The sequence below is a fragment of the Barbus barbus genome (genome assembly GCF_936440315.1).
Source record: "Barbus barbus genome assembly, chromosome: 25".
In the NCBI taxonomy this organism is placed as follows: domain Eukaryota; kingdom Metazoa; phylum Chordata; class Actinopteri; order Cypriniformes; family Cyprinidae; genus Barbus; species Barbus barbus.
The window spans coordinates 8390493-8459886 of NC_136753.1; the positions used below are offsets into that span (position 1 = coordinate 8390493).

Here is a 69394-nt window from a genome sequence, read left to right on the forward strand (position 1 = left end):
CTCTTGAATGGAATGAGAGATACAGCGTGCAAAATACCAGAGGAAAAGCAGTTTTAAGCAGACTGCCCCTATGGCCCCTATAGTGTCAGCCACAATGGACGCTGTAAGCTTTAAGGTGAAAACGACACACGCTGTGAGATGTGCTTATCCCATCACGAGCCAGTAAGGATATTAGGAAAAGCATGATGGAAATTATGACTGGAATAAGCTTGCATCTTACCACTAAAGCTTAAAGAATCCAGGCCCATCTCTCTCTCTCTCTCTCTCTCTCTCTCCATTTTCCCCTCCTTTTTCTTGCCCTCTCATGCCATGCCATTTCTAACCCATTTTTTTCCTGCAGTGTAAATCTGTATTTCTTAAAAAGACACAATTTCCACATTTCAGCCTGTGGAATTTGCTATTCCTTTCTCTAAAACCACACAGCTCTTATGCCTTTCAAGGAACTTGCTTTCTGGACTACAGCCACTTTCCAAAATTCCAGGAAAGGAGGAGAACATTTATTAAACTTATTAAAGACAACAAAACCATCTTCACGAGAGAGTGGTGAAGTCACGACGCCATGCTTTTACAGTTAAGGACAATAAAGCAGTCACACTTTGTTGGTCTTGCAATAATTTTGACATGTTCCAGGTTCAATAGAAGCTAAGCTCATTCAACACCATTTGTGGCACATTTGCACAAAAACAAAAATGATTTCAAGGAAAAAATTATTTCTGGTGTTTCGGCTTAAAAGCAGAAAGCTTATCATTTTATAATTGTACTTGTATTAATTATTTTGTTAAAACTTGGATATTATTTGTTATATTGTTTGTTATGTTATCATGGCAATTAACAACAACTTTAAACAGAAAAGGCTAGAAAGCCATCTTTCCTTTTCCTTTTTTTGTGCCAATCAACATTATGCCACGAGTTGTATTAAATGTGGATTATTCCTTTTATTTACATTTCATGTAACTGATATGAGAAGTGATTTAGAAGTGTAAAAACGGTCTAAATAGAGAGAACGTTAAAAGTGTTTACGTCTTAAAAACCAAAATTAAATTTAATAGAATTCTTCAACCTCATGCTGTACAGCTTTGTGACATTTGACATTTTTCATATTTGCGAGGGTGGCTCACAGAAACACCTCCAGCAAGCGTGTTAGCCCTGAGTTAGCTGAGTTAGGCCAGAACTAGCATGTGATTAATGTGAAGCTCACTAACCCCCATGGTGAATTGGAGACCAGGGGTCGAGTCTATTTTTCTTTGTGAACGCTTGTGGCTAAACCTGAGCGCAAACGTTGTTCATCATTGCGCCACATTGGCTCGCCAGAGCATTGACTGGCACAAACCAGAAGCGTGTGCCCCTTCACTTTGATTAATGTGCACAAACACTCACTCCAACTCTATCATGAGTGAAGACCTGGCATCTATTAGGAGCTGTGCACACGTACATATAACCCCTGGAATAAATGTTGGCCTGTGGCTCTGAACCCTCAATCTGATTTGTTCATACATAGTGTGAAGGAGATGGATTTTTTTAATTAATTAAAGTTGCTCTCACCCCACATCCGAAAATGCCCACTTCCAGACTATTTAGTATGAAAAAATTATATATCAAATGAGATGTGCAGTTTGCATAAAAAGTCAATTTTCACAAAGTATATGAAAATTCCTCACATGACGCTAGTTCTGTAAAGATACTGAAGTGCACCTCTGATGAACATTTTACTATCCCACTAGGCCATGGGAAAGGATTTGCCAATGGCAGAGAAACACCCATCAGCCTTGATTCTGACAGCTATATATAGTAGTGCATTGAATAATCAGGCCAAGAACATTAATGAGAATGTTTTACATTATATTTAGGAACAGGCAACTGCCACGAATTCTGGATATCTTTATAAGATTCTACTTAGTGGAAAGACCACAATTTCCTACAGCAAGCAAATTTTGGGCCTATGTGTTAACTAACTCTCTGTTTTCTTTTTCTTTTCTTTTATTTTTTTTTAGTTTTTAATGAGTTTAATCTCAATTTTCTATGTGCTGAAAATTTGAACAGTTTTAATTACACAAATAAATGTGTGCGCTGTATTAAATTAAATTAATATTATTTTTAAAAACATAAACAAACAAATAATTACTGCTAGAAACACCAAGGTCTTTCTGTTCACAAGGGAGTGTGTGAACTGTAAAATGATAAATGTTAAATGAAAAACTGAATGCAGTGTTAGTCATTTTGGATAAAAGCGTTTGCTAAATACACAAAAATGCATCTAAAGTAGCAATAAAGTACCAATATACTTCAGCACCAATATTTGTACTACATCAAATAAATAAATAAATGAATAACACTTACTAGAGATTTGTTTTAGTACACTATTTTAAATGTTAAACATATATATAAAATCTAAAATTGTAAAACTGTATTTTTTTTCATCAAGTTATTTTAGCTTAAATTTTATCTATTATATTTTTTAATATTTTAAGGTACTATAATGTTTTCTTTCTTTCTTTCTTTTAAATAATGCTCAAAACAATATACAGAACATATAGCCTAATAATTAATGATTAACAATGATACAAAATGTAAATACTAATAATAATAGTAAGGGAGTAATAAATTCATTTCAAACTAAAATACTTTTGAGAAGTCATTAAAGACTGGACAATAATTGCAAACAGATCATGTTTTTACAGCTTTTTTGTTTATAACTCAAATAGTTTTAGGGGAAAAGGAGAGGTATGGAATTTGAATATTTGGATCTGTGAATGTGGAATTTGCCACTACAATGTGCCAAAGATATTTTTGTGAGTGATGAACGATCTTGCCGGCTTCCAGGATGTGATGTAGTCTTCACTTCCTGTACAAGCGCGAGTCGTCGAGCAAACATGGCTGCCTCCGGTTGCAGAGGCGTGTGGTCGATTTTATGGAAGTCTGGGAGCTGCGGGAAGAATTTCTGTGTGTCCCGATCAAAGACGGTTCCGCAGGTGAAATGCGTTCTTATTTTTGCACAGAGTTGTGTTTGCGACTAGTCGGTCGTGATTGGTTCTGATGCTGCTGACAGGATCATGTCCTTGTAACATTGCAATGCGTTTGGAGTCTGTATAAAACGTGTAGATTGACAGGATGGAGTGCTGTCTTTCCGTTTCGTTGCATACATGTTGCGTTAATAACCTGTACTATATGAACGGTTTATATTTTGTATGGCTTGGCATGATGTCCTCTGCCCAAGCCAGCTAATGGATAATACAGATGCACTTTTAATTAAGAAATTAAAACAATATTATAATCATTTAGACGTACTTACTTTTGTTTAGAATAATATTATTTATAATAAATAAAAGCCTTTGTTTTTATTTAGATCATTTATTCTACTTATTATTGATGTCTCATTATTTCATGAGCTTGATCACCAAGGCTACTTGTAACCTTGTTCTTTGTAGCAATTGTCTGGAATTGGTTCTTATTTGCTGTTCTTGTTTTTTCTTAATTCCAGCTGCCAGTCAGACAAATTTGTGTGTCATCCTCTTTATGGAAGAAGAACCTGGCAGCAGCAGGCCCTCGGAAATTCACACAGGAGTTTATTGACAAACAGGTGGAGGAGTTTGAAATCGGCAAACGACATTTGGCCAACATGATGGGGGAAGACCCAGAGACATTCACACAAGAGGATATTGATGTGAGTTACAGTTCTATTCTATTCTGTTCTGTTCTATGCTTTGTTCGGTCATATTCTATTATTTTATGTACATATATATGGCCATATTTTATTTTACAAATAAAACCTGTAGCAACAGCATTGATATACAGCAGTAGCCTACATCTGAATCTTATACATCTGAATCTGGCTTATTATTATACACACACACGTTGGTTTTTATGCTTTATGGGGACTCTCCATAGGCGTAATGGTTTTTATACTGAACAAACTGTATTTTCTATTGTCCTACACCAACCCTACCCTTAAACCTACCCCTTACAGGAAACTTTCTGCATTTTTATATTTAAAAAAAAACTCATTCTGTTTGATTTATAAGCCTTTTGAATTACAGGAACACCGAAAGTGTCCTCATAAATCACCTTCACGTTGTAATACCCATGTCATTATACAAATTTGTGTCCTCATAAACATGAGAATGGACAAAGTATATCACCTTCTGCTTCAGCTGTTAAACTGATGTCATTTGTTCATAGTCAAAAATATATTTTACAAGATATAGGCTTTAGAGGGTGTTATTCCTTTGTTGGTATTTATAAGTATAGTGCATATAATATTTGACATTTATGACGGGTGTTAGAATTGTCATTTTACAGCAGCTTAGACAATGATCTTGTCACTAAAGACTTTTATGAATAAATCTCTTGTAACTCTGAGAGGACCGGCTGGTAATGTTATGTATTTCAAATTTAAGTATTGACTTTTGACAACACTAATAAGAAAATTACAGTATGGGTAATTTCTAAATACTATTGTGCCTTATGATTTGATTATGTTATGATTTTTTTAACCTGTCTCTATCTTCTACAGTAACATGTAGAAGTTGATATTCTAGAATAGTGTTTCTCAACCTTTTTCACTCCAAGCCCTCCCATTGTCTACAACAATATTCAAAAGCCAGCTAGTGCTATTTTTGTTTTTCAAAACTTCTTATAATCTTCAGGAACTCATAGTTTCTGTGAATGAAAAAAGTATAATTTTTAAATAAAATACATTTCAGTATTCCAAAAGTTTTAATGTTATTCATTTTCCCACTATTTTTAACCAATGAATTTACATGAATATTAGTCATTTGGGATGTACTGGATAAGTATAGGATAAGAATTTCTATATATAATGTTTATTCCTTATAAATTTCCCCTGAAATTTTAAGATTTTCCTAATTTACATGACCTTTCCAAGTGTAGAAATCATACTTTTTCTTAAAACTCTGAGAGCTTTTTCAACTTATTCTTGTTGAAGGGATGCAAATTAAAAGAAAATAAATAGCTTTATTGTATTTAGTTGGTTTAGATCAGGGCTGTCCAAACTCGGTCCTGGAGGGCCGGGGTCCTGCAGAGTTTAGCTTCAACCCTAATCAAACACACCTGAAGCAGTTAATCAAGCTCTTACTAGGCATACTAGAAACTTCCATGCAGGTGTGTTGAGGCAAGTTGGAACTAAACTCTGCAGGACACCGGCCCTCTAGGACCGAGTTTGCACAGGCCTGGTTTAGAGAGTTAAAATAAGACAGAACAAATACAAAGACTGATACAATCAATATCATTGTGATTCCTTCTGAGCTAAAAGTAAAGTCATCAGGTGGTGTCACAGCGGAACTTCTGGGACCCACTTAAAAATTGGCATATAATTGTAATTCCAAACAATATTTATGTCCAGTATTTTATTCTGTGCCAGACAGGAATGGCCATAATTGATTTATCCCACTAATTTGGTCCAATTTCTCGATTCTTAGCATTATTCCCCAATCTCTGTCACCATTAATGAATTGAGTCCTCAGAGTAAGTGTGGCTAAAAGAAGCTGACACGTACCGTCCCTCTGCCAGCTGATCAGTGGGTAAGGGGTGAAAAATGGCTGCGACTGCGGGGCACAGAGCAAGTACAGGATGGGGCGTCTGTGCCTGAGCTGGCACCGGCATGTCTGCCAAGCGCTTCAGCCGACATGACGTTCCCGTGAATGCGCTGAAGGTGTGAAACAGCTGCACAGCAAGCGCTGCCAGGAGGAAGTAATTAATAAAGACTGCAAGCCTCACCTGCCTTCTCCCGCTGTCTTTCGTCTACTCGCACACACATTGCGTTTGCACCCGTCAGGTGGGCTCAGACGTTCATAGAGCCCATGCAACTGAAATTGGGAAGAAATTTGCTGAGTTTTCGACAATTCTACGTTGAGCAAACTTTTAAAGCAGAGTGTCTTGAAGCACAGGTTTCAGATGTTTTGGAAAATAGTGCAAATTATATGATTTGCGTTTATGTAGCATATTATTGGAGCTTGGCAGTGAGACATTTTATTTCTAATGATAAGGTCAGCATGCTGTGCAAAATATCTAATTTTGTGTTCCACAAATATAAAGAAAATAATACGGATGTCAAGGTGAACTATTCCTAGGTGAACTCATCTTTTAACACATGGGTCAATGACAAAAAAAGAGTCCACTATAAAGAAAAGAAAAAAAAAAAGTTTAAAATGTGCCAAATTTTTAGAAATCTTTTTTTTTTCTCATGTGGTTTCAAAAATTAATACAATTTGAAAAAAAAAATAATGCTTTACTATTATTATTTTTAATATTTGAAAATTCAGAAATTGAACAGTTTTATTCTGAAATGAAGTGTATCCATGTTGTTTGGATAATTTTTTAAAAATTTTTATGTACACTGCTGTTCAAAAGTTTTGGGGTCTGTATGTTATTATTATTTTTTTTTTATGTAAAGTCTCTAATGCTGACAAAGGCTGTATTTATTTAATCCAATACAGTATATCCACAACAGAAATATAGTGAATTTATTACAATTTAAAATACATTTTCTATTTTAATGTGTTTTAAAATGTAAATATTCAGCAGCCATTGCTCCAGTCATCCAGAAATCACTGCTGATTTGGTGCTTCAGAAGAATTTCTTCTTATTATCAGCGTTGAAAACAGTTGTGCTGCTTTTGTGGAAACCGTGATACTTTTTTTCCAGGATTTTTTTGTTAAATAGAAAGTTCAAAAGAGCGGCATTTACTTGAAATATAAATCTTTTGTAGCATTATACATGTTACTGTAAAATTTTATCAAGTCAATTTGTCCTTGCTGAATAAAAAATATTAAAAATAAATTCCAGGCCCCAAACTTTTAAAGGCTTTTTTTTTTTAATGAATTGAACTAATTTTTTAAATAAAAATAATAGATCAGGACAAAAAATGGGCATAATTTCACTGAGCCATATGGTCACTTGGACAATTTTTTATTTTATAATTTTTTAGTTTTTTTGTTTGTGTGAGAACTAGTCCTTTTATTGTACACTATGTAAGAGTCAGCGAGAGAGTACAAATGGTCATGTAAAATTAAATTATGACTTGGTGCAAGACACCTTGACTTAAAAAAAAAAAAAAAAAAAAAAAAGGTGCTACAAAAGCGATGTGATGGCAGGATTTGTACGGGTTAAAACATGCATGTCTTTATCACCTGTGAAGGTCAGACACTTTTAGATTTTCAGTGCTACATTTTTCATGGCACATGAAGCAATTGGTCTCTAAGTGTCTCCAAAAAAAAAAAGTTTTTGAGGGAGTGCGAGTAGCAAGTTTGTTTTCCCCATTTGGCTTGTGTGAAGTTTAGGCAGCAGAGGTTTCTAGAACACTATGATGAGGCTAAACCTCCCTGAGGGAGTTGGGCCATCTTGCTTTTCAAGGTTTGAACAGGTGCTGCCTTCATCTGTCACTGCATCCTGCACCGTTCTGTCTGTTCTTCTCTTTGTGTTGCTTTATTTCACTCAGTTTTCCTCACCCTCTGGTTTTGATGGCCCAATACATGGATGTCTGTGCTCTTAGAGTGCATCTGCCATCACCTCACTTTTTTCTTTTATGTTTTCTGTCTCTTTATCCTGAAAACAGGGTCAAAGACCCAAAGGTTGCCATTCTGAATGTCTCATGTTATGCAAATGAACGTTTTTGTGCCCTGCTGAATGCTATCACTGGAATAATTTGGTTCTTTATTGAGAGTATTTGAAGTAGAAGAGATCAGTGTTTCCCACTGTAGTAAAACACACAACTGGGGTGCATAGAGAGACCTGTGAGGTGCACAATAAAAATTAAATATTTTGTTGACGCAGTGTTGCATGTAGTTTAAGAATTGGAATAAGCTGACACTTTGTTTGCCTTCCATAGTAAGGTTGAGCCCTGACTGCATGAATGCTCATTAAAAAAAGTTCATACAATGTTTTTAAAGGTAATGTAAGCCTTCAAGCCCATCAATCTCACTAAGATTGTTTCATGATAAAATATTAATAAAAATCAGTCACACCATAATCACCATAAAAATGTATTCATAATTAAAATTTGTTAAAGTGTAATTTTTAGTAAGTGACAAAATAATTGGCCATTTAATGGAGAAATTAAAAAGAATGTGCATCTGATTCACTTGTTTGTTTGTTTAGAGGAGTATTGCATATCTCTTCCCATCTGGACTCTTTGAGAAACGAGCAAGACCTGTTATGAAGGTGAGATTTCATCCAAATTTTTATAACAATTTTTTGATAAACAGTCAATATGTTCATTATGTTGCTTTCTTTTTGTTTTAGCACCCGGAGGAAATATTCCCAAAACAGACAGGTATGTAGAAGTTGCCTTTTAAGTCTCTCTTTGCTCTTTGACACCAAATATAAGCTTACTGATACGTGCCCTGTTCTCTTTTAGCTATCCAGTGGAATGCAGAAGGACGCCCTTTTCACTTTCTGTTCTACACAGGGAAACAGTCCTACTATTCCCTCTTGCATGTAAGTTCATGCTAGAGTGTTCTAGATGATATTTTAATAATAGGTGTTTATATACAGTACGTAGGTACCATATAGATTGTGCGATAATTTATTTGTTTGTTAGTATTGATATTTAATACTTAATTTAGATGCATGCTTGTTCCCCCCTTTTTTTTTTTTTTTACATTTACTGTAATCGTTCTAGTCTCACTTTAAAAACACTGATAATTTAATTAGTAACACTGTTAAATGTAGCCTAGCAAATCTGAAAATGAATGTTTTCCATCATGTGCATAGTATTTACATTTACATTTACATTTAGTCATTTGGCAGATGCTTTTATCCAAAGTATTGTGATAGCTTAATTTTCTTGACTGATGACTGATTTTAGCTTTGTGTTTTTGTTTTCTAATTTATTTAGGCAAAAATCTAATTTTAATATCAATAATTTATTGGCTACTAATCATTGTTTTAAAATAGTTTCTACTGTAAATAGTTTAACTGATGTTCCAAAGTTATGGTGGCCAATGATGCATTTCTAGTTTTTGGAAGGCTAAATCCATTGACCAGATGATTTGGTCAATTGTTAGTATGAAACAAAGCATGGGCTTTCTGTCAAGTTTATGCAAAATTAAATCAATAAATGTCATCTTGATATTTTTAAATATGGCGTGACAAGTCACTGCAGCCAACTCAGTTTAAGCAGTTTAATGCAATTCAAGCAACAATATACAACGTCAAACTCACTTAGCCTATGTATAAATCATAGAACTTTTATTAACAAAACGAATAAAAATACACCATGCTGTTGGCTATGCCTAATATAAAAAAACAAATAACTTACACAGTTTAAATGGGTATACAAAATTAAAAATCAGCAAACACAAGAAACTTAGAATGTTTATTAGCAAAACTAGTAAGAAAGCATTAATGGCAAGGCATACACCTTGATGTCTAATAAAATAAATTACACAAAGTTTAAATAAAGTAAAAATCAGAAAACATTATTGAACCAATTAAATAAGAATGTTTTAAAAAAACTTCCAAAATCACCAAGCGGCAACCTCCGGCAACCTCCAGGAAGTGACTTAAACTGTAATTTGTCAACTGGCCGCTAGAGGCTGGCTGCAAAAGGGAGTCCATCCCATAGACCTCCCATGTTAAAATGCCCAAATTTACAACAGAAAAAACATGTTTACTGCCTGGTTCAAAAAATTATTTTGGTCTATATAGCAAATTTTGCCCTTCATGACAATTGTGAGGGGGGTGAATTTTTTTTTTTTTTTTTAACTAATCCGTTTAAATGATATCAAGCCTTAAAGTTCTGCATAATTAAGGGCGTGACCACTTGAGTGACAGGTGGATTGCCGCTGTTACAACACCTTCGCGCTAGGCGGACGTGGTTTCAGCAACCAGCTCCACCCACATCCTGCCTTTTTGCCCATTTTTGATTATCTGGGAGTGACGTGCAGCCAAGATGGCGACGGCCGTCTCCGCCCACTTTGAGCTTCAAAAATGCTCTTCAGAAACCTACGGGTGACGTCACGAACACTACATTCATTTTTTTTTTTTACAGTCTATGAAAATCACCTTAGATAAACGGCAAAAGTCAACAGGCTTTTCAAAATCCAAAATATTGCCATACATTCGTTTTTGTATTTCGCTTCGAAACTAAATCATCCACTATCGTCTTGTCTGTCTCACCTCACTCTTCTTGTCAGTCAGCTCGACTCACTCTCCTAATGTGATAAAGGAAATCTGATCTGTGATCCGACTGACGTTCAGCACGCTGCATCGAGCAGCCACGTTTAGTTTTTAATTGTAGTGTCTGTTCTCTAGCTGAAGTAAATTATTTTTTATTAATATAAAAAATCAAAACGTCGGTGGCAGGCTGTGCTGCGGTAGGCAAGTGACTTAACCGTTGTTGCGGCTTAACAATGGTCTGCAAGCAAGCCTACTCTTTACTACTAGTTATAGCACAAAATAAACATGAATAAACATCAGAAGGTATGTTGACAGAACCAGTACAACTTAATAAATTGTATCGTGTCTAATGTAATCAGTGTTCCAGCCATGGAAAGATGTCAAAAAAATAAAAACTCTAGAGAGCAGCATTTAGCTGAATATACAGTATATACATTATATTTTTATTTAATCTCTTTCTTCATTATTTAATTTGTTTGAATAAATCTGTCATGAATATTTGTTTTATTAGGCAAGGTAGAAACAATTATATTATTAAAACGCTGATATAAAATCTGCTTTGTGCAATTTAATTGTTTATATACAGATATGCAGAGCATGTTTAAAACTACATTTAATTAATTCATTATTAAGCTTTATTTTCAGTTTCAGTTTTTGACTAAATGTCTGTATCAGTCATAATTTTTATTTAGTCCAACTGGTTTGGGGAGAGATCCTGCTTTGTCTGGTGATTGAAGGAAGGGAGTGGCACAGACAGAGGGTAGGTGGGGGCACATCACAGAGAGCTGGGATAGAGGAGGGGTGCAGACAGAGAGCGCTGGGAAGGGAAGCTGCGACTCAGGTCTCTGATCTTAACAGGGCCTGGATGGGGTGATGGGGGAACAGCCCCTCTGCTGAAAGACAGGCTTTGTTTGACATTTTACCCTTATTGTGCTAAATCAAATGAAATTGAACGGTTGATGTTAAAACAAACCAATATAAACAGGAGATTGGAATGATTAAGGAAAATGCAAATGGCAGGTTTGGATTTGTGGAAAGAAGAGGAATGAGAGTTAGGAAGATGAGTGTGACTTAGCTCTTTCTCCTCCTTAAATCCCATTTACAACAGGGAGCATCACACACTTCAGTAGGCACGCCAGGGCTTTGTGATATTAGGTGTGCGTGTGTATGCGTGCACACGTGCTGTTTTTTTGTGTGTAGGTGTGTGTGCACGTCAGCCTCAGGGGTTTTACTGCGATGGGAAGAGCCCCAGAGAGCCTCCTGCGTTAACCGCCTCTGTCACCACGGCTAATTCCTTTTCAAAGTTTGTTTGTTTTAGCTTATTTTTCCCTTCTCTACCATTCATCTATGGACTCGACCTTGGGCTAAGACGTCTCTCAGTAGCAGTAAGGAGTTTGTGTGTGTGCTAATGCGCCATTGTCCTCGGTGCGCCCAAGCCCCTCATCCTCCCCTTTGCCCTGCAGTGGCTGGGACCCCTGCTGCTAATTTAAATAGGTATGTCAAATCTGTCGGCGTGCACCGGCTCTGTCATCCAGCTTCGAATCGCACGGAGGTGCTTCGCGTTCAGAAAACCTGCAGTGTGCAGAAAATAATGTTCAACTCTCCTTCCTGCAGAGAGGAATATTTTTCTAGCATGAGCAAAAGGAAGCAAAACAAAAACTCACTAAGATACACAGGCAGTGAATATGGACATTTACCTTATAGTCATACTTCATATATCAGAAAGTTACACAGCTGTCAAAGTAACCCACTTGTACACTCAAGTAACCAAGTATTCCTGTTCAGCAATAATCAGTTGTTTAAATATTAATCGTGTGACCCTTTTTATTCTCTCAAACTAAAAATGCATATATCCCACCAAAGTTCTGTATCAACTGTATATGCCAAAATCGGCATATAATAATTGATCATTAAATTGATCAAAAGTGACAGTAAACAGATTGTTCTTTATAACATTCTGTTTATAGAAGGATTTTGAAAAATGTATCAGTTTCAATAAACTTATTAAACAAGATATGCGCTTTCATCTATGAGAAATTAATAAGAAATGTTACTTTTTAAATAAGAATTAGTAAAATCAAAATGTGCATATTAGTATGATTTCTGAGGGCTTACTTGACACTGAAGACTGGAATAATGGCTGCTGAAAACTATTATATTTTAAAACATGAATATAGAAAAATAAATGTAAATTTAGAAACAGTTATGTAAAATTGAACAGTATTTCTGTTTACCTTATTTTTATTTAAAAGAAATGCATTTAGCAAAAGACATTAAAAAATCTTAGGGAGTACACGTCTTTGAATGGTAGTGCTAATTTATAAAAATTATGGTGCATAATTTTACTGATCGTTTTAGGATTTTCAACCCTTTCTCAAACCCAGATCAGAAATTTAAAGAAAAACACTTTTCAGTCAGCTAGATAATTGGTGAGTTGAATTTGACAGAATTTACAACTGCATTCAATAAGAGTTTACGTTGGCAAGGCATGAAATTATCAGAAAAAGACCAACAGATTTATTAGAATCGGCAAGTTGCTTTCGCATTGGTATTGCTGTTTATTTGTTTTTGAATGTGCCTGTGCCATTGCAGGACTAGCCTAAAACATATTTTATTTTATTGCATAATTTGAGCTAAAGAAGCATACTTTGACACCTGCATTACCTGACTTGAAATCTATTATTTATACTTAATTTTGGCAAACAGTTTTGCAAGTTTCTGTCTTTCCCCATTAGCTAACCCATGTGCGTTACCAAGATGGCCACAGAATGGACTGACACATTTATACTTGGACCAACAATTATTTACTTTAAAAAAGTCATAAAAGCACTGGCTCATGAGTACTTCCTACTTTTAACTGCAGGCCCTTCAAGATCTTAACTTGTGTTGATTATACTATATTTTCTACTTAACCTTCGACAAAAATCTTGTGCGTGCTTTGGGTGGAGCGAGTCTGTACAATTTACCCATGATTTGTTGAATACAAGGATCCCCGGCCAACCAAAAGGCTACATTGAAAGTTCATATTAAAAGCTCCGACGAGGAGCATCTCTCCCCTCCTAAAGGCATTTGAATTTCTCTGGATTCGTTATGGCGCTGTGATCACGAACGTGTAACGTGCATTCCCCCGCTTTTTTTTCTCCCTCCCCCCTTTCTTTTCTATTACTCCTCCTTTTTTGTGCTGAAAATTGGTTTTTGCCCGATGTTTGCTTTTTTGGCGAGTAGCGGTGGATTATACGCACTCTATCAGGACCGAATTAAACAAACAGCTGTGGGATAATTGAGGGGGAAATGAATTCTTGCACAGGCGTGAGGAAGGTGCCGACGTGAGCTGCATGCCAGCGCCGGGGCCCTGCATCAGACCCCTGCTCCGCACCGCCACGCCTGACGGGCACTCCAGGCTCACAGGCGCGATGCCAATTTAGACAAGTGTGCCCGAGGATGCCATCCTGCTCCGCATGGCAGATTCTCCTGTCAGGAGGACGTGCGAGTGTGTTTGTGTTAGAAAAGAGAGAGAAAGTGCGGGGGGTTACGGCCCAAGTGCTCCCCAATTCAATTTTCCCTCCACACACACACACACACACACACACACACACACACACACACACAATTAAATTCAGCCAAAACTGAAGAGAGAGAGAGAGATGAGATCTGCCTTCATAATGGAGACTGTGTGTGTGTGTGTGTGTGTGTGTGAGAGAGCATGTGTGTGTCGGGGGGATTTTCAAATCCCTGCTTTTGCTTCACTGCATCTTTTCTTTTGAGGGATTCCTGAATATCTATGAAGAATACCTCGTCCTTCATTCTGTGTATTCATTGACTTATTAGTCAACAGAGACTATGCTCAGAGGGTTCTTTCTTTTTTAGCATTAATTCTGCATTTGGTATTTCTCTCTTGTTATTCTAGGATGTCTACGAAAAGACTCTGGCCATAGAAAGACACCAGGACAAGATGAGAAATAAAGGCCTCTTCACTTCAGATACCAAACAAATGTGAGCGCTTCAAAACTTCCTGCAAGAAAAAGAAGATGGCAAAAGTACTTTGTCGCAGAGCCAAATATATTTGTAATATATAGTGCTAGGTATATTAGGAATCAATCAAGTAAAGCACAAAGTGCTGATTTTCCCTGAAAGTGATGATTTTGATGGCTTAACTGTGTTTGTTTCCTCACAGATTGCTGACTGGGAGCAGGTGGTTGTTAAAAGAGGAAATCGAGGAGTATCTGGTGGAGAGCGTTTCAGATCACGATGTAAGAACTTTGAGAAGAAGAGTGTAACTCAGGATGGAAACACTAGAGGGTGCTGTGGGCAAACTAAGTGAGTTGTCTTGTTTTGTGTAGTACATGCGGTTGATCCAGCTGATGGAGAAGTTGTTGTCTATGCCCTACTGCTCTCTGGAGGAGGAGTTCATACTGAAGTTCCGCAAGCAGCTGGATGTTCAGTCCAGTAAACAAGAGATTCCTGCCCTGCAGTACGACCCACAGGGAGTCACTTTCAGCATTGCAGATGGTAAAGAAATAAAAAGGCTGAATAAATATGTCATCAACCTTTTTTTTGCCGCTAACACATCAAGTTTGCCAATATGTATCATAAATGTAATCCGTGCATATTTTTCTGAAGTCTGCAGATGTGTTCTGTAGTCAAACCTTACCTTTTTCATATGTAGTGTGTAGGGTTGATAATTCTGAATCTGATTTGATTATTTGCAATAACTGCATATATTGTGCACTTGAAATTGCAATAATTGCCATTCAAATTAGGACATTTATGAAAAAATAGAAAAGCCATTTTTATGTCTCTCTAGTCCAATAGTTACATGAGTGCCCAAAACTGAGACGTGTGAAAAACGTGTGAATGTGAAACATTTAGGGTGAAAAATATATTGTTGTAAAATAATTATTGACTAGACAAACATTATTCTATTACAGTTTTTTACAATCACTTTGCTACTATTTTCAGAACCTTGATGTCATTTTTCACAACTCTAGACACAAAACGGTTATCACTTGTAACACAGGCTGTCTAATGTTCAAAACATTGCATTGTGCATTCACGTCTTTAAAGAAATCTTGCACTTGCACAATCATTGGTTCAAAAAACAAATTTACTGTGAAATACCATCACCCACACACAAGCAACCGATAGTTTCACTGTGTCATTGTTCGTACAATCATTAAATATTGTAGAACAAAATAGGTGATACAGGTTATGGTACATGTACAGTAAATACATCTCTGTTAAAGTACTGCCGTAGTAGAGAGAATACTACAGACACAGTGAACAAAGTTTGTAATATATTGATGCAAAACACTACAGTACAATCGCAACAGGTTTATTTGAATCAAAGTAAAAATACAGTAATTAGCTATGAAATAGAAAAGACAGTACTGTAAAACATCAAATGCAGTGTTCCTCAACTTGCTTGTACTGTAAGAAACAAAACAGGAGTGATTACTGTACATTGTCATCAACTCTGTGTTGTGGATTTGGCCACAGGTTCTCATCTACATCACAATGGATGTTTTCATTAGCCAAACATCTTGGAAAAAACCTTCGGGCATGGCGAATCCAGGCCTGACACTGGTCTGCTGTGATGTCATTGCAGGCGTCATCCATGGCCTGGAGAAGAGTGACTTGTTCATGAGGGTGCCTATCATGAACCTTCCATCTCCATGCGGAGAAAAATTCCTCAATCGGGTTAATGAAGGGAGAGTATGGGGGTAAATACAGGGTGGTAAATAGTGCATGGGCCTGAAACCATGCTTGCACCACATGAGCATGATGGAACCTGACATTGTCCCACACAATGACATAGGTCACACCTTCAGCTCTACAAACATGATCGAGCTCATCAAGAAAGGTGACAAGGAGAGCTACATTATATGGTCCAGTATGAGGTCTGCGTCCCACCACACCATCTTCTGATATAGCCGCACACATGGTAATGTTGGCCCCACGTTGTCCAGGTACTTGGATGGTTGCCCGCTGGCCAATGAAATTCCGACCTCTCCTCCTTGTCTTGGCCAGATTAAAACCTGCCTCATCCAAATATATGAATTTGTGATGGTCGTCATCAGCATCCAGCTCCATCACCCTCTAAAAATACATTTTGGAAAGAGATTTAGAGATTACTGTACAATGTAGAATTTTTGGGAATGTTTTTACAACAGCCATCTTGAAACTGAACTTACCTGAACAAACTCAGTCCTCATTTGCTTCACTCTGTCTGCATTTGCATGATTTATGACATGGTCTACAACTATTGCCCGAATTTCATTGGACACTCTATGCTGTTGCTGCTGCTGTCTTGGTCCGTGGCCTTGTCCTACCACGTTCCCCCACACCTCTCAAACGAGGCCCACGACCACCTCTCAGAAGGGGTGCCTGTCCTCTACCACGTTCCCCACACCTCTCAAACGAGGCCCACGACCACCTCTCAGAAGGGGTGCCTGTCCCCTGCCATTCCTTTGACCAACACGTCTTCCTCGTCTTCCTCCCACCACTGCTTGACCTCCATTGTGACCTGGATCACCTGCTGGCTCTATGTTACGTATCACTATGCTCTTGCATTTGGATCCCAATCAACTCTTTATATACTCATTCCACAATGTGCACTCAATCATCAGTAACGAGTTGGCAGAATTGGACAAGCAATTACAAGGGCCTGCATCTATACAGTGCAGTACTGTCAATACTGTAAATAGTCTGAAAAGGTGGTACAGTATTTGGGACCATAGACACAGTGTCTGATGAAGCATTATGATAAAATATTAGGCTACATCCATGGATATTGTAGTTAGGGCTGTAGTATTCGAGTCCGGTCTCGTTTTTCTGTCATCTCGGACTTGTCTTGGACTCCTTGGTATTTTGGCTCGGACTTGGTCATTGGACTCGCCAAATGTTCTAGTTGGTTTCGACCGAGTCCAGCTATATATGCTTTTTTCTCTTTCAAAACAAAACCATTAATCTGGCTTGCTTGTTCAGAAAATGGGTAATGTAATTGGTTTAATTTACAATCCATCTAGAACGGGCATTGCCATTGGTCGCCTGGTATGCCTGGCTCTGAGTGTGCGCGCTGCTCAGAGGCATAATTCATTTTTATTTTGGCCACAGACACAATGTCGGCGAGTTGCATAATACAGTTTGGTTTTACAAAGTTTGTTGGAGTTATCCCTCTCTTCCACCTGACTTTCCTTCGCTTTTATATAGGCTAGCTTATAAATGCCCGTGCGCATTTTACTTTTACTTTCAATAGCGCAATTCTATTTTCGCAATTCTACTTTCAAAAGTCAATTGCTTATCTATAACTTACAACAACAAATTTTATGCAATAAACATGGGGCATTTTATTTTTATTAACATAACGAATACATCATATAATATAAGCCTAATATAAAATAACAAACTTACAAAAGTTTAAAAGTAAAAAAAAAAAAAAGAAACAACGAATAAGAGTAAAAAATTTATAAAGCCTGGAGGATCAAACACCTTGATGTAAAATATTTAAATTTTGTGTAATTTATTTATTTTAAAGTAAAAATAAGCAAACACTGGGGCTATGGCTAGGCGATTTTTCAGATTTTATGGATTAATTTTTATCGAATTTAATGTTTTGCCACAAATTTATTTTTTATAAATCGAGGAATCGCGATTTTGAATAGAAATATTACCAAACGCTAGAATTAGACACTTTGGCAATAACAGTAAAGAGAGAAGAACGATCTAACCGCGTGTCAGCGCACATGATTAACCGCTCTCTTGTGATGCTCTCTATATGTGCCATTCACACAGAATGTGCTTTTGTGTTGACAAAGATGCGATGCGGGCAGTGGAATAGGAAAAAAATGCAAGAAGATTGGAGTGAAACATCTTTTAATGTTTAATAACTAGAGCGCCGCGTTTTTAGAAAGCCGTTTCATGCACGAGACGCGAGCGCAGCAGTCAAACGCGTCCATGTTTAAACAGAAAAAACAATGGAAAAGCAGCGTAATCAAATAAAAAACCTGAGAAGGACTACTACTGTATGTCTGATATTTCATGTTTGCATCAGGGTGACAGGCTGAACTATTCATTGTTTTTACAGAGCATTTATAGTTAATAATAGCACTCTAGGTGTTATACCTTCAGTCATTTTGAATTTGAATTACTTGAGAATTTTTTAAGCGTTTTTCTTGTATTATTTCTTAACATATATGCAAAAGAAAAGTTTGCACAAGATGTAGTTGTAGTTCATGCATGCTTTCTGCAAAGATATTTAGTGATTTGTTTAACATTTACATCATGATGACAACTTCGTGTGTGGTGCACTTAGAATAGAATTTTCTTTAACTAGAGGTTTAATAAATAAAAAAAAGTTGCTTGAATCATGTTGTAGTTATATTTTCAAATTGACTAGTACAAAATCGAGAATTGGTAAAATATTCGATGAAAATCTTTTCTTTTTTTTTTGCCATATCGTCCAGCCTAGAAACAAATACAAAAAAAACCTTACAATTTTTAATTTCTTTAATTTTTCAATCTTTAATTGTCTATTCTCTAACTGAACTAAATGATTTTTATTTCTACTATTAAAAATGGCCTCAGCTTAACACCTGTAATACTGTCTATATCCCCAGGGACATATATTGCACCTATATTATATGGCCTAAGGTAAACAGCAAACAAATGCATGCGCTGCCACACAGAAACACAGAGCTGAAGGTGTTTATATGCTGCACAGCCTTGCTTGGGAGGGTTACATTGTACTATGGTTTCTTTAGGACAGGGGTTTCAAAACTTGGTCCTGGAGGGCTGGTGTCCTGCAGAATTCAGCTCCAACCCTTATCAAACACACCTGAAACAGCTAATCTAAGCGTACTAGAAACTTTCAGGCAGGTGTGTTGAGGCAAGTTGGAGCTAAACTCTGCTGGACACCGGCCCTCCAGGACTGAGTTTGGACACCTTGCTTTAGAACGAGTAACAAATTCAAGAATGGGAACATGTTGATTTATTTTTTAGACTTATGTTGCTTGTTCTTTGTAATATTTTCCATTGGCAGCCCAGAATATGATTGTTACACTATAATAAAAATGCTGAAAATGTGAAGTTGCACTTCAGCTTATGAAGATATGCTGTCTCTCGTGTCACATAAATTATCAATAGTTAAGTATGTGGTTTTGAAGATGCTTTTATTTTCTTTCTCTGTTTTGACTGTCTCATTTGGACTTGACTTGGACTCGAACCTCTTTGGACTCGGTCTTGACTCCGACTCGATAGTCCTGGTCTTGGACTTGTCAAACGTGGACTTGACTACAGCCCTAATTGTAGTCTAATTGGTTCATGCTCCACGCTAATTGGTGACAATGAATCTCGTTTCAGGATCTCGAAACTTTCATGATTTAAACATGGAAGATTGTTTGTTTCCATACAACTATGCATTGAGTAATGCAACAGTTACTTATCATTTTGAGCAGTTGTATCAATTGTTGGTTAGATCATTGGAAGGAAATGAATAGACACTCATTTGAAATGTAATGTGTGAATTGCCTTTTGAAATAGTAGTACTTTGATGTTAAATTGTGTCATATTGAACAGGTGATTTTTGTTGAATGAACAAATGATCTAAGTTTCATGTGTATTGTAACCAAGCAATTGAGAAAAGGGTTAGAGTTTTGAAAAATGTGCATTTTGATCATTGGTTGTGAGTTTTGTGTCTAGAGTTGTGAAAAATGACATCAAGGTTCTGAAAATAGTAGCAAAGTGATTGTAAAAAACTGTAATGTGGTGTTCTGGTGGGCTTAGTACCAAAAACCATTGTGAATTGTAAGTGGGATGAAGTGTATTTTGTTTATTTATTATTATTCTTGTCTTCCAGCTCCATTTTTCACGATCATCATTGTTGTTTTAGTATTTGTTACTATTACAGTATTTATTAATAGTTTCAATTAGCTTTGATTTTTAGTTTTAGTTATGTGCTTTTGTCATTTAGATTAAGAGAGGTTTTTTTTATACTTCTAATTTATTTTTAGTTTTAGTAATTTTAGAACTTCAAATGTTTTGTTTTCATTTCGAGTTTCCATGTTTATTAATATTTATATTTTATTTTATTACAGCTTTATTTCAAGTACAGAAATTCATTCATAATCATTCTGTATGAATATAATGTCATATTAGTATCATTGAGATGCTTCTATTTTTTTTATTATAATTTAATTTTGTAGTGTTTGTCATTTTTAATTTAATTAAATTGCAGTACCTCAAGTTAAACTAAACAAATATGTATGATATATATATATATATACACACACACACGTGTATATATAAATGTGTGGGTGTGTGTGTGTGTGTATGTATTTGCTTTTGCATTTAAAATTATTTCAAATAACAAACATGTTTATTTTAGTTCTAGTTAACTGTTATACCCTGAATTATTAATATAATAACAAATAAGATTTGACAGCTACAGCCGACAAAAGATTTTCAAACGTTCTAATCCGAATTCTGATCTATTCCTCACAACATGAGAGAAAGTAATATAATATTTGGGTGTGTTATTCCATTCATTCTCATGTTCCTGTAAGTAAGATCTGAAAGGTAAAAACACGTTTGTTCTGCAAGCTTTCCATCATTCCGTCTTACTCTTCTTGCCTAAAACTGTTTTTCTTCTGTACAAACTCATTTAATTCCCACATCACTCTAACTTTCTTTTCTCCCTCGCTCTCCTTCCCACAGGCAGAAGGAAGACTGCCAAAGCCAGCATCACCCTCAGAGACAGTGGCTCTGGGAACATCACAATCAACGGCAGGAACTACCTCCACTACTTTCCATTACTTCAAGACAGGTGTGCATCTCAGGGCATCTCAGTCATCGCGAAAGATAGCATATCAAGAGCTTGGATGTTTGTTTTTACTCTAGTTAGTATGCCATAAATGAGAGCCACACCAAAAATGTTCAAATCCAGCATTTGTGGTCCAGTGTGCATGGTGAGTGTGTTGGGTTTTTCTAATGTGGTTGAAAAGTTAATTACACAGATGAGTGAGCCGGAGACTTGGCGCTGTCAGCGTGCGGCCGGCTGCCCGCCCTTATCACTCCGTCCGCTTCACACAGGCCTAATTGGAGCAGAAGGGGAGTGTTGCTCTGTGTCAGCACTGTGGGCCGTCCCCTCGAGCGCGCACATACTAAAGCAAACACGCTTGCATCACGTCCTCTCAATAGTTCTTACGGTGGCAGGATTATCACTTTGTCTAAATATGATGATACAGTGCTCACTGGGGGATTTGCAGGAATGTCATTCATACAGATGTTGAAAACCTGAGTAGTCCAGCGGAGAGAAACCTTTTATTCATTCTCCTCTCACTATATATATATATACACATACACACACACACCTTTCACTCTTTCTCTCTGTGTCTCAGGGAGCAGCTGATGTTTCCTCTGCACTTTGTGGGCATGCTGGGCCGGTTTGATGTTGAGGGCAGTGTGGAGGGCAGTGGTCACTCTGCTCAGGCTGGAGCTCTGCGATTGGCCATCTCACGGGCACTGCTCAGCTTTGTGTCTGAGGGAGAAGTTGAAAAGATGAGGCAAGGTGCGTGACAAGAAGCTTAAAGCATTATACTGATATACAGGTGCGGGTCATAAAATTAGAATATCATGAAAAAGTTGATTTATTTCAGTAATACCATTCAAAAAGTGAAACTTGTATATTAGATTAATTCATTACACACAGACTGATATATTTCAAATGTTTATTTCCTTTAATTTTGATGATTATAACTGACAACAAATGAAAGTCCCAAATTCAGTATCTCAGAAAATTAGAATATCAATTAAGACCAATGCAAAAAAAAAAAAAAGATCTTTAGAAATGTTGGCCAACTGAAAAGTATGAACATGAAAAGTGTGAGCATGTACAGCACTCAATATTTAGTTGGGGCTCCTTTGGCCTGGATTACTGCAGCAATGCGGCGTGGCATGGAGTCGATCAGTCTGTGGCACTGCTCAGGTGTTATGAGAGCCCATGTTGCTCTGATAGTGGCCTTCAGCTCTTCTGAACTGTTGGGTCTGGCATATTGCATCTTCCTCTTTACAATACCCCATAGGTTTTCTATGGGGTTAAGGTCAGGCGAGTTTGCTGGCCAATCAAGAACAGGGATACCATGGTCCTTAAACCAGGTACTGGTAGCTTTGGCAGTGTGTGCAGGTGCCAAGTCCTGTTGGAAAATTAAATCTGCATATCCATAAAGTTGGTCAGCAGCAGGAAGCATGAAGTGCTCTAAAACTTCCTGGTAGACGGCTGCGTTGACCTTGGACCTCAGAAAACACAATGGACCAACACCAGCAGATGTCATGGGACCCCAAACCATCAATGACTGTGGAAACTTTACACTGGACCTCAAGCATTGGATTATGTGCCTCTCCTCTCTTCCTCCAGACTCTGGGAACTTGATTTCCAAAGGAAATGCAAAATTTACTTTCATCAAAGAACATAACTTTGGACCACTCAGCAGCAGTCCAGTCAAGACGCTTCTGACGCTGTCTCTTGTTCAAGAGTGGCTTGACAAGGAATGCGACAGCTGAAACCCATGTCTTGCATACGTCTGTGCGTGGTGGTTCTTGAAGCACTGGCTGTTTCTCAATTCCAAGAATGCAAAGAACGGACTTGGGTTCTCGTGGAGACCGGTCTTGCCAAGCTTCCTTGGAAGAACAAACTCGGAAGGACGCGAGAACACAGAACGCACACTTATGAGAACTGAGATGTACTGCGTTCTTGTTTAACTGACCGCATAGTCTCAGCATAAGCAGCGGCCAATGAACAATAAATATTACAAAATGTCATAATTTATTAAAACATTTCATACTATTTTTTATATATATATATATATATATATATATATATATATATATATATATATATATATATATATATAAATAACTTTCATATAATTGTATTGTTTTATTTTACAGCGTTATGTTTTATTGTTAAGATTCATTTTAATATGCCAATAAAAATACAGACTTTCTCCGGGTCTTATAACTTTATTAAAATTAACCAAAACGATAAATGTTTACTTTCAACTTCAAGAGCCGTCAAGTATTTACGAGAGCGAGTTTAAAGCTTACAAGCTTCCGTACACCGGCCGCCCACAACGTCTTCTGGGATTTCTAACGGCTCGATTCTCTCAAGTCTGCACTCGATGCATCCTCAATTTCAAGAACATATCCGGGCACTTTCATGCATCCTCTATACTTGCGTTCTTGAGAATTGGAACTGAACTTCGGCGGTTAATGATGACGTAGAACGAGAACACAAGGACGCAAGATCGCTGAAGAACGCATATTGAGAAACAGCCACTGACTCCAGCTGCAGTCCACTCTTTGTGAATCTCCCCCACATTTTTTAATGGGTTTTGTTTCACAATCCTCTCCAGGGTGCAGTTATCCCTATTGCTTGTACACTTTTTTTTCTACCACATCTTGTCCTTCCCTTCGTCTCTCTATTAATGTGCTTGGACACCGAGCTCTGTGAACAGCCAGCCTCTTTAGCAATGACCTTTTGTGTCTTGCCCTCCTTGTGCAAGGTGTCAATGGTCGTCTTTTGGACAACTGTCAAGTCAGCAGTCTTCCCCATGATTGTGTAGCCTACAGAACTAGACTGAGAGACCATTTAAAGGCTTTTGCAGGTGTTTTGAGTTAATTAGCTGATTAGAGTATGGCACCAGGGGTCTTCAATATTGAATATTTTCACAATATTCTAATTTTCTGGAATACTGATTTTGGGACTTTCATTAGTTGTCAGTTATAATCATCAAAATTAAAGGAAATAAACATTTGAAATATATCGGTCTGTGTGTAATGAATGGATCTAATATACAAGTTTCACTTTTTGAATGGTATTACTGAAATAAATCAACTTTTTCATGATTTTATGACCAGCACCTGTATGTCTATGCATATTTATATAAACTCTCATCTGCAGTTTCTTTACAAAGTAGTTATTCTGGGTTATTGTATGTGTAGTTCCACAGAAAATAATTTCATCCGAAGTTAGGGAAAATGAAAAGAAAATGTTTTCTTTTAACAAATTTAAATTATTTTTATTTAAAAGCTGGAAGATATACAGCAATAATTTAACTGGAAAACATGATTAATAAAAAAAAAATTACTAGTTTCATTAGTGAGATGTTAGATTCATCAAAAATGGCAAAGACTATTACTATAACGTTGTATCCATAATACAATCTTTTAGAATTGAGAAATTAAAATATGTATTTTGATGAATTTGTTTCTATTTTACCTACTTGTTTTCTTATTTTTTACTTATTAAAAATACTTGACCCTCTAATTCTATTTCTATTCTACTTGTTCTCTTTTCATTTTAAAAAGGACCCTAATGTTGCCCCATCCTCTCCCCTCCCTTCCCTATTTTTCTTGGTAATATGTGAGTTTGTCATATTAACAGCATTGCACAGATGTAATATTCTGACATGTTTCCGATGTAACAGCGTCAAGTTATTTTTTAATTTATATGGCTTTTCATCATCTGTTTTCTCTGATTTCCCAAACAGCTGGCCTGCTGACCGCTGACCCCAGGATCAGGGAGAGGAAGAAACCAGGGCAGGAGGGAGCACGGAAGAAATTCACTTGGAAAAAGCGCTGAACAGGAAAGGATCAATACAGCACAGGAACCCTGAGAGTGGACACAACTCCTCTCTCTCACTGGATTATTGCTTTATTCTGTAGACAACCATACCTTGCAGATCATCAGTTAAAATTCACAAAATATAGACTCTTGGTTGATGGCATTGGACATCTGTGAACTGAAAGGAAATCTTTCTTTTTCTGAGATTTAACTGTTGTGTATATTAAAGCTGTTTAAAATGTTAATTTTATAATCTTTTCTATTAGAATGAAGTACATCCAAAACCGTGTGTTCCATTCATGTAGGCATAGTTTTGTTTATTAAAATGGACGTTTTTACATTCTGTACACTCCACCCACACTGGCATCGATTTACAAAGCAACAAACAGTATGTACACACCAGTATCTATGTATATAAAATACTTTTAAGTGGATATAAAGAGATGTTGCAACATAGAGGATTTCCATTTATAACTGTTCAAGCTGAAAAAGTTTAGTCTCTCTTCTTTAGACAGTAAAAGAGGAACGTTTGGATCTTTTTTCCAAGAAAAATGCATCAGCAAATCAAAGCAAAGACCCAGTAGCGCACATACACTTCACTAACACACATTTTGTGTACGAAACCCAAAGTAATTATGTATTTAACAGGGACAATTTTACATTTTTAATAGAACTTACCATCATCCTTGTAGCCAGTTACCAGTATAACGTTAAACCGTTTCTGTGAAAATATCTCAACTCCTCTCCCTTGTCATGGGCAAGGTCATTTTACTCATTTAAGTTTATTCTGTGCTTAGCATTCTTAAGACATGAGGACTCATGTCCATATCACCACACATGCATATGAGAAACAAACAGTTGGATGTAATATTTGCACTTTAGCATTTAGTTATAATGTACACAAACACAGCACAGCCTGAGTCCATTGGTTTGTTTGATATGACTAAATATCACTTAAACTTGACTTCAAATGGAGATATCAAACTAAATTAACCTTCTCATGTGGAAAGGAGGGAGAGAGAGACAAGCCTTTCATTGAAGAATCCTACATAACACTATGATGTAACTGAAGTTTTTCCAGATCAGACTACAAATGAACAGGGAAAATCTTCCATTTGTATCTCTATTAAATGGTTTAAAATAGCTATGATGACCACAAACCACACTCATAATGAAATTATGGAAATAATTAGTCTTGAGCATAACTCCCTTTAATATTAAATGAATCATGACGTAATCACTTAAGGCTTAACAGAGCAAGTAACTTTGGTGTTTTGTTTGTTTAATGAAAACTATTGACTAGCTTAATCACATACTCTCATTTTTGATAATTCTGCTCACAGAGAACAGACAGTCAAGACAAGTATTCAGACCCCAAACAGTTTGCAAACAATAGTTATTATGGACACTATCCATTTAAAAGCAAAGATAGCCACTGTACCAGTCATCATAAGGCGATGCCAAAAAGATCAACCAAACGACAATGTCAGCATCTCTTTTTTGTTTTTGTTTGACGTTCATTAAAATATTCTCATATTCATTGTCAGTGTTGTGTGTGCACACAGAGGGCTTATGGAATAAATAGTATTTCAGATATCCACACACACTCATTTGCATGTCCTGGTCGCAGCAACTGCTCTGGCGTGGGCTCTGAACGGCTGCCCTATGCACTCAGCCTTCTCCCCGTGTGTGCGGTACAGGTGCGACGCCAGCCTGTGTCGACTGCCCCATGGTACTCATCAGCTTCATGTGTGGTTGCTGCAGTGGGCGTTTTCGTGTTGCCGCTCTACTGATAAGTTCAGGGCTTTCTTGGCGACACAGTGAATGTGGACAGGCCTTCCGCCGGGCAAGCAGGCGCAGTCTGGCTCGCTAAAGGTATTGTGGCACAGCTGGCATCCTTTCTTTTCAGACACTAATATTGGGCCGCCTCGATACTTCAGCTACGCAACACAGAACGCAGTGGTTAGTGGGTCAATGACATTTACTGTAAGTATGTTCAATCATAAAAGGAAAAGTTTTTACATTTTTAAAAACCTATATTATTTTGGTTTGAAAACATTTTTAAAAAAGTCAAAAGTTTTCTATTTCTAATAAATGCTGTTCTTTTGAACTTTTTATTCATCAAAAAAAAATCTTGAAAAAAATATCTGTTTCCACAAAAATATTAGGCAACATAAAGGTTTTCATTGCTACTAGTAAGAAATGTTTTTGAGCACAAAATCAGCATATTTGAATGATTTCTGAAGGATCATGTGACACTTAAGACCAGAGCAAGTATAAAAAAAAAAAAAAAAAAAAAGAAAACGTTACAAAACCAAACTTTTGAACGTTAGTAAATGCTAAAAAAAAAAAAGGTTTACATGCTACAATACACAGTCATTCTCAGTTTCAAAAATATTTAAATAATGGTACTTTTTTTCATATATCATGAATTATTAATTTTTAATAATTTTTGGGGAGCTACACTGCATGACTTTTCTTTCTTTACAATCTAAAATAACCATTCCTTGTCATTAAAGTCAATTTTTTTAGCAACTTTTACACCCATATGATTTTTTCACACAAAAGTTTTTCCAAATATGAATTAATAGTCAAGCAGTTGTGTGTATTTTTCTAAGAAATAGTAATACAAAAAAAAAAAAAAAAAACTACTCAATTAAGTTGCCCTTTCAAGAACCCCCGTCTTCATTATGATATCTGGACAGTTCCATGTGACTTGACTCTGTGCTGACATTGAAAATAAAAATATAAATCATGAGAACTCACCCTGTCATGCTGAAGCTGGAGATTTTGTGCTTTAGCCAGCCCCACTGCAACCTGGGAAGTGCACCGTGCATGCACACTGGCCCTCAGAGCCCCACACAGGAAAGGACGGAGTAATGGTAGAGACCACTCTTCTGGGAGGAGCTTTAACACACTCACTGCATCAAAAACATCAGCGTTCCGGTTAAGCAAGTCAACAGCAGCTACTGTTTGTGCCCCTCCCGGTACATCCGGGTCCAAGTAAACACTCAAGAGTTGGTGGAAAAGATTCTGACGGTAGGACTGGTCATGAGAAGCAGAAGCCCAAGAGCAGTATTCCTCAGCTGCAGCCGAGTCTTTGAGCTGGTGCACTAGAATGTGCAAGGCCTTGTCATGTTCCTCTAACTTCCCATGTAGTGTAGCTCGCTCAAGCAGCAGCAGCTCAGAGTCCTGAATTTTACCTACAAGCATACAAGCAGATGACACTGAAACCATAATTACAGCTCTTTACACCTCCGGCCACTTTATCAGGTACACCTTGCTAGTACCGGATTGGATGACCTTTGGACTTCAGATTCTCTTTAAACCCTTGAGATGGTTGTGTGTGAAAATGCTAGCAGATCAGTAGTTTCTGAAATACTCAGATCAGCCTGTCCATGTCACTTTTAAAGCCACTTAAATTACCTTTCTTCCCCAGTCTGATGCTCAGTTTGAACTTCAGCAGATTGTCTTGACCATGCACAGATTTGCATAAATGAGTACTTGAACAGATGTACCAAACGAAGTGGCATGGAGTGTACATTGCCATTGGAATTTAAACTGATTGGAATTTGATGAATAATGTTATTTTGGTCACACTTTTTTTAAAGGTCCAATTCTCGCTATGAATAAACCATTAATTAAGACTTTTGTCTCAAACTCCTAATTTTGCTTCTTATTAATAGTAAGGTAGTTGTTAAAGTTGCAGTCCGTAACATTTTTGGGTTAAAAATGATCTGAAATCAATATTTGAGCAAGTACAAAACCAGCCAGTGTTCAAAACTATCACCTTACTTTAGCCCGATTCACAACAGTTAGCTTATAATAATGTTTTCTAATTTGTGTGGTACGAGTAGGTTTTCGCTGGAAATTCGAGCATGGTTCTGCATCATTATGTCACGTCTGTAAACTACAAGAAGTTGTCCCGGCTAGTAGGCTATCACATGTGAGAATCCTGCAGGTGGCGGATCGTTTATAGCCTTTTCTCACAGCAGCTAGAATAATTAAATTTATCATTTTGATGGCGGACTGTGATCCAGAAAGGATTATGTGTTTATAAAACACGTGAGAATTAAATTAAATTATATTCCAGTTTTAAATGTGCTTCTGATTGCAGATAGCCTGGGATTACACAAGATTTGTATTTTAAAGAAAACCAGTTCGAAGGAAGCATAGTTTGCTTTTTGGCTTAAAATAATTTCTTAATATGAAATTCGAAAGGCATGACAATTAGATTAGACTATATAGAAATTGAAATCTACATGCTAATGCACACTATACTCATCGTCACGCAATGCTGATGTTGTTAACATTAATAATTTGAGAATAAAGTATAACAATAATAAGAATTTGCACGGTTAGATGTGATATGAGCTAACCGATCGTTAGATTTGATCACCATTGGTAGCATGATTTATGGTAATGCTTTTTCCTCAGTTGGTCAGAACAAACGTGGCAGACTTGTTACTTGTTCAGATGACAATATACGGTGCAAATTCTCATTTGGGTCATATATTCCAAGACGTAGGCTAGAATCTGTGATTCCTAAGTACAGTATCCACACCGGTGCGATGACTGACAGACTCGCACACAAACTCCTCAAAACATTAGGCCGCGTGGCCACCAAAGCGTTTTTTTTTGCCAGCTGAAAACACCAGGCGCTCTGCTGAAAACACTTGGCTGAGCACTTGAGCACAACGTTTTTTTCCGTTGAGATGCTGTGGTTGCTATGATACGGAATATCAGCTGAAGTAATGGCAGACGCATCGCAAATTAAATGTTTCTCCAAACATTATATTTCATAACAATATTACGACAGTCCGCCAATTCAATCTAGTAAAGAAATAAATACTTGGAGACAAGCAATATTAACTTCTCCATTGTTGTTCAGCCGTAGTACAGTCGGTGGTCCCGCCCCTCCTCCACTCTGATTGGTTAGCTGACTGAAAAGTGACAGTGATTAGAGCAGCATTTTATCCACAGTTGAACATTCTTCAACTCTCGGTGCAGAGTAAAAAAAACGCCTAAACGCTCAGCGTGAAAAAGATGCTCAGTGCTCGGCATGCTCCTGCCGTTTTTTAGAAAAACTGAAAAAATACGCCAGCCACGGGAAAAACGCTTTGGTGGACACACGGCCTTAGATTCATCCATGCTGGAGCTGTGCCGGAGCACAACCCCACGCAAGGAAGATAATTCCGCAATTCCAGTTGCAATTCCAGGTTTTCAAACAAAGAGGCAAAACTTACGGACTGCAGCTTTAAGTTTAGGCATTGGGTGAGGGATGGGGAATATGGTCATGCAGAATGTGTGCTTTATAAGTCCTAATAAACAGCCAATATGTTAATAATGGGCATTCTAATAAGCAACTAGTTAATAGTGAGAATTGGTCCCTATACCAAAGTGTTACAGTTATTTTACAAAAAATCTCTTATGGCTACAACTTGGACAAAAAAAACAAAAAACAAGAAATAAAATATTCTTATATATTTTAATTAAAATTGCAGTTCTAATAATAAATTAATTTCTGTCAGGACTAATAACAAATTAACTTCTGCCCGAGTATCACTACTGTAGGAAAGCTGTCATTAAGAGCACACCACCATATGCAAACCTTAGCAATAAATAAATAAAAATAGTTTAACCAGAATACACTGGGATCTGCATTTGCAATAATCAGTCCGTGTAACATTCAACCTCTTTTTGTGCAGTATGAGTCAAGGGGGAAAAATTAAAGTGCTTGCAGGATTCTTCAGTTAAATGTATATAAAATGTATTTTATAAAAATACATTTTTAAACCCTGCTTTAAATGTTAAAAGTTTAAATTTACAACTGTAATATACAATATCATAACATTTTGATCTGAACAAAAAAAATTACATCTGCTTAGTATCAATGAAAAATAAAGTGATTGCAGGATTCCAAAAGAAAACAAAACAATTGTAAAACAATAAAACAAATACAGATATTGAACAGTCTCAGAAACTTCCAACTTGGATTTCACAGGTTTTTCAGTTTGTATTTATGTTCCGCGTGGAATCGGCGAGACTGCAACACAAGCCCCACCCCAACTGCACAAAACGCCCCCAACACGAGAGAAAGCTGCAGCAGGTTCTTCACATGGGACGCGGCAAGTGGCGGAACCAAGGTGGTGCTCGCACCGCGGTCACAGGGCGGACGTTACCACAAAAGCCCAAATGACGCCACACTTCAGCTTTGTACACTGAAATGGGAACTGGAACAACTCTTTCATCCTCCATTACTGGCAGCGAACTATATTAATGCTAAAATTAGTGGCGTGCCCTAATGCTAGCCTTTCCTGTCACTGTTCAGGTTCAGATATGAAGACTTCTAGCGGTCAGGATATGAACTCAAAATGAAACAACTGCCATGAATCCTGCAAGATTTTTTATTTTTATTTTAATATCGATATTCCGTTTTTGAGAATCGATACAGTATCGCCAAACAAAATATCGCGATACTCACGTGTATCGATATTTTCTTACACCCCTAATTTTTAAAGTGCAATACTACAATAGTAAAATATTTGTCTTAACTTTCATGTGTTATTTTGATGGAAAATTCAAGTGAAATCTAGTGTAATGCTGTAAACCTCTGCTTTAAAGAGGCTCGAGCCCCTGTCCCTTTATTTGGCGATTTTTACAAAGGGGGAAACCATCTAGTGTGAATCTAGTAGACACTGTGTTCCCAAAATGCATATAATACTGTAAACCAAAGCACTCTGCACTGAGAAGACCCCTAGAGATCTGTTCAACTCTGCTGTTGATGATCTTTTCCTAAGGAGACAATTAAGTGTACTGCAACCAAATGGTCAGTGTGTCTGACATTAAAATAAAAACCTAATATTATCTATTGGAGAACAGACACAGGCACTCAGGTACTGGGTACCTACCTAGTAGTAACTGGACCCTGAACAGATTAGACTCTTTTAGTAACCGTTGTAGTTTCTGGCGGGCAGCAGACAGCTTGTCGTCAGTAGGCGACGGTCGTGAGATCAGGCCCAGCACTCTGTCTGCATACAGCACAGCTAGATGTGTGTGATACTTCTCTTTCTGGAACAACAGAGAGACAACACAAAGTTTAGAGAACTTTTAGCATAGGTACAGCACTGGACTAAAGAATTAAAAATGCTTTGGCACAGTGATGATTTACCTGCAGGCTCTTCTCTAGAACAAGGTGTTCCAGGTAGAGCAGAAGGGCTTGATTGTGCTTCTGCAAATACGTAATCACGTCATCTGGGTTTATCTGGCCCATCTTCTCCTCTGAGGTAAACCGTTTGGTGAAGATCTGCACACCAGTCTGTATTTAAAAGATAAAGAGAGCTATTCAATTACATCCCAATAACTATTCTGTGGGTAAACGATAATATAAAGTCCAAACCTTTTGATCCTTTTGTAGTGCCCAGTCTGCATGCCGCCACACAAGATCAAGGTTGCAGCAAAAACTAAGAAAATCCACAACATATTCAAACAGATCTGGTCGTGTTGAGTCCTGGAGATCGCCATTGACAATTTTTACCCACGTCTATAACAGGACAGGACCAAAAAAATCCATTACCTGAGAGATTATCCAACTGTGAAGTTATTAAAATAAAACGGCATTTTGCTTAAAATTAATATTCAATGTTAAATACACCTTAAGCATTTATTGACAGCATCTGAAGTAACATTCCTTCTACTTCCCCCACTGTGGAAGTAAATGGAACTACTTGCTTTTATTAAAAGGAACACTCCACTTTTTTGGAAATAGGCTAATTTTACAACTCCCCTAGAGTTAAACAGTTGAGTTTTACCGTTTTTGAATCCATTCAGACGATCTCCGTGTTTGGCGGTAGCACTTTTAGCTTAGTTTAGCATAGATCATTGAATCGGATTAGACCGTTAGCATTTGGTCATCAAAAATGACCAAAGAGTTTCGATAATCTTCCTATTTAAAGCTTGACTCTCCTGTAGTTATATCGTGTACTAAGACCGACCGAAAATAAAAAGTTGCGATTAGTTCAATTTAGCTGGTCATGATACAAACAGAAAAATTGTATATACTGTATCTTTTAGACCAGAGGTGCCCAACCCTGTTCCTGGCGATCGACTGTCCTGCAAAGTTTAGCTCCAACTCTAATCAAACACACCTGAAGCAACTAATTAAGGTCTTTTAAAAATTAAAGGCAGGTGTGCTTGATTCAGAACACAAACAAAAAGTATTCTTGTAGCTTCATAAAACTACGGTTGAACAACTGAAGTCACATGAACTATTTTAACGATGCCCTTACTAGCTGGGCCTTGAACGTGGTAGTTGCATTGCTGTTTATGCAGGGTCAGAAAGCTCTCGGATTTCATCAAAAATATCTCTGTTCTGAAGATGAACAAAAGGTCTAACAGGTTTGGAACGACATGAGAGTGAGTAATTATTAATGACAATTTTCTTTTTTGGGTGAACTATCCCTTTAACCTAGAATATTGTTTTAACACTGACAGCAAACTTAGACTAAGCTGTCACCTCAATCAACAACATCAGCAATCAGATCTCACCTGTAAAGCAGCAGAATCTTGGCCATTGTAGTGATACAGAAGCCCAAGAGCAAAATACCTGAACAGAGAGAAAAAAATTACAGTCAAATCACACACATTAAGATTTGTTAATGCAGCAAAAGTTATTTAACCATCGTCAAACACTGACATTTATTAAAGCTTTAATTCATGTGCTGCGATGGTAACTGCAGTGAATAAAAGGACAGAGGGCATGGATGATTCATTCATCATGATGTTTATGAGACACCAACCAAAATACTACAACACATGATGCCCAGCAAAGCCGTCGCAAGCATCATCTTTGGAACATCTTTAGATTTCTTGCAAAAATAAACTGTCAAAACTGGACGGAATCTTCTGATCAATAGCTACTGAAAGGAAAAATAAAAGCGAGTACCCACTTGTGATGCTTCTCCAGCCAGGGGGCGCTGTCTGCCAGGATACAGGCATTATCGGAGGCCAGTAAGTCCAGGAGACTCTCATGGCCAGTCTCTGCGTAGAGCTTCAGCAATGCAGTATCTACATCTTCACGGAAACCGTTAGCGCTGTTGCTGCTACGCACCTCGTGCAGGTAGCTAATGAGGAAACGTTTGAAGCGCTGTACCTTATCCTGGTCTCCTTGTGTCAGGTGGTTCAAGTCAGCAAATTCATGAAGTGGTGGATGGCAACGCGTGAAAGAGGAAGAGGCGGGAAGGAGCAGCGGATAAAGAGAGATCAGCTCCCGTACATCCAGCTGTCCTTTCCTAAAATGGGCATCCAGAAAAAAAAAACAATTTAAAAAACAAATAAAATAAATGTATTTATTTACATATATATATATATATATATATATATATATATATATATATATATAATTTTTTTTTAAAGGGTCTGATATAAATTAAGTTATTTTATTACAGTTTGCCATTTTATTATTTAAAAATAGCTAAATTAACCTTTTATTTTTAGAATTGTATTATTAATAAATTTAAAAAGCTGCCATATTAAAATAAATAATAAAACAAAGTTTAAAAGAAAACTGTGTTTTTATTGTCAAGTAAAACTAAAACAACTAATAACAATTTCCATTAGTTGAAACAAAGCTGAAATAAAACATATTAACTGAAATACATAAAATTTAGAAATGAAATTGTAGTACTGTAATGACTATTTAAAAAAAGAAAAACTGACAAAAGCACAAAAAAAAAACTGAAAATATATATTTTTAAATGAGTAAATACCAATTAATAATACTATAGTAATATGGATGGAAACTGACTATTTGCCCAATTCTATTCCAAGTTTAAATGAAGGCCATGTTTTTATATAGTAAATCGTTCTAGATGCACCTTCTCCATGCCATCTAAGTGGAATATTACGGTAGTATAAGCAATCAGTGATTTATATAGATTACTAGTACTTGCTGTATGATAGATGTAGAGGCTTAAAATACATGCAGAATTCAACATGCTAGATCCACTGATATTTATGTCGGCCATTTATTCAGCTGTTAGACAAGTTACTGTTCTCCATCCATAAGCATACGGCGATTAGGGTCAGGTGCACAGAGGGATAAGAAGCAATTAGCAAAGAAGTTAATTAACTCCATTCAGTCATCCTCTGAAACATCTGGGTTTGAGCGGCAATTAACAGAATTAATTACATGACAAAATGATACACTTCACCTAAAATGCTCTTTTGCTTCCAAAAACTGAAGCTGGCCAAATTGGATGAATCCTGCTTGTTGGAGAATTCTTTTGTGCAATATCTACAACATAAAAAGAGAGAAAATCGTCAATTAAATTCCTTTCCCCAATTGAGAGAAATACTCTTGTTTCTTCACCAGTTTGGTGTACCTGATATTTTTCTTTAGGAATGTTTCTCTGTGCCGCCTCGGTGAGGGTCAGGGCCTCTTCGACTCGATGGTTTGCCAACAGGTCTTGGATCTGATGCTCCAGAGGGAGAGGAACCAGTATATACACCGCTTTTGAAGAGGCCAACACCACCTTACCTAAGAGAGGGCATCAGAAATAAAGAATTTAGAGGTTCTTTGTGAAGTGGACACAAAAACACATTCAATAGCTGATTATTATCAGAACTTTGAGCACTGCATTACTTGAATGCTATATCTGGTGTACCTATAGTTCAAAGCATTGAGGAACATTGAGTGATATGAAAGGGATGACAGGTGTTTACATAAAACACCAATTTCACTACACTCCACATTTATGAAAAAAAAAATGCTCTAGCAGAAAGTACAGCACATTGATAAGACAAGAGGATGTGTGAGTGCCGGTGGTCGTACATGATTTATCAACTGAAAAATAATCAAGCTTGTGATCTGCACAATAATGAGTTTTTGACGCGAGACGTATGGCGACTGACCTGATCTGAGCTTGTCATAACACATTACATCAGGAGCTCCTGAGTAAATTGCCTTCATAACATTCTCTGCACTGCTTGCTTTATTAAATGTGAACGAGTCTGGTTTCCTTCATCCTGATTTAAGCCCCATCAAGCTTTAGCAAGACTTGACAGGAGAAAATTTCCTGGCTGCTTTGTAGGGAAATTTACCTCAGCACTTCAGAGAAATCAATACTGGTAAAACATTAGACTGCAGCACTAGCAATCTGAAGACACCTGAAATCTTGATATACATCTCAAATACTAAAAAGCACAAACAAAAAAGTGACTGTGCACACACACACAAAAAAAGCAAACATTTCAGCCCTTGCTGGACTATCTTCAGTGCTTTCTTAGTAAAGCTTCAGGAATAAATTTTTGTTCAAAGGAGCATGAACTTTGCATTTTGTTTGGTGTGCAGATTTTTTGCCTTTGCTTTTTGTATTTTTCTCTATTGATTGAATCGACACACCCAATTATAAACTTTTTTTTTTTTACTTATTTGGCACAGAATTTCTTTTTTATATTTTTCATCTTTAAATCATAACCTGTGATTCACCAAATGAGTTGATCATATGAGCTGATTCAGTTTGGAAGTGAATCAGTGCGACGACACCTGGGATTGAGAATAACAGTCTATTTTGCAAATAATTTAGACTGATGCAATAAAAACTAAACAAAAACAGTATGATTCGACATTTGGTAGTTTTACAGTAATCTGTGAATGTATTAGGTGAATGTGTATTTAGAAAAAGAAAAGGTAGCTATATATGGGATGATATTAGACTCAAAATGATTAATAGATGCATGCACAATTCTCCATGTACTGCATACATTTTATGCATATATCTTACTAACCACAAACAAATGTCTTTCAATTTGAGTCTGTGGAATTCGGGATTAAATGATTGTGCAGCGATTTTAACAAATACACACGTTTGTGTATAAAAATGTTGTGATCTGCATTAATATATCATAAATTGCTCATACAAAAAGGAATCCGTGCATATGTGAATCAGGTGACACACGTGCATTTATTGACATCTTGTTTGCATTAATCTTGTTCGGTTCATTTGGATTTTGAGACTTCATTTTCGCAGTTTGCAGCATTTCATGACGCCCACACACACAAGACACAACTACTAATGAACAAAGCCCAGTGCAATTCATTAACGTGTGCACGATTTGAAAAATATAGTTATAGTATATAGTTCTGTTTACATGTCCACTGCATTTTTTTTTTTATATATATATATATATATATATATATATATATATATATATATATATATATACACACAATGCTCATAAACATTGTTGTGTCTTTTAGTTTTTTTTTTTAATTGAAGCTAAATTACATTTTTTGGAACAGTACATTTGTGTGAACTTATTTTGTTTTGTGGAATACACTTAAAGATGCAGTATGTACGATTTTTTTAATAAAGTGCGTATGCCGTGAGGTTGCCAGTTTGTTAGTTCTGACAGCTTGTGTCATAACTAATGAGCAACATTATTCACATAATGGACCTTTCAAAAATCCAACCATCTGAGAAAACGTCCGCTGTTAAAACAAAGAAACCTCATTCAGAGAAGAGTCAACAGCAAAAGAAGAAAGTCACAGAACCCGTAATACAATTTGTCTCAATATAATAAGACTGCTCTCTGAAGATGACGACAACAAAGGATTTAAAAACATAAATGGCCTTTTTCTTGCTCGACAAGCAAGATATCTAGCCATCGTTATGTTGAATGTCAGATATTGGTTTGGAACTTTTAAGGTAACGATCACTTGTAACTACGGGTACCAGCTTTCCTCAAAGCATCATATTTACCCACACTGAAAATCTGTGTTGAAGCCCAACTAAACAAATGATTGGAGACGTTCTGCAAACAACATCAGAGAGAAGTCGTAGTTTTCACCTCAAAGAATACAGAGAGTGACTTGCTTGACTGTGAATGTGAACATGCAATAAATAGAGAAGACCCCCACATTTAACTAGATGTAATTGAAAACATATTCTATCAATATCCTGTCCTGCCTTATGTTTCTACTGTAGATCCAGTCTAATTGTCAATAAATCTTTTCTGGCTCTGGAATGCTGGAAAGACATTTTCATGACTGACTAAATGCCACATAGATGCAATAAATATCACCAGTACCAACAATTAATACAGTTTAAGGATGAAATAAATGGTAAATGTATGGGACAGCATGCTTGCCTTCAAAATCCTGTAAAAGGTGTCCATCTCTGAATGACAGCGTCTGTTTGAGCTGCTGGTCCAACATGCTGTGAACTGTCACAAAGCCTTCATCCAGAGCGACCACATACGGGAAACACACAGCCGCCGCAATCACGCTCTCTGACCAGCTCACCGGAGCACGCTGAGATATGCCCTCTGCGTTAGCAAACATCCCTGAGAGATAAAGATACAGACATGCATGACTCATCACGAGCGATTGCCATGACGACAGTCATAGCGAGAAGACAGATTCGTATCTCATGTGGGGTGCGGCTAAAGTTATAATAAAAACGACAAACAAACAAATAATAGATGCATTTGCCATAGAAAACAATTCATGATACAGCGTCCTCAGGCATTTCCTTCTTAAATGCACTAGTGCGAATATAAAGGGATTGTCACTGAGAATTTACACCACAAACACTATCTTCCAAAGTCCAAAAGGGGGAGAAAAAAAAAAAGAATCTCTTGCAGGGGTGACACATTTTTGTAGGCCACAACCTCTTCACATATATTGTTCCATTATTCTGAAGTCAATGGGGTTTTAAATGGGTTTTTGGTTAAACGCCTGACATAAGGTCTGTGGTTAACATAAGCACAAGATATTTTCATGTTTTCTTCTTCAACATTAACTACATCAGTACTTGTCTTGAAAAAGCCATTTGCTAACGAGTGGCTAAGTGGGGGACATTTAACATCATGCAAAACCGGTAAATTCATCTACGCACTAATTACACTCTTGCAAACAATTCTAACTTTTTTTTTTTTAATAGAGCCTGAAGGAGTTGTCTGAACCTTAATGGATGGTGGTGATGTGACTGTGGTGTAGTTTGTTTACAGCTTGTGTAGCTTTTTACTTCGGGTGATTATTTTTAGGTTTAAAAATAAAAGTTGTGTTTATTTGCAAAGATCAGCATGATGGTAAGAATCATAAACTTAATTTCCTACGACAAACGTCATCACTGCTGCACTCCTCTGACAGCAGAATGTATTTTTTTATAAAAACATATTTCAGAACGAAATGTTATATTTATTCCAAGCACATATTTTAAATTTATGTTAATATCTCCTAAACCATAAAACTTATGACAGTTATGACAATATCTAAATATTCAGTCACATATCTGACTGAAAACTTCCAGTGAAGATCCTCTAAATATCCCTGATGACTAAAATGTTTCAATAAGGAAAAGAGAAGCCTCATGCTGGCGCAAGCTTATAATAAAATGTGAATAGAAGGTCGATGTGCACGTACTGATCAATACTATTTTTGGTCATTTAACTCACCAAGCCCGCCTGGAGCAGCCAGGAGAAACTCTTCCCGGCCAATCCTCTTCACAATGGGTTTCCTATCTTCACAGTCATAAGGGAACAGGTCCTGAGATGCTCCTGTGCTGTAGTTGAGAATCATATACTGCGTGGACAGGGCTAGACAGATATTGTATCCGTCCAGGCTCAGGGCACAGGGCTGCTCTGGTGTGGTCACTTCCTTTAACATCTGCACTCTGTCCTCATGGACCGTACAGATCTGGACGGCCCGTCTGCGTGCCAAAACCACTGCCATTTCCACACAGAACGCGTCCCCTGTCACTGGATTCTCGTTGATACAAAACGCAGTCACACCTTTCAGCTTTGTGCCCCCGGTGGGCACAGGCTCCAGAGTAACCATGTCCACAACAGTGATGGTTGAGTCACAGAGGACAATTAGACGTTCCAACGCAGAGGCAGCCTTCAGCTCCGCCACTGGCTTCTTCAGGCCCAGGTATTTGTGGAGGAGCTTCTGAACATTATAGGCCAGCTTACCTTTGGCTGTAGTGTGCTCCTCTAGTAGGAAGTGATGGATGAAGCAGTCATTGGTGCCAAGGTACAGGTGTTTGCCGCAGCACTCTATGCATTCGATGTTTATTCGCACCTTCTCTCCCATCACTTGCTCCCGCTCCACGGCGGGAACCAGCTCAAAAGCTTTCACGCTCATGATGCCACCCACATCTACAGAGAGAGAGAAAACAGAAACAAGGTTTTAGACAAAGTCAATGTCTAAGTTTAGACTTGCGCTGACACGTATGAGCAATATTATAAATACATTTTATAACTAAAAACAAAAACAATACATGTTAGACATGCACTGGCAAAAAATCTGTGCAAATCTGTGCTACAAAGCATAATATTATTATCAAAATAATAAGAATATAATATTATAGAAATTGAAAAGAATGTAAACAATATAATGAGCATTTCATTTTCTGTCTTGCTGTACAAGTCTAAACTAAAGATTTTGCTATTATTATTTCAGCTTTTGTTATTAATATAATGTCTTTATGATATGCTTTATAATATAGGATTTTGTCTGTTTTTCTCTAAGGTCGAGATGTGGCAAAAAAAAAGAGAAAACAGAAACAAAACCCTCAGTTTAGACATGCACTGACAACAAATATGAACCACACTGTAAACAGAAACGCAAAATGGCTTATTAGTGTCACTTACTGGTATAATTTAGCATATTCTAAAGCAATAAATCACAGCTCTGACATCCAAGCATAAAAACAGGTGCCTATCAACTTGTGGTTTGTATTACATACAGGTTCATTACAGACCTGTCCCATTCCTCTTCAAAACTCAAAAGGTATTCATTTTTAGTAATACAAAGCTGTATGCGAGAAACATTTCTGTCAAAGCAGCCAAAGACTAAGCAAGCAAAACCATACCAAGAAAAATCAACACTTAATTCTTCTTTGAAGCACCAGCACCAGCTTCACATCCACACCCCACAGTTATATGAACGACAGACAGAAGTAATTTGATCATGGGAGGCTATGGCTGTGTTTCAAAGCCTAGTGAGATGCCCATCTAAAAATATTTTTTGGGGTTTTCCGAATATGCGCCTATTATGCCATTAAAGCCGTTCTGGAAGACAGTTCGCTAGGTTTAACACACAGCCTACGTGTCAGGTCGTGTGAATGTGTGTAGCGGCATGCAGAGAGCGCAGGTGATGTTAAAGAAAGCCGAGCGCATATCGTACCCCAGCCGTGGCCAGTGCGGTCCTGATTTGAGAGATGGCAGTGTTTTCACGGCCTGCCCGTTTCATTCAAGCGCCCCACTCCACCTCCCTCGCTCTCCCTGCGGTAACGCTTCCTGTTTCTCCGCCGAAATACATCCGGCCACGTGATGAGGGTGGGCTCTGGCTTTTTTATTTGAAAGCGTTTGTGATAATTAAATCTAAAACCGAAAAGGGTTGCATAATGAATTTAGTTTTAATGTCGTTAAAACAGAAAACAAGTTCTTTAAAAATTCAGTAAATTATTCCCAATTTATGGAGTTTCGTTAGAATGATAAATTTGTAGTCCTTTAAAGAAATATTACGCACTTTCAAGTTATGGGCTTCTTCGGGATGTCCAATTATTATTAGTAGTATTATTAACTTACGGTTTCAATTCACATTTTATTTTACAACATAATATACAGTAGAACATCAAACGTGAATTCTGAAGTCATTGTTTTTGTTTGTTTGTTTTCGTTTTGTTTTGTTTTTGGTAAAAAAAAGAAAAATAAAAAGTCGCTAAATACGGACTACAACTGCTACAAAGCTGTGAGTTTATGTGATTGAGGAATCGGACATTTTTCTGCATATATAACAAATGAGAATTTAATTTACAATTTTACCACAAGAGGGAGCCATAAGCCAATTTCTTCTCCAGTAATCTAGTTTTACACTGATCCAACATCTGACGACAACCATGGTAAAATGATGATGATAATAATAACATATTCCTTCCTAAGGGTGGAAACATATCTTAATAATTTCACTATATCTTATTGTACACTGCCATAGTAATCTCATGATTCATGGAATAGGCCAGAATAGGCATCACTACTAAGTATTACCAGGGTCTGTGAAACAAACATACATTATAATAATATTACTAATAACCGCCATTTAGGAAATATTTTCCATATTTCCAAATTCAACCACCAGTGAGAACTGAGTATAATACCTACAACGCTTTTAATAAACTACCGAGACAGATGCATGATGAATCAGACCTTTGGGTTCTGTTTTGGGTTTCACTGAAAGATAAGAAAGAACAGCTGAGGCATATTTAGACTAAATGCATTGAATGTGAGTAATTTTTGTTTATTATAGCGATCTCCTGTAAGCAGTACTGAGCCTTAAATGCGTGTCTTTTCAAGAAGTTTATTATGAGTTCCAGCAAATTCTTCACACAGGCTATGATATATATTGATTGATGAGTCAAAAGCAAATGTTAGTCACAAAAAAAAGGGTAAAATAGACAAGTATACTATAAAATATAACATTCATTGTGCTTTATGTCTCTATTTCTAAAATAAAAATAATTTTCACACTGCATATGTTTCTTTTGGTTTGGCTATATTTTAAACCACAAAAACATGACGCAATATTATAATAATAGGCCTTGGCATGCACAGGCCCCTTTAAAGTTAATTATCTAAAGAGAACTTTTATTAGACAAATATATTACCTTTGACCTCTAAGAATATAAGCTGTTTAATAAAAGAATAAAATGTTAGGAATTGCAGTGCTGTGCTGTCTGATCAGATGTCTTTGCCACAGTCAGGACACAGGATGTCATCTCTCTCCGTCAGGAAGCCACGGCCCACCAGGGACACCAAACACTTCTTGCAGTTGAAGCAGTCATTGTGCCACTGTCTCTCTTCAAAGGAGATGTATTTGCTGCCTCCCAGACCTGCAAAGGATATGACAGAAACAAATAACAAAGCTTCTTATAGTAATAATATCATGGGAAATATTACTATTGTTTGCTAAAGTGTGGACAAGAAGATTGCTGTGAGACTCATACAGGTCTTGAGGTCAGAAAGGCATGATTTCAACACCAAAATAATACTATCATTATTTATACTTACTTAACCTTATGTCATTCCAAACCTGTAGGACTTTTTTCCCCCATGAAACACAAAAGGTGAATATAAAAAAGAAAATATCTAGGATTTTTATTTTTATTTTTTCCCCCAATAGAATAAAGATTAGAATTAGAATGAGAATTAGGCTGTCAAAGCTCCAAAATGGCAAAAAGCCCGATAGAAATATCAAAGTGATAGAAGTGATAGACAATTTTGTTCTGTTTCTTACATAATCACAATTGTACTGGCTTCAGAACACCAGAAATATAGCACAAACTTTCATACATATGCTATAGCATACATTTTCAGGCTTCTTTTTATAATGTCCTCATGGTGCTTTTCTGTCCTTTCCTAATTTACTTTCTTTGAAAATGTAGCCAAGGTTAAAAAAACAAAAAAGCATCATGTTTTTGTAATAAAAAAAAATCTGACAGATAGAGACAAATCCCTGCCCTACATTTATATCTTTTTTTGATCATCTGTATCACTCAGATATACAGTACTCATTTCATACTCATTTCTTATATGTCTCGTACCACTAATAGGGGTGGTGCAGGCAGCGCACTTCTTGGCATACAGATTGCAGAAGCAGTTGAGGCAATAGGGAAAGTCTTCACGAGAGGTGAAGCGCTGGCCAGAGAGCTGCTGCTTACAGCCAGTACACAAGAAGCAGTCCTTATGCCATGGCTGGTCATGGTAGGTCACGCCCCCAGTGGTGATTGGCTGAGAGGAAATGATAAAGGTGTGATGTCATATATAATACTTTTTATTCCATGTAAAATGTTGCATTCTGGTTCTTACCTTCTTGCAGTGCACACACTGCAGTGCAAATTGTTTCTCGTAGCAGGGCACGCAGTAGTTATTGTTGTCCTTAGGTATGAAGCTTTTGGTTCCAATAGGCTGCTGACAGCGCTGGCAGGTAAAGCAGGTCTCGTGCCAGCTGTTCCCCTTATGCTCCATCTTCCTGGAGCCTGGAAAAATATAGAAAAATGCAGACAAACACAACTTGGCTAGATAATAGCAAGGATGGATTAAAATTACAACTAGTGCTGTCAAACGATTAATCGCGATTAATCGCATCCAAAATAAACATTTTTGTTTACATTATATAATGTATGTGTACTGTGTATGTTTATTATGTATATATATATAAATACACACACATACAGTATAGATTTTGAAAATATTTATACATTTATATTCTAAATGTTAAGAAATATTCTAAATATTAAGAAAATCGCCTTTAAAGTTGTCCAGATTAAGTTCTTAGCAATGCATATTACTAAACAAAAATTAAGTTTTGATATATTTACCATAGGAAATTTACTAAATATCTTCATGGAACATGATCTTTTCTTAATATCCTAATGATTTTTGGCATAAAATAAATAATTTTGACCCATACAATGTACTGTTGGCTATTGCTAGAAATATACCCCAGCGAATTAAGACTGGTTTTGTGGTCCAGGGTCACATATTTGATCTGCTTGATGTATGTGTGTTGATTAATGTTTACATGTGAATAAAAGCCTATATTTAATCTGTTAATTTTACAAAGTGAAATCTCTTCAGAGGATTCGGATTAAACCATTCAGTTCATATGGATTACTTTTACACTGAATTTTTGACGTGTCCGAGTTTTGGTGGAACTTTGGTGGAAGATGAATAAAAGTCTTATATGTTTGGTATGACATAAATTGATGAGTAAATGGCCTCCCTTTTTTGGTGAACTATCCCTTGAAATTGATTCATTCAATTTCTCAGCACCCCCATTGTAAAGTGAATTATTGCTATTATGTCATTAGCTGTCCAACAAATGTCTCATTGTGATGAATCTTAATGTATCATTCAGGGGTAAAGAACAGATCAAGCAAATGTTTCACTTACCTGGCATGATTGTCTTTGTGCACTCAAAACATTTAGAGGAATACTCATTGGAGTAACACTCAGTACACAGTAGCTGCTCGTCCTTGGTGGAGAACGGCTTGTCCACCAAAGAACGGTGACATTTGAAGCAGTGGAAACAGTCATCATGCCAGTGACGGTCCTTATAAGACAGATCCTGAGGACAAAAGCATATAGGTAAGGACAAATTGGACCTGCATTGTCTCACATGCATTAAACTTGGGTTTAAGGGTGACTTGGCCTCAGTGCTCTTTTTCAGCCTTTGAACAGCTAATTAGGGAGAATGGGAAGGCAAAGTGTTCCTCAATGTCAGCTTCACAGCAGGTCACTCGCCAATAAAAGCCGCAGGTGCTGACCAATCGCAGTGTGATCTGGCAATCGGAGTATGTTAGTGGGAGTCTGTCCTGAGCTGTGAACACACACCGCCTCAGGATGAGTGTATGACACCAGTGCTTTAATTATCCACCAATTTGGAGTGAGAGAGTGTGTGCTTGTTAAATCGCTGGCCCAAGGTGCTATGAGGTCATTCTGATTGCCTGCGACTAGAGGGGGGAGCATCAGCTAACTGGGCCAAGGACGGGCCACACAGATGTGACTCCACCCCAGGCCTGTCCTCCAGACCCGTGACAGTCTCCTCATCAGGACTAATGACCATGTAATGTGACACTAATGACAGAAAGTCACAGAAGCCTGAAGAGAGAAGAGCACCACACGTCTATAGCAATATAAGTGATGGGAATGTACTTCTAAAGTATACCATTATGGTCCTTTTATATCATCTGTAATATTTACTATAATACACAGTGATATATGTAATTGTTTTCTTAAGGGCATTGCTATGCTGTGGCTAAAGTGTTCTGAGTGGCTTTTAGCACTGTGCTATGCATTGCTAGCGTGTCTCTTATTTTGATCCCCTTCATTTAATGCAAGTGGGTGGGGTTTTTATCATCTGCAATGAAAAAAAAACAAAACAGAAATTCTTCTTCTCAACAAGCTGCACAACTTGTGGCATGATCCATCTCTATAGCACAGGTCCATAGCATAGAGTTTAAAGGGATAGTTTAGCCCAAAATTACAATTATGCCATTATTTCCTCACCTTAATGAGTTTCCCACAGACCCACAGACTTCCACACACACTTAGAATTTGCGTTCAACCATTAAAAGTCTACACAACCAAAATGTTAACGCTTCAAAAAAAGGGTGGTACCTTTTTAAAAGTGCACCTTTGTACCTTATTTACCTCTTTAAAAATATCTTATTGAATGGTTTGGAATGGATAAGTATGAGTAAATGATAGAATTTTCATTTTTCGTGTCTTTAACATATTAGGTTTCAGAGTTTGTTCCTATCCCTAACACATAGTTCAATAGTAATAGTGATGCTTGCCTTTACAATACCTTGCCTTTAAAATAGAACAGCTATAAAAGCTAAATCTTATTGAGAAATTATTTTATCTGAAATGGTAATATTAACTAAAGCTGATAAAAAGTTTAAACTTGTCTTTGAAATGGCAATGGATGTCTCTGTTTCCATCACCAAGGTGAATCTGGTCTCTTTATTTGGTTCTGGACTCACTCTCCAACACTGACTTCCTGCTGGCTTCAGTCCAGAGTGCATGAGCTGGCATTCATTCTCCACGATCTGGTGAAAGCTCATTGTGTTACTAAATAAAAATGGTCAAATATTCTGCACTCAGACCTCTCACCTCTCGCTCTGGGTATTGAGTTCTGAGAAATATGGTGCACAGTCTGTTAGAATTATAAGAACTATCATTCTAATGGAAGTAATGGAAAAGTGCATATTTCTGAATAATTTCTGCTATTTAAGTTGGAGCACTCTTGAAAAAAAAGTGCACTTAATTATATTGAATGTGCATTTGTAGTGTATTTAAATCTTAAAAGTATATTTAACAAAAACTGTATTTTCTTATAATATTAATCAGTGCCTGAAGTGGAAAAAAAAGAAGTGCCGGTACTCATCGGACCCCCCCCCACACACACACACACACACACATTTATTTAGTTATTTAAAATAAATAAGTACTTTTAATAATTCACAATGTATGGATAGTGCCACAATCAATCAATCAATCAATCAATCAATAATTGAATAAAAGTTTTCAATACAAATTAGCACAAGTCAAGCTGCAATACCAAACAGGACCACAGGGAGACGCCAAAGACCACTAAATCGCCTGCCTTTAATATACGGATACATTCAGAATTGCTAAATCTCTGACCACCGCATAATCAGCATTCATTATAAAACAATTTTGATTTTAAGCCAAATACACACTGAAAATAATAATTTTACTGACATCTGGACGTAATCGCTGATGAAATCGGCCGTGTTTTCTCTGCATTAGCGCTGTTTTGAGCTTACTGTTTGAATTCGTTCACTGGATGCTTGGACTTTCTTGGAGTTTACGGTTTAAAATGATGTGATTGCAAAAGCCTGCTTCTTTTCATTTTAAGATATGATTTTTGTTATAAAATACTGATTCAGTTTAGTAATCAATAGTTAATTATTATTCTACTACTCCGCACGCTTCCCCTGACATGCTCTCGTGCACCATACAATGAAGTAGACCGACTTCATTTCTGTGATTAGTCGAGATGAGAGGTGATCCCGCCTGGGTAATGTGATTTACATAGTTCCTATATAATTTCTAATCATATATGGGATCATATAGCCTATTCACCCAGACCCTGACGATTTTACTCTGAGTACCGGCAACATGTCAGAAGTGCAGGTACTCTAAAGGCTAAAATATAGAAGTGCCGGTACTGCGTACCGGTGCATACCGGCCTACTTCAAGCACTGATATTAATGAAATAAAATGCTACTTGATTTAAAGAGAGTAGACTTTCATCACAGTTTCGACACACTTAAGTATACTTTTAAAAAGTGCACTTTCAAAAGTTTTATTTAAAGTACAGTTTTAATAATCCTTTGTTATGTATTAAAGTACATTTATTTTGATGTTAACTAACATACTAATGCACATGTAAAGCACTCGATTATAATTTTAACTATAGTGTGTTATTCAATATTACATTTAAAGTTCATTTATTTAAAATGTTCCAAATTGTAACTTTATCTTTAAATACTATAAGTACTATAAAGTGTACTTATTTTTCACAAGGGCAGTTCCAGCTGTTTTGTATTTGAAACATTTTGCACTGTATGTGAACGCATAGAAAATGTGAAGAAGAACATACTTTGCTGTTGCAGCCAATGGGTTTCTTGCACTCCTCACAGGTGTTGGAGTAGAGGCTCTCATAGCACTTCACACAGTATGGATTTTCATCACGCAGAACATACTTCTTCCCAAACAAAGACTCCTTGCAGTAGTGGCAGTCATAGCGTTCTGCCATCTTGGATTCAAACAATTCCTAAAAGACAAATGTGTTTTAAATTGTGCAGACAGGTTGAGGAGGTCATTGAAAATGGTGTCGTTAAGCATGAAACTTAACTTGTAGGCCTATAATACCAGTGCTTAACATCTGCTAGATAAAGGCTTATTACATGACGCAAACTTTCTAAAGAAAGAGTGGAAGGCGTGCCAATGTATTAGTCCCAGCTGTTGTGTCTCCCTCAGTAAAGCCCTGCTAATATTCCTGCGTTATCCCTCAGAACTGTGTCCAGATTTACTTTTGTGCACTGCTCACAATGCTTACCCACTCTGAACTCCACACAATTTTTTTTCTCAGTGAGTCTCAGTCAAACAAAAAAATGTCTATATAAATCTTGTCTTGCAGTCACTTCAGTAAACTTGGTAAAGTGCACGACAGGTTTCATAACTATTCAGTGTTCAAAAATCCTTAGTTTTCCAAGTACATGTTTGGTATAAATGTTTTATTATTTTATTTACTGATTATTGCACAAATTGTGGCAGATTGGAAATGAAATTTCCAGTCAGTGGCTAACGTACCACCTATACTAAAGTCTAACCTAAACCTAACCAATGATGTTAACAAAATCAAACAAGCTAAAAACACAGTTGCTGAAGCAACCATAACACTTTAGCTTGCTTCTATGTGTCTTTGATTTCTTTAATTAAGTGTCGTTATTTGTGTTTCACATTGCAAGTGCAAAACTGTAGGCCTACCAGGTGAGCTACAGAGCAAGTTTACAATGTCAGAAATGTAGTCCATATAGCTAGTTATGTGATGTAAACCTGAGTAATGTTATTTTACAAATCATACACTATGGTAAAACTGTTTTGAGGTCATTGTGACCTTCATAATAACTTAATACACTCCCCCAACCCAATAGCCCCAAACCAACCCATTCATTTCCAATTAAACCAAGAGTGATAAAGTGAAATGTGCAGCTAATTAAAGACTACAAGAAGGCCTCTTTGTGTGGAACCTTTCAGCCCTAACTGGATAAGGGAATGACAGGTGGCTGTGGAGATGCCTGACACATTTATTTATCCCCATACCAACTAGTAACCAAAAAAAGACAACTAAAACACTGCTTGAAGTATAAGTCTCAAACCTAGAGGATGGAGAGCATATTTATTTAAAAATACAAACAAAATGCTCATATGCCTCAGTAATCATTCTGTAATCATCTCAGTTTTAAAATACTTTGAACAACAAATCCTTAGTCTGATGGAATGATTTAGTCTATCTCTAATGTGTTGTAATGTAATACATTACCACTAAAACTATTCAAATATGGTGCAGAGAAAAGTATTTGACTCACAAGCATTGGAGTTATCATGCCTGAAAGTAAACCATCTGTGCATTGATAGTCAGAACATACTGTAATTTCAAATTCTTCTGAACAGACAAAATAGAATGGAATTCAGAATAGAATTCTTCAGAACAGATTAGAATAGATTCTTTGAAAGAATAAAACAATAAAGATAAAGATTCAATTTAAATCAAGAATATATACAATATATAGATTGATGATATTATGAGCTTTCTAGATGCTAATATAAAACAACAGGCTAAAGCCGGTGGAATTAGTGGTGGGGTGGGAAATAAAAAAAGATGATAGGTCAAATCCGAAGAGAAGAGAAGAGAAGAGAAGAGAAGAGAAGAGAAGAGAAGAGAAGAAGAGAAGAGAAGAGAAGAGAAGAGAAGAGAAGAGAAGAGAAGAGAAGAGAAGAGAAGAGAAGAGAAGAGAAGAGAAGAGAAGAGAAGAGAAGAGAAGAGAAGAGAAGAGAAGAGAAGAGAAGCCTGACTTGCCTGTCCTGTGATATGCTGTGTCTTTGGTTCTTGAAAAAGAGATGGAGGAGCGACTCCTGTGCTCCTCTTTATTGGATTACTCCCCCTTTGGAAGGGGCAATGGGGTGATTGAAATGGGTTGGACAGTTTATCAGGAACTATAAATACATAGGCACTACTAAGCCAGTACTTCACAGTGCACACTCGTATATAACAGTAAATATATATATATCCACTCAATCCATAGTGGAGCCATGCATGTATTTTCTCAAATTGATGTGAATCTACTCATTACATCATACAGGGCATTCACATTATCATCCTAAAGTTGTCTTTTAAACTGTAAAGACACCAGAACGTTAACCAACAAGACTTCTTTTGTCAACAAAAGAAGTTCCACCCAAAATACCATGCTGGATGATGAAGGAAGTCTTCTAGTTCTAGCCTGTTGTGATGCCAACACACTAGCATCCCATCCAAAACACAACTTATGATCAGCATTGCTGAGCTATTCATTACTGTATACACTGCAAAGTTCAAAGTGATCAAACAGGAAATCTGCATGTTCAGATTTTTTTCCCACCTAATATTAAACCCACTGTGTTCAATTTCTGACAATCACCCTGAAAATCGTCCTTGCTGTGCCTTTCACTCCACATGATGCAAGATATTAAATTTGCACACAAATAAAATAAATAATGCTATTTTGATTGCTGTACTGTTTGAATTTGGGTTAGAAGTTGTTGCTCTCTCTCTCTCTCTCTCTCTCTCTCTCTCTCTCTCTCTCTCTCTTTCCAAAAACTGTCTGTGTTGAATCAAGTTCTTGCGCTATGTGTCGACATGTCTCAAGGTCATGCCATCATTGGACTTACTAGAGCTTTTGTAAGATGGTGACTAGGTAGTCTTAAAAATATGAGAACCACTTCAGAAGACGTTTTAACCATTCACTTCATTCATACTCTAGAAATTGAACCATTGTTGGTGCCATGCTTTATACAAGAATGCATTTTTTTTTCTTATAGAATACCCACAGAAGGCTATATTTAACTTTTGCATGGGTATTTCCAAAGAAAACAGTACCTTTTGTAGGATTTGGCTTTCCCTGCCCCACCCTGGCTCGTCCCCATCCCTCTGACCACAGTATGAGCAGAGGCCTGTGTGTGATAGTTGCTTAGTGACAGAGTGAAGGAATAGAAGGAAACTCTGGAAGGCTTTCGTCACTGCGGCTGATGGTTTACAATGAGGTGAGTCCCAACACCTGTTTGCTCCAAACTTTGCCCATTCTCATCTGTCACTCCCATGGGTACATGGGTGGATTTCCTTATGGTTAAATGTTATGCCAGTCGTCAGTTAACATTTGAATTCCCATGATCAGATTGCAAATGGAGGCGTCATTTATCCCTGGCTGCGACTATTATTTCCAGGGGATGCAGTTTATAATTAGGCTACACAAAAGCCTTGACCATTCTATATTGCTAATGATTTATTTATTTTTTTTGGTGTGTGTGTGGGTGGTGCATTTCCTTCATGTACACTTTATGTGCAACAAAACTGACAGTCTAAATGATAGTATGCCATCTCTGTCTAGTAAAAGGCACCACCGACAAAACAAGCAGCTAGAAAATTATTTTGACAGCGCAAATACCTTTGCAAAACAATTCAAATACAGAAGTGTTTTTGCAGTGGAAAATTAAAGTCATCCAAAGTGCATTACAATGTCTTGATACATATTTCAATCTGATTTAAACTTGAACGCAAGACCATGTCAGATACACTGGATAAATATAGTCTCAGTATCTAAGAAATCAGAGAGATAATAATTTCAGTGATACACTAACCGTTTAAGCATTTCTAGCTGATTGTCCCAATTGTGGACCAGAGGGAAACCCAACTTCTTGGGCTTCAAGGTGTTGATAGTTCATTCTATCAATACAACCTGAGAATGTGAAGACAGAACCATGAATCCCACCATAAGTGCACAGGCCAGGCTGATTATCACACGTATGTAGGGTTGGCAGTGCCACACACCTCGATGCTGCCGTGCCAGCCTCTCTGCCCAGTGATAAGGCCTTGGATAAATCCAGCAACTGTCTAGATTACAGTATGAGAGTTACAGCTCAAGCTCTATAAGGTCAGCAGTGATCCTCTTGGGCAATCACACTGGCTGTAAATCAACCAGCATTGCCAGATCTGACTAGTAAAATAACAGTGTACATGGCTAAAAAAGATGTGTTAATGTCAAGATATGATGTCCTTTTATAGTACTGTGTTATCTGGGTATAACACATCTCCAAACAATGCACCTGGCCTTGGATATAGATAATTTTTTTGTTTATATGAGTATTGTTTAACCCTGGTTCACTATACAAGATGAGCTCTTTTGAGAACATTAATTCTGTCATTAATTACTTACTCTCATGTCATTCCAAACCTGTAAAACCTTCATTCATCTTCGGAACACAAATTAAGATATTTTTGATGAATTTCGAGAGCTCTCTGAGCCTCCTATAGGCAATTATCTATCTAGACCCTCTGGATCAAGGTCCAGAAACGTAGTAAGGACATCGTTAAAATAATCCATGTGACATCAGTGGTTCAACCATAATTTTACAAAGCTACGAGAATACTTTTTGTGCACAAAAAAAAAAAACTAAAGACTTTATTCAACAATTCGTCTCTGTTACGGGGCGAACGAGACGTGAGACGTGCGGATCCATTTGCAAGCTTTATTCAAAGGCATGGTTACAAAACAAGCAAGGTTCATTCAGTGGCAAACAGGAACAACACAGGCAAGACTAAGAGTAATCCTAGGGCAAGCGTGGGCCGACGATCGGCGAGTTTAAGAGTTTATGAACGGCCCCTAGAGGTGCAATGCAACAGTCAGGAAGTTCACACATAACCTCCTCAGTCGTGACTGATGGGACTGGTAGTTCAAAGGCAGGACAGGACAATGATTCATGACATGAGCAAAGGAAGGTTCATTAATGGCCTCCGTGGCCAGTTCAAAGTAAGGCAAGAGTTCACAGATGGCCTCTATAGCCGCGACAGAGCAGGACAAGGATTCATATACGGCCTCCATAGCCATGACAGGGCTGGACGAGGATTCATAGACGGCCTCCATAGCCGTGACAGGGCAGAACGAGGATTCATAGACGGCCTCCATAGCCGCGACAGAGCAGGACAAGGATTCATATACGGCCTCCATAGCCGTGACAGGGCAGAACGAGGATTCATAGACGGCCTCCATAGCCGCGACAGAGCAGGACAAGGATTCATATACGGCCTCCATAGCCATGACAGGGTTGGACGAGGATTCATAGACGGCCTCCATAGCCGTGACAGGGCTGGACGAGGATTCATAGACGGCCTCCATAGCCGTGACAGGGCAGGACGAAGATTCATAGACGGCCTCCATAGCCGTGACAGGGCAGGACGAGGATTCATAGATGGTTACCACTGACACCTCTGAAGGTCCTGCAGCAGACACCGCCACCTCTGGAGGTTCCACAGTGATAACATCAGGAAACAGGTAGAGTTTATTAACAGGACAGGTACAGTGCTCATCTACGTTTCCTTTGACCTTGATATGACGGGCTGGACATTCGTTGCTGGTCGTCATCACCATGCAAGGAGCTGAACCGCTTCGGGAGGTTCTGCAGCTTGCGCCGCCACCTCTGGAGACATCACAGTGGACTTCGCCACCTTGAGCAGTTCTGTGGTGGTGTATACAGCCCAAACACAACAGAAAGTGATCCCCATCATGGGAAGCGCTTCAGACAGGGAAATCAGTTCAGGAATAGAAGGGTTGGAGTGAGTGGATTTGGGGATACCATCTGCGCGTGCCGACACCAGCGGTGCATCTCTCACACTGGATACCAGACTAGGAAATCGAAGAACTGACCTTGAATATCTGCGGATCCATTTGCAAGCTTTATTCAAAGGCGTGGTTACAAAACAAGCAAGGTTCATTCAGTGGCAAACAGGAACAATACAGGCAAGACAAAGAGTAATCCTAGGGCAAGCGTGGGTCATACGCTATACAATACTCGGCAGAGAGGAAGAGGAAGTCCATGGTTTATGTAATAATTAATTAATAATAATAAATCATAATAATTAGTTACATTTATATAGCGCTTTACATAGAAGGGGGGGGGGGGGGCCTCCTCAACCACCACCAATGTGCAGCATCCACCTGGATGATGCGATGGCAGTCATATTGCGCCAGAACGCCCACCACACACCAGCTTACTGGTGGAGAGGAGACAGAGTGATGAAGCCAATAAGTGTATGGGATGATTAGGAGGCCATGTTGGTCAGAGGCCAATGGGGAAATTTGGCCAGGATGCCAGGGTTACACCCCAACTCTTTTTCAAAGGACATCCTGGGATTTTTAATGACCACAGAGAGTCAGGACCTTGGTTTAACATCTCATCCGAAGGACGGTACTTTTTACAGTATAGTGTCCCCCTCACTACACTGGGGCATTAGGACCCACACAGACTGCAGGGTGAGCACCCCATGCTGGCCTCACTACCACCTCTTCCAACAGCAACCTAGTTTTCCCAGGAGGTCTCCCATCCAGGTACTGACCAGGCCCAACCCTGCTTAGCTTCAGTGGGCAACCAGTCTTGGGCTGTGTCCAAATTCAGGGTCTGCATCCTTCGGAGTACTCATTCGAAGGCTGTACAAATTTGTAGGATCCTTCAAATGCGGCCCACAAATACGTCCTCCTTTTCCCCGAATTGGAAGGATGGGTGTGGTGGATCCTTTCCCGTCCTACCTATCCCATAATTCTTTTCGGCAGAGCGTAATGGCGGACGAAGCGAGCGGTAGCGGAGTGGGAGAGGAGTTTCTCTGACAAAACAAGCTAAAGTTTATGCTTCGGCTCAATGAATTTGTAGGAGAAATTAGTAGAATACTTAAAAACAAATAAAAATAGGCTATAATGGCTTACCTGGATGTGACTGTCTTGTAGTCTGATATAAAAAACTCTCCGACAACGAGCAAAGAAAGTATTTAATTTATTTAATTGCTTTATTTCTTCCAAAAGAATTAAAATGAGGAGAATAACTCTTTGTTTGTCCATTTTCCCGCTTCTTGCTTGGCGCTGTCACGGTTGCTAGGCGACAGGATATGAGCAACGGGTAAGGGAGGGAACTGAAAGAAGGGTAGGCTGCCCAAATTCACAAACACCGACTTCCGGGTTTTGCGGACGTCTGAGGATCCCTCCTCCTTCAACCGGGTAGGAAGGATCCTAAGGAGGATGCAGACCCTGAATTTGGACACAGCCTTGGGCTGCAGGGTGATATGGCTGCTGGATGTAGGGTGTGTGATCAGTGCAGTCAGCTGTGTGATCAGTGAAATCAGCTGTGTGTGTCGTCAGTGCAATGGATGATGGAAATTGTAGTCTGAGGTGGTGTGCAACAGTTAGTGTGGTGCAAGAGTCCATGTGGTGAGTGAGTGACCTCTGGTGGTGAGTTAACGGAAGTTCATAGACCAGATTCATGACAGTCTCCTCCACATCACCCTAGCACCATTTTGGAGAGTATCACATACGTAAACATTGTATGCAACGTATGTATGCGGATACGTTGTTTATGCTTTATTTTACGCAGCAGTTGAACCACTGATGTCACATGGATACAACATTACCCAATTACAACCAAAATACAACGTTGTGAAAACCGACGCACTAAGTTGCAGTTTGGTCTGGTTTCATTTTTGTAGTAGACAAACGTTTTTTGACTACTTCAAGAAAACGTACCAAGTTGATATTTTTAAAACATTTCTAAAACATTTTATTTTGGTTACATTATTCTTTTATTTAAAAAAAATGGTTTTGTATGGGGTTCCTTAAAGTACCTTTCAGTGAAAGTTCTTAAGTTGGATTATTTTAACGATGTCTTACAGGTTTGGAATGACATGAGGGTGAGTAATTAATGACAGAATGTTCATTTTTGGGTGAACTATCCCTTTAAAATATTCTTCAACCTAAAAAACTAAATAAATGGGGTTTATGTAATGCAATAGAAGATACAACATTTTGGAATCTTTCATTTTAAAAGTGCATGGTTCTTGTTATATATATTACATGTATTTGCTATAGTAATAACAGTAAATAACAAATAAATACTAGCGACTAACACCAGACCAAACTTAACCTCAAATCTGTTAATTAATGCTACTCAGTACTTATTTGTGTAATTACACTGTAACAAGGACACAACATAAAGTAAAGGAGAAAAAGGACCACACATATAATTTTGTCCATTTATGTAGCTACTTTTCTATGTTACACTCTTTTATGCTAAGAAATGTTCCATGTATCTTACAGGAAGGTCATTTTAAATAGTTTTAATGTTACTATGCAGCATTTAAAATGCCATCTAAAACCACGTGAAAGTAATCAATTCAGAAGTCCAACCACCATGTGTATAAACAGTGCAAACTTTGTCTATTTCCATTTGAATGATTTAGACATGCCATGAAAACCTCCAATTTTGCTGTCTATTTTTGTGAAAATTCACTTTTTATGACTTAATTCATGATAACTGATGTTTTTAACTCACATTATGCAATATGTGTTCTGAATCACCATCTGTGATCTGCTGCTGGGGCAACTGAGGTTTGCAGCAACCGTATTATCTTTTATTTTGGAACATAATGTTGCTACTCATCAGAGGCAACACACACAAGAGATCTCTGACGCATTGAAACGCACCCCCTGTAGAGGCTCTGTAAGAGACCACTGGAGTCCAGCAATAATATCCAAATCTCTCAGTGGCTGTACAAAATTCCACAGCTTATGGCTTCACACAGCAAGCTGCAATTAGCTTAGACTTTGCTACATTTTATGTACACAGGTTAACATCATTAGAGTTGTAGTTTTCCACATTGACCTCTGGGTCCTGCAGAGTACCATAAACACTCAATGCAAATTAAGTTAGGAGAGGTTCAGATACTCATGACTTTCCTTTTTTTCTGAAACTTTATAGTGTCATGAGACTTTCAAAGGAAGCACATTTTGCCTTATGCATATTTGTTTTCCATATCCACTGCTGTTTTTTGCAGTATTACGTTGTAACTGCTGTTTCTTAAGCCTAAAATAGCAATGACCTTCTATTGGCCTAGATAATTCACCATGCATGTCATTTCATTATAGTGATTTCGATAAGATATATGATTTATTTTGGAACAAACGAAATTAATATCACCACAAGAACATCTGGTTACTCATTAAAAGTGAACTAAAAAGGTCAAAGGAACTGTGTTTTTCCATAAAAAAACCCTGTTTTTTCAGTTTTCAATCCGTCTAAAACCTTAGTCTTTATCAGCAAGAAAAAAAACTTTTTTTTTTACGCATCTTACATTAATACTGAGAAAAATATTTAATATGACTGTATGTAAAAACCAATTAATATCACCCAAAAAAACCTGCTCATTAAAAGTGATAAATAATTGGTTAGTATATATGTAGTATGTATTTCACATGAAGTATAAATGGGTCTTTATATATAAAACATATATCTGTCTCACACAGGGATCATCATGTTTGTCGGTCTTTGGCATCAAAACGTTTGTAAATAAACGTAACACCCCCCTATAAGAAGACACTTGTGAGTCTTTGAAACAGATTTAATCAACATGAGCGAATGGCTATATGTCCATAAATATTAGAATCTTATCAGAATTATTTGACGAAAACTAATTCTTGAACAGCATTCTCTATCGTCAACCTCTTGGTTTGATAAATATATTCTAAGACAAATGATCTTTTAACCCTTGACGTAACTTTAAAGCACACTATGTTCTGTCCCTTCATTTTAAAGTATCATATGAATGTTTCCCACAAATACATTAACTTACTAATAAAATTACATTAACCAGCTTCTTGTTGTTCTGTGTGCACATATTGAGTTACGCAGGGGTCAGACTTACATGCGGACTTTAACAAACATCACGATTACTTAAACAACTGTGTTAACATACTGATGCTTAACTGTTAAGCAGGGCACATGACAGAACTATAAGATCAAAACTACATGAAGCATTTGAACAAATTCTACACTCACTGACGAGACTTTCATTTGCATTAAAACTCATTGTGTAAAACGACATCAGAGGTTTTACCAGAATAGTATTAACAAATTTGTTAGAATAAAAGTAGAATAAAAGTGACCATAAATTATCCTCTACTATTGTGTTCGTGAATTGCTAGATCTCTAAAGAGTGGCTTAATGGTTGATGCACAAAGACAAACGTGTTTGTTACTTGTGCATATTACCTTTAAGTGTTCTTAAATTGAAAAAAATGTCAATTTAAGATTCTCAAGCATTGCTTTTGTAGTTAATAGCATTTCGTTAAATAAGTCTTTAACCAAGTGTTTGAAGCTTTCCCAGGTCTTAATTCACAAACTAATTCCTGCTGACACCAGTTAATGCATTTATTTCAGAATGTCTTCTTACGCTTTTCACCTTAAAAACATTCCTCTGTGTGTGTATACTCTGTACACAGAAGCTCTAGAACTTATTCAGCAAAACGTTTCATCCCAGGTGAAGAAAATAAGTGTACAGCACATGCGTAAAAAAAAAGAAAAGCCTTTTGAGGATTTGGAGGAACTTGCTGAACAAATTGGAACAAATTATGATACTGTGAATAAAAAATGAAACTACCTTTATAGAGTTTTTCCCTCATCTGTTTCTTCCACTTATCTTCATTATGCACTGATGAGTTTGGACTGCTACCCAGCAGATTAGCATTCAGTATTAGCTAACCTTTTATTGGTGTCTCTCTTGGGTAACAATTTACAAAAATGTTCCATTTTTAACTAGTATTTATTATTCTTTGTTAATGTTAGTTAATAAAATTATTGTTAGTTCATGTTAGCTCAAGTCCATTAAATAACATTAGGCTAATAGATACAACTTTTGATTTTAATAATAGATTAGTAAATGATGGACTCAACATTAGACTAATTAAGATTAATAAATGCTTTAGAAGTGTTTTCTATTGTTAGCACATGTTAAAGGTGCAGTAGGAGATCTTGGAAAATGGTCACTTTAGCCTGACAGCACTGAAAGCGAATGTCCCACCCTCCCACCAAAGCCACGCCCCCTGAATGCATGAACAGACCAGACGACCAGAGACAACATTACTATAATACATCATGTGTCATTCACCGGTGAGAAAACTTTATAGTTAGCAAAAGTACTACAATACCAGGAAGGCAGGTCAGGTTGTTGATGTTTGCCTTCCATTCTTGCTCTGTCTGTATAGCGTACGTGAACGCACTGATGACATATCCTGTCTGCGTGAATCAGGTGCACAGAGATATGCAAATACATATGCTGACAGGCAGGTAGGAAAGCAATTAAAATGCTCGGAACGAGTGTTTTGATTGGACGAACATTTCTTGGTCCTATGCCTTCCACAGAATATATAAATACATTTAGACCACTTAAATTAATGATTGCTATTGGGGTGTGAAAAGACTTTCAACCAGCATAGCAAAAAATGTTTCTGAAGACAATCACCTATTGCACCATTAACTATAGTTATGTAGTTCACTAATGTTAACAAATGGAAATGGTAACGTATTGCCCTTTCTTGTGACTCTTACCATTCATAGCAGTAATCTAGCAAATGCGGTTTGAAACCATCCCTGCATCACAAACATGTTGTACCCAATTACAATGTCTGGGGTGAAGCTTTTTATACCTGGTCCACGGTTTCTATTTAGGTGTTTTTGCAACAATGAGTAATATAGTCAATGATTCTTGAACTCAATGGCCAATCATAGGTGTTTTCACCGCTCAAAATGCTGGAGTGTTGTCTGATTAATGCAAGCTTGTGAAACCGCTCCTTATAAAACAAGATGTAGACACAATGTAAATAAGATATTAATTGTGCTGTGTAGAGCTTCATTGATTATAATGGAATGAGGTTGTTTGGAGTGAGGAATCAATATACTCATTATTGATTATAATAGAATGAGTTTGGAATGAGGTTTGTATGCTATAATCCATTATGAATAAGAATACATTAAATCAGGGATTCATTCTCAAAACATCAATGAATGACATAACCATTAATCCAAGATCACCAGTGCTATAGCATTACGGTGTTAACTGAGTGAAAGTGGAGTAGGTCCACGTTAACGCTATTCAGTGGAGGCAGGGACTAATTTCATTCTTCATTTCTTATTATCAAAGATGAGTTTTAATGAATTAAATTATCTACAGACTACAAGGGGATTTAAAGAAAATCATGCCTTTTTGTGTGTCAAATGTGATAAGACTGCATTTTGGATGTTGCCATCTTTGATATTTACTTTAGTCACTGTTGCTATGGTTACAGCTCCTAGTCACAATTAGAATACTTCAGTTGTAATTGATTCAAACTCGAAGATTCTGCTACTTTTGTGATGTCATGGTCTTGAACAGCAATAGTAGTCGCCTGTGTGTTTGACTAGGACGAACAATATATGTCTATTTATGAAGGTAAAAAAACATTTCTCTCTGAAAAGAATCTCTTAAACATGTTATTTGGTTATTTTTTCATTTTTCCATCTTCATGTCACTGCCATGAATGGTAAGAGTGGCAAGCTAACACGGCAAGCCAATTCTTAATTTACAAAAATTCTGAATGTGTAGCATATGAATACATTAAAAACTGTATTAACTTGTGTTAAAGTGCAGCATGAATCTTTAATTCTGGAAATATTTCTGAACATATTCTTCTGTTTCTTTCTTTGCATAACTCTTTTCAACAATGCCATGGTTTGAGCCATCACAATGTCAAACATGGTAATACCTCTACATCTTCCTGCCGCCATTTGATCAGCCATAATTGTAACCATCATCATGTGACAGCAATAAAAGGCAAATCCAATCTGAATGTTTTTTATTAACTATCAGTATTATATTCGGAAAATCCCTGCATTTTTGAACATGTTCTTCCCTGTTTCTCTCTTTCCATGCAAACGTTCCACTCTACATGACTCACAATGGCAAAAATGGTAAGAAATGTCATGTGATAATATCAAAAAGCTGTATTAACTTGTGTTAAAGTGCAACATTTATTCTGAAAATCAATGTATTACTTAACATGCCCTTCTGTTTCTTTCTTTGCATGACTCTTTCCATACATGCCACTGTCTGAGCCATCACAATGGTGAAAATGGTAAGTGTTGATAGATCACATGACAGCAAGTCAAATCTGAATATGAATAAATTAAACCCAAAAATATACAGAATGCACTGAAACCTGTATTAACTTGTGTAGCATTAATATTTAATACTTACAATCTTCTGTTTCTTTCTTTACAAGACTCTTTCCAACTACATGCCACGATTTGAGCCATCACAATGGTGAATATGGCAAGACAGATCACAGGATAGTAATTTTTTTAGTACTCTGTACAGTGATAATGAATGTTGATAGTGAACGTTGATTAGCATTGTATTATAAATATACTTTATTCTTATGCAAATAGTTACCTCAGATATCTAGAAGAACGCAGATAAACCATATATTGTATGTTTATTGTCTTCAAGTTTCCTCAGTCAAAACACCTCTATCTGTTTTATTCAAGCAGGCTATCTTTGTCCATATAAGGGATTTCCTGGAACGTCATAAGTTTTATGACTTCTATGAGTCTCACTTTTGGACTTTCTGCACTAGGGCACCCATTTATGAGTATAAATGAAAAATATTTTACATTATGTTTGTACCCACTAATGCTCACAACACCCTATTTTGGGTAAAAACAGGAAAAATAATACTTCTGTCATGCAAGTCCAGTTTTTTTTTCTCTCAGTGGATGCATAAATTTTACTGACAAAAATTAAGAAATGAGTCACAAATTTTTAATAATAATAATTGAATATTCTTTAGAATTTTTGGCCATTTTGCCAAATAAAGAACACGTTTGTCTGCAAACATTTCTTGTTAAGTTTTTGATTTTGTGTGCCCTGTCTGGAACATTAATGTCCTGTCAGTCACGTGCCTGTTTAAGTGATGAACTGGACTACATGTGGTTGATTTCAGAGATAGTAACATGTTTTGTGCTACGACTATATGGCTGTACAGTCCTGGCCTGGTAAAAGTTGTCCATTTAGAAATGAGGTAGCAGAAATATATACAGTCCCTATAGAAAGTCTTCATACCCCTTCATTTTTTCACATTATGTTATGTTGTGTTATTATGTTAAACTGTTTTAAATTACCCCCCCCCCCCCCCCCCCCACACACACACACACACACACACATAAATCTACACCCCACTCACCATAATGTCAAAGCAAAAACCGGATTTATTAATCTTTGCAAATTTATTAAAAGGGAAACACTGAAAAATTACATTGCACAAGTCTTCATACCCTTAACTCAAAACTTACTGCTTTTTGGGTATGATGCAACAAGCTTTGCACATCTGCATTTGTTTTTTTTGTTTGTTTGTTTTTTGCCTTTCATCTCTTTAGATCATCTTAAGCTCTGTCAGGTTGGCTGGGGACCATCGGTGGACAGCCATTTATAGGTTTCTCCAAAGCTGTCTGATTGGTTCCAAGTCCCAGATCTGGCTGGGCCACTCGAGAACGTTCATAGAGTCGTCCCTAGCCACTCCTGCATTGTCTTGGCTGTGTGCGTAGGGTGATTGTCATGTTGGAAGGTGAACTTTCAGCCCAGTCTGAGGTTCTGAGCGCTCTGAACCAGGTTTTCATTAAGGATATCTCTGTATTTAGCTGTATTTCTCTGATAACTTCCCCAGTCCCTGCCGCTGAAAAACACCCCCACTGCATGATGCTGCCGCCACCATGCTTCACCGTTGGGATGGTATTATGCAGGTGATAAGCGGTGCTTGGTTTCCCTCAGGCATGAATATGGAAGTGAGGTTCATCAGACCAGATAATCTTTTTTTCATACTCTGAGAGTTATTTGGGTGTATTTTGGGTGAGTTTCATGTATCTTTACTGAGGAGAAGCTTGTGTTTGGTCACTTTGCCATTCAGCCCAGATTGCTGGAGTGTCGCAGTGATGTTTGTCCTTCTGCAAGTTTCTCCCATCTCCATATAAGACCATAGAGCTCAACTAGAGTGACCATCAGTGTCTTGATCACCTCTCTTACCAAGACCCTTCTCCTTCGATTGCTCAGAGGCTAGATCTAGGAAGAGATTGTTTCAAACTTCATCCATTAAGGATTATGGAGGCCAAATGCTCCTGTGAACCTTCAACACAGCAGAATTTTTTTGTAGTCTTTCCCAGATCTGTCTCAACACTATCCTGTCTCTCAGCTCTGCAGGCCATTCCTTTGACCTCAGGGCTTAGTTTTTGCTCTGACATCCATTTCAGCTGTTAAACGTTGTATAGACAGGTGCATGTGCCTTTTTAAATCACGTCCAAACAACTGAATTTGCCACAGGTTAACTCCAGTCGGAGTATAGAAACATCTCAAAGACGAGTGAAACTGGAATGCTCCTGATCTAAAGTGTCAAAGCAAAGGGTATGAAGACTTGTGCAATGTAATTTTTCAGTGTTTCCTTTTTAATAAATTTGCAAAGTTATAATAAATCTGAAAAAACTGAAAAGTAAGGAAAAGTAATTTAAAGCAGTTTAACATAAGAAAGCAACATAACAAAATGTGAAAACATTAAGGGGTATGAATACTTTCTATAGGCACTGTAGCAGGATTTAGCATAATCTATATCTTATCATAATCTCAGGCAGTCTATCAAAGATGAATAGGCCAAAAAATACCTTGGAAAAATAAGCAAAGCTCATTTTGAATTACAGGTAATGTTTAGGTGCAGTTATTGCTGCTGTGCAACCCTAGTTTAGCTTTGCGAGGGCATTTACTTGTTCACAAAGGTGATATGAGCCACTGTTAATATTTGTACTGAAAGAAGAAAACAAAACATAAAAATGCTGAAAAAATAAAAATAAAAACATCCTTTTGTGGAATTTTACTTGTTGCAACTAGTTCTCAAATAAAGCATTAATAGTCAATACCATGCATTTAAGATTTAATATCAAATACTTTCCATGGCCTCATAAAACCAGGTCTTGTGAAAATCTTGCTCTCCTCTTTTATCTCCTCAATAGGCCAAATCTATTTGACCAGTTAATCCTATTTGCGTTGCTGAGCCTTTACTCCAGTTACGTCAAGTGAGAGCTTGAAATTGTACAATCTAATTCAACACTAAACTAAGTTCTTTCCAAAAAATACAACATTGGATTTTCAAAGAATTTGGGAGGATTTTTTTCCTCACACAGGAGGAGTGAAAACATGTTGCCAAGTATTTAAGTGTTTGATGCCAAAAAATGAGGTCTAAGTTCTTATCTCTTGTGTAGGGCACATATGATTCAAGTGAGAAAGGATATATTTGAAATTAAATACTAGCATACTTACTGAATATGTGTAATCCAGTTTACTGTTTATATAGCAGTATAATAAATGAAAAAATGTTAAAAGATTGTGACTGATATTCCTTACAGTTATCTGTAATACCTCAAATACAAGACTGAATGCATACTACATTACAGTGCATTGCATTGTAATAGTATATAGGCCTACTCCATAGTATGCATTGCATTGGAATAGTATACTTTTAGCAAAAATACTATGGGTACTTCTTGCTTATAGATTTGCATTATTTGCACAGTATTCATACACTAAGTATGATAATACTAGCATGTTATTCCTATAACTTAGTGACTCAAATGGAAGCAAATAAGACCAACCTACATTGGGAAAGTTAGGTAGGTCATCATACCTGTATATGACTGAATAATAATTGATTGCAGTGTGAATATTCCATTTCATTGTGTAACTAGTTTAACTAGTAACTGATCTAAAATGACGGTGTTTCACGACGAGGTTGGAATAGAGGATTTGATGAAGAAACAGAAACATATTATTTTCCTTGTCCATGTGGCGACAGATTCGCGATAACGAAGGCAAGTGTTTTTATTTGGAGCATCAGATAGTAAACAGTCATAACTTGACATTATCACTTTCTTAAATTTATAAACCTGTATATATATTTATATGTAGAGTTTTATTTGAATTTGTGTAATCACTGTTACTTTTAATGGATATATTTTTGGAATAGTACAGCAAGGTATAATCCAGAAAAAACAAACTGCCTCTTAAGTGATTTAATAATATACATGTGTGTATTGACTTAGGAGGTGTCAGTGTATAACTAAGTGGCAAATATATTTTAGGTGAACTAAATAGTATTTTGTTAAGGGGAAACTATTTCTGTTTTTCAGGAGGATCTTGAGAATGGTGAAGAAGTGGCCAGCTGTCCAAGTTGCTCTCTTGTAGTAAAAGTAATCTATGATAAGGTAGGATGTTTAGTATGTTCTGGTATTTGTGTATAGACAACTTGGCTTGCTTATTTTTGTTTCACACTGCAAAAAATTAAGGAGCATTTTATAAACAGTCACATTAGAGTCTTCTTATTTGATAGCCTTGTCTATAAATAAATTAATAATAATAATAATGTTACATAGGTGGATCTGGTAACCATATGATTATTAATGTTCATGATTTATTGTAGAAATAAAGCTTGTTTTTTTTGTATGTGTTTTCTTGTATAATGATACAAATTAAACTAAATTAAATTGAACATTCACTTGTAACTTTAGGATTATAGCTAATAAAAATTTGTAAATGATTTTGGGGAAAAACCGTTATTTACAATAAGCTGAGATTTAATTTCTGTAGAAAGGCTTTAAAAACACATTCTTACAGTGTTGTGTTACTGTGATTACTTAATGATCTCTGATAACATTTGATCTGTTTTAAAGGTTGGCTAAATTAGGAGAATTGTGTTCAGAGTCATGTTCGTTTATTAAGTCTAAAATTGTCACGGTGCACACACGAGGGAGGACACAGGAACATGCAGATGAGGATGTAAACTCAAATAATAGTCCTTTACTGGAGACATCAAGGCAGGGCAAGACACAGACATCAAACACCGGGGAGTAACGAGTAGACCAGACAAAGTCAAAGTACATTCTTTACATTAACATGACTCTTGACCTGACCCTTTGCTCTGATAATGGATTTAATATGCACATCTGTCATTTTACAGTTACTCACTACATATGGAGATCTTTTGTGAGGATACTGACCACATGGACTTGATACATTTAGCACCAAGATTTTGCACACAAGTTACTATTCTGTTAAAGTTATTTATTTAAAAAAAAAAAAAAAAACTTTAAAAAAATATGCCCTGTTCTTGCTTGAAAATATGTTTTTAGGAATTGAGAACATCTGGAGTTTGATTACGTTGTATAAAGACTTGTATACACTAATACTGAAAGACTGGACCTCTTTATTGTCAACAGGGTGGTTTTTGGTTCTGTGTAATTTGGGTGCTAGTCCCGATTTATTTATGTGTTTTTTACTGTTTTCCAAGTCTGTCCTTTTTTATTTTTGTATTTTTTTTGTTTTTTAAACTAAGAATGTCTTAGAATAGTGCATATCATACAATTCCCCACAAGATTCTCCCCATTGCCCCCTTTTCCTCACTGCAGGATACTATATTTTTCAGGATAGCATACAATGTTTCAAATTAATTTCCAGGCCTTGAAAAATATGGAGTAGTTTTGCTCAGCTACGCTCAGCACTAAAATATTTAATCAGATTTAACCAAACTCTTTTTTTGTTTCCCAAATGTAGTTAAGGTCATAAGTTTAATGACAAAATTTTACAAAATGTTAATAATTTAGAAAAAAAGAGGGATCTTAAATTGCATGTTTTTTTATGTAGCACTGTCTTGAATAAACTTTTTTACTCAACAGTCACTTATATAGTCCACAAAATAGTATCTGTATTTACAGAGATGAAGCAGTTCAAAAGTTTACATACCCTGAATGTCAAAACTCTGGATCAGTGATTGTTTGTATGTTTTGTGATAGTTAAATTACCCCCTTTTCTTTAGAAAAATCTTTCACTAACCCTTCCCAATAGTGACTGTATATGATATTGAGATCCAAGGGACTCATACACAACTACTACAAAAGCTGCAAACATTTATTGATGCTCAAGAAGCTTTTGATCCTCCAGGTAACAACACACACTATTACGTACTAATCTTAATGTTTAAGCATATAATGATATTCTAGGGAATTGTGTGCTTCTAATTTTATAGCAACAGTTTGTACAGGACCCTTTTCTATTCTAACATGACAGTGCCTCTGTGTATAAGGCAAGGTTCAAAAAGACATGATTGATTCAGTCAGTGTGGAAGAACTTGACTGGTCCAGGGTAATGTGTGGTGTGAGAGACAATGTGATGGAAGAGGGACCTCTGGTGGCGAGCGAATGAAAGTCCATGGACCTGTTTCATGACAATATGCTTTAACATTAAGGTTTGTACTCATAGAAAGTACTAAAGTAGTCAAGCATGTTCATTAGAAGGGGTTGACCCAATACTTTTGGCAATATAGTGTATGTAAACCTTTGATATGTGAAATAGCTTATTTTAAATTAGCAGTACTAATAAAAAATAAAATGCCATTTTTAGGATCCGTCTTATTTTTTTATTTAACATTTTATGTATTTAATGTTGCCTTTTCAAATTACTTTTGGTGCAGACACATTAGAGAAAATAATGAAAAGTCCTTTAAATGCATTTTATTCTAATCTGATACAATTTCATTCATAAGTCATTTGCAAAAATTGCTTTTGAATTCAAAAACCTATGAATCATGAATTGAACAAACAAAAGTCAACATAATGAAGACACAACATTCAAGGAACAAACAATAAAAAGCCATATAAAGCTAATATATATATATTTAAAATGTCACATTGAGTTGCATAACATCATACTTCTTGGCATTACTTTTGGACACCAGGGAGTGCTATTTTTCAACAAAAAGGGGTCGAACACATAATTTGTAGCTTTATGTCTTTGTAAGAATCAACTGAAATGTTTTAAATCCAACCTCTCAAAAGCAACTTTTAAACACTATGAATATCTAAGACGTAAGATGTGTGTTTTTTGCATGGTTGAGCCAAACCTGGACTAGTGCCATGAGTGAATCCTTTTAGTGTTTCCATCTGGTATATTCACAAATCATAATTTGGCTTTCATTGATTTCCTGTTGTCTAAATTTTGCCATTTGGCTTGTCAGCTGTGTGTGTGTGTGTGTGTGTGTGTGTGTGTGTGTGTGTGTGTGTCTGTGTGTGTGTGTGTTTAGGCTACATAAATTTGTATAATGACACAGGTATGACAAGGTGAAGGTGACTTTTCAGGACATTGACCCATGTCCCCACTTTTCAAAACGCTTATAAATCATACAGAGTGAGTTTTTTTGGGGGAAAGTAGAAATGCACAGTCTCCTGTGAGGGCTAAGTTTAGGTGTAGGGCAATAGCACATACAGTTTGTACAGTATAAAAACCATTACGCCTATGGGATGTCCCCACTTTTCACAAAAACAAACGTGTGTGTTTGTGTGTGTGTGTGTGTGTGTGTGTGTGTGTGTTTGTGTGTGTGTGTTTGTGTGTGTGTGAGAGAGAGAGACAGCAGTTTTCTGTCCTTCAGATGATATTGTAAGGCCCATCTCTCTGATGACTGTGGCATCCCACATGAGCCAGCAGCAGGAGTACTGCACTCAGTCAATAGCATTTTAACTCACTCTCTCACTGAGCTGATCAGGGAAAGGATATGGGCTGCCAACCACACACAAACACACACACTCCTGAATAAAAAGAGTCAAGGTCAAGATAATCATGTTCACTCAGACGCCAACAACATGACATAAAGCAGATGGTCGTGTAAAAGCAAACACTATTTTCATTAATTATGTGGCCTCTTTCTCAACATTTGCTGTGACATATTTACAGTTTTCTCACTTGCTGAGACACATTAATTGCTTTAAACTATAAACACAACAACTTTCTTTTTAAAACTGTATGATCCTTCCAACTTTGCTATTAAATGCATTACAGACTAAAAACAACAGATCATCCCCTTTTAGTTCAGATCAGATTTGTAGAACAACGTATTATGAACTTCTTAACATAATACTTCTATCCTGTACATTGATTGCAGAAATATTCAGGTAAAAAGATGAATACAATTTTAAACAGTTACGTAATATACAGTTTTAGTTTTGTCTTTACAATATGGAAAATGATGCCTTTAGATTTTAAACAATGCCTGTACACAGTTTTGGTTTTGTGTTTACAATATTGTTTTAGGAAGATGAAGCCTTAAAAATGTAAATGAGCAAACACATCATAAAAAACATTCCTGAATGTACTACTGTAACTGAATTGTATAAAAAATTGTTTAAAAATGACCAAACGGCATGCAGAAAGAGAGGGGAAAAAACAGATTCTATATTGTGGCATTTATTTTGAAACAGCATCAAGAATCTCAAAATTATACATAACGAATGAAAATATTCCTGAATGACAAATTACTTAAAAATGATCAAATAGGCCTAGAATACAGAAAGAGGG

At 37.0% G+C, this 69394-nt stretch overlaps 3 protein-coding genes across 3 annotated transcripts; 1 reads left to right on the forward strand and 2 right to left on the reverse strand.

The window, feature by feature from the left end:
- Window positions 1–2848: 2848 nt before the first annotated feature.
- LOC306844505 (small ribosomal subunit protein uS9m-like) lies at window positions 2849–24996 on the forward strand. Its single transcript, XM_079376690.1, has 11 exons — window positions 2849–2969; window positions 3479–3661; window positions 8113–8175; window positions 8257–8287; window positions 8372–8451; window positions 14042–14127; window positions 14309–14384; window positions 14475–14643; window positions 20845–20953; window positions 21528–21697; window positions 24678–24996. The coding sequence occupies exons 1-11, from the start codon at window positions 2871–2873 to the stop codon at window positions 24767–24769; spliced, it is 1158 nt and encodes a 385-aa protein (XP_079232816.1). The 5' UTR covers window positions 2849–2870; the 3' UTR covers window positions 24770–24996.
- A 44-nt stretch (window positions 24997–25040) lies between these two features.
- On the reverse strand, window positions 25041–41066 carry LOC306844504 (transforming growth factor-beta receptor-associated protein 1 homolog). Its single transcript, XM_079376689.1, has 12 exons — window positions 40941–41066; window positions 39209–39910; window positions 37901–38095; window positions 35134–35288; window positions 34963–35045; window positions 33700–34041; window positions 33299–33356; window positions 32151–32294; window positions 31923–32069; window positions 31663–31822; window positions 27518–27954; window positions 25041–26691 (listed from the first exon to the last, which is right to left on the reverse strand). Exons 2-12 carry the CDS (start codon window positions 39894–39896, stop codon window positions 26497–26499), a joined length of 2604 nt encoding a protein of 867 aa, XP_079232815.1. The 5' UTR covers window positions 39897–39910; window positions 40941–41066; the 3' UTR covers window positions 25041–26496.
- Window positions 41067–41454: 388 nt separating this feature from the next.
- fhl2b (four and a half LIM domains 2b) lies at window positions 41455–50003 on the reverse strand. Its single transcript, XM_079376923.1, has 6 exons — window positions 49932–50003; window positions 47949–48122; window positions 44708–44882; window positions 43622–43791; window positions 43357–43543; window positions 41455–42645 (listed from the first exon to the last, which is right to left on the reverse strand). The coding sequence occupies exons 2-6, from the start codon at window positions 48102–48104 to the stop codon at window positions 42494–42496; spliced, it is 840 nt and encodes a 279-aa protein (XP_079233049.1). The 5' UTR covers window positions 48105–48122; window positions 49932–50003; the 3' UTR covers window positions 41455–42493.
- Window positions 50004–69394: the final 19391 nt, after the last annotated feature.

Bases quoted from the DNA above. Each gene is read 5' to 3' on its own strand.
- fhl2b (XM_079376923.1), bottom strand. From the start codon at position 48,104: ATGGCAGAACGCTATGACTGCCACTACTGCAAGGAGTCTTTGTTTGGG. The intron at 43,544-43,621 runs GTAAGAACCAGA...ATTTCCTCTCAG, and splicing joins AGTGTGTGCACTGCAAGAAG to CCAATCACCACTGGGGGCGT. The intron at 42,646-43,356 runs GTACGAGACATA...TATCCTTTGCAG, and splicing joins CTGCACCACCCCTATTAGTG to GTCTGGGAGGCAGCAAATAC.
- LOC306844504 (XM_079376689.1), bottom strand. From the start codon at position 39,896: ATGAGCGTGAAAGCTTTTGAGCTGGTTCCCGCCGTGGAGCGGGAGCAA. The intron at 35,289-37,900 runs GCAAGCATGCTG...GCCCTCTCTTAG, and splicing joins CCTTTTACAGGATTTTGAAG to GTAAGGTGGTGTTGGCCTCT. The intron at 33,357-33,699 runs GTGGGTACTCGC...CTCTCTGTTCAG, and splicing joins TGGCTGGAGAAGCATCACAA to GTATTTTGCTCTTGGGCTTC.
- LOC306844505 (XM_079376690.1), top strand. From the start codon at position 2,871: ATGGCTGCCTCCGGTTGCAGAGGCGTGTGGTCGATTTTATGGAAGTCT. The intron at 8,452-14,041 runs GTAAGTTCATGC...TTGTTATTCTAG, and splicing joins CCTACTATTCCCTCTTGCAT to GATGTCTACGAAAAGACTCT. The intron at 14,385-14,474 runs GTAAGAACTTTG...TGTTTTGTGTAG, and splicing joins AGAGCGTTTCAGATCACGAT to TACATGCGGTTGATCCAGCT.